At 37.9% G+C, this 72,089-nt stretch overlaps 1 protein-coding gene across 1 annotated transcript; it reads right to left on the bottom strand.

The window, feature by feature from the left end:
* Positions 1-34,758: 34,758 nt before the first annotated feature.
* Positions 34,759-68,319, bottom strand: GNAT3 (G protein subunit alpha transducin 3). Its single transcript, XM_080577231.1, has 8 exons — positions 67,831-68,319; positions 60,285-60,327; positions 55,948-56,089; positions 50,371-50,528; positions 46,498-46,626; positions 41,991-42,120; positions 41,630-41,783; positions 34,759-40,186 (listed from the first exon to the last, which is right to left on the bottom strand). The coding sequence occupies exons 1-8, from the start codon at positions 67,946-67,948 to the stop codon at positions 39,996-39,998; spliced, it is 1,065 nt and encodes a 354-aa protein (XP_080433357.1). The 5' UTR covers positions 67,949-68,319; the 3' UTR covers positions 34,759-39,995.
* Positions 68,320-72,089: the final 3,770 nt, after the last annotated feature.

Raw genomic sequence — 72,089 nt, 5'->3', positions numbered from 1 at the left:
TGTCAGCTGCTAGCAAAGGCAGCAAAGAGGCCAGGCACGGCAAAGCTGCCATTTGGGCTTGGCAGACAGATTATGGGACTGTCACGCATTTTTCAGATGTGGCCACAAATATTTACCTTCTTGCTAGGGCAGTGGCTTGAGAGTAAATTACTCAGACTTCTTAAAAACCTCTTTTCGTAACTTGTGTGGTCAGATGATTTTCAAGAAAATTTGAAAGAAAGCGACTTGAAATGTACCAGAGCCAAGCAAGCAGAATAGATGTACGGACATGAGGATGTCCAGCCTGAGACAGGCAGCCGCTCCCTGACCTGCTCAGCAGCACAAAGCTAGCTGAAATGGTGGCAGAAATCTCCCCTCTGCCCATCCATCCTCCGGCACACATCAGAGGACGCCATGAGAGGTCTCAGACGTGGCATGTCGGGCAGTGTTGTTGTCAGCTCTTGGTAAGAAATTCACAGCTCCGATCTAAGCATTTTCTGCATGCAGGTCAGAAATCTCTTCTCCCTACACACGTCCCTTTTGTGCACAGTGTTCTGTTAACATCAGCAAACAGCAGGTTTCAGGGCAATGTGATGGTTCAGATGAAATTATTCTCCACTGAAGATAAGCAGCAGCACGTTTAGGTTAGTTCCAGCTTCCCAGCTTCCTATTTGATTGTAAAAAATGTGAATGGAAATGAAAGAAAACTCCACACAATACTGACCATGCAGCCATAACAATGCAGCCATAACAAGCCACAACATCATTTAGATCAAAATGAGGATTTTTTTTTTTTGACTAGACAATGACAGGTGGTACTCTGAGACTTAAAGAAGCTCATGACCATATTTTGCACAATTGATGAAACTCTTCTCCCACTCCCTTAGTGGCACATCTCCCACCATGCACCAGTTTTCATAGAATCATAGAATATCGCAACTTCGAAGAGACCCATAAAAATCATTGAGTCCAACTCCTGGCTCCACACAGGTCTACCCAAAAATTCAGATCATTTTCAGTTCCTGGCTGTGCTGGTGTCCTGCATGGAGAGAAGTCCAGCCCTGCGGGCAGGGTCTGTGCCCTCCCACTGCACGAGAAGTACGAGGGTTTCAAACTGCCATTCCCACTACCCCAACATTGTTGAACTTCAAGCAATAGTGGCCTATTATTTTAAGTTCTGTCAATCACTTTTAAAATAGAAAGATCCTTGTTTAGTTATAGAGTAGATTTTATACTGATTTTGATAGGTACATTTTTGATGGGCTACAGTTGTAGTTACCCGTAGATACCAACTAACCAACAAGCTTTGTGGGAGTGAAGATGCCACTGAGATCACATTCCAATGAGAGTAATTACAAAATGCATATCAACCCTCCTCTGCTATCTTATCTCTGAGATTATCTTTGCAGCTTTTTAAATGGATGTGTGCTGGTGAACCATGGTACCATGTCACTTAGAGAAAGGAATTTGTTTTCTGACAGAAGTTATTTGGTAAAGCATGTTTTGAATGTTAACACACACAGTAATCAGATTTAACTTTAATACAGAGGAACGTGAGATTTTACATGTACTGGTATAAGGTTATAATTCTAGAAGTATGCATTTTGTTTTACATGGTAGCTAAACATAGAGAAAATATCAGTTAGCAAATCCTTTTTGGACATATAGCTTGCAAAGAATCAGTGATGGAGTTACATTTATGAATTATTTGTACTTCAGAGTAGACTTGGCTGAGATTTTTTTTTTTTTTTTAGTGGGCAAAGAGAAGTTTCTGGCTTGTTTTTTCTTATTTTTTAAAAGACTCTCAATGTGGAATTTTACAAAAAAAAAAAAAAAGAAGAAAGAAAAAAACAGATTAATCAAGTCAAATCATTTACTTCTGCTGTGCAAAGAAATTACTGATTGCTTCAGCCCTCCTCTTATTCCTATGACATATGAAGTAAAGTGGAGGAGGCAATAACCTTATTAACAAACAAAGATAGAGGGACAGTCCCTTTAAGTAAAGGATGGTTTACTACCTTAATAAGAGCCATGGTGTGATGTTTCTGCCCTTGAGCATTCTTTTCCTTCTTTGATGTCTCCTATCTATTTATAAAGTGCTCTGAGATTGCAAGGATGAAGCACCCTATATAAAGTACAAGGTCTTTGTCTGTTTCTATTAAAATAAGCCAAGACAATTTATGTTTTAAAAAGAGGGGGAAAGGAATTCAGGAAAGAAACTGTGTGCCGCATGTTGTTGTAATATCTGAGAAAATCTTTTGCTAAAGCTGACACTCTTCCATTTCAGCCTAAATCACACACACAGCTTCAGAAAGCTTCAGCTAGTTTACTGCTCAGAGCAAATGAATCTGAAAAATTAGAAATAAAAACTTAACAATAACAATAAAACAAAAAGAAAGCTGAAATAGATGCTGTCTTGTGTTCTTGACTGTAATTGCACTCTAATGCAAGCAATTATACATAAATAATAAGTTGAGGTAGCAATGCCCTGTGGAGATGAAGGACTGACACCCATCTGTACCCTAAAAGAAATCTGCTGTGCTGAGGTGAAATATGATTTGCGGGAACCACTGTAAAAAAATGTTTGGTCTGAGCAGCTTTGTTTTACTAAGACACATGCCGAAACCAATAGACCTACAAATGTCTGAAGTAATGGTTAGATTAGTTGGTATTATGGATTCTTAATTTTAAGGAGCAAACCTGGACCAGAGAAGATAACTCCAGAATCAGTCCTATTCAATATGACTTTTCAATGACATTTCTGAGACTTTTATTTTGTTTTTATGGACTAGATCTACCAAGCCTATGGTGCCCAAATCATCTTTGGCTGAGGAAAGCTACAGAGTTTATGAATCATATAGAGCTGGCAGTTGTTCTGATTTGGATCAGGCTGTCAACCCCACCATGTGTTACTAACTTCAGGAGGCCAGATGCTCTCTGCTAGGTGTGCAAAACCCCAACTGGGGTCTCACATTGGAGAATGTCCCATGTTGGACTGGGCAAAATGGGACATCCACCTACCTAATTGTGCAATGCACCTTATCCTCTCCAGTTCATTGTACTCATTGACAACAGACAATTTGGGCAGCCCAGATGTAAAGGACTTCAAGTACCTGAGGTAAACATTCCTAATTCAGCAAAGCTGCCAAGTACATCCTTAATTGCTGTGTTAAATTACAAGCGAGTTCCTCTGTTCCTTTCATTTGTACACCCAGGTCAATGAGACTGTCACGCTGCCTGTCGTGTAAAGTCAGAAAGAGAAGATTAAAAATGGGACCTATTTTACTCGTCTCATGTGGTTAAGAGCTTTTCCAATTCCTTTATACTTATCAGCTTGTGGGCTGCCTCAGAACAGCTGCATCTAAAAAATCCAGTTGACAAACTCTCTGCTGAAAAGCCACAAGAGGAGAAAAAGTCCCCAATAAATAATAAAGATTTTGAAAAAACTGTATTGTCACTTTTTTTTGTATTCAAAGTTTTGCGTCTTGATTAGCCATTTGCCATTAGCCATATAGCTGAACATTTTACATCAAATAACAGAAAATAGTTAAGCCTTGGACAAGGTGTTCATTTAGTCTCCCCTAACTCTGGGCTGTTTGTGAGCACAGCTATTGTTATTTCATGTGTGGCAGATATTTGACATGGTGTGTGTCCTCTTCCTCTTATTGTGATTCTGTAAAGCTTCTGAGGATTAAGAAACACTGTAGAAATGAGCTGCCTGAGATGTCAAATACAAAAGAGGAGAAAAGGGAAAATATAGAAAAAGTGGATACATTTGTACCTAAAACTCTCAGAGAATCAGATAGTGCAAGTTCAATTTCTGATACCGCTACCAGGTTTTTAATGTGACCTTGGGAAAATCATTTAACTTTTATCTCTCCATTTTCTCTTCTACAGTATTGACATTGTGCTTTGCTGAAAGGTAGAGAGACAGGGACAGCTTTTGGCCTTATTTCAACACAGAGGTCATCCCATGTAGGTAATGGAAATATGAATGTCTTTTTTTAAAGAAAAAAACAATGTATAATATATTTTCCTTCTGAACTAGCCATAACACGTGGTGCTTAAGACTTACCCCTTTTTCTTTTATGTCTCATATCTGAATAGTATGTACTTAAAGCTATCTGATTGTAATCCCCTAGATACAAATGATAGCAGAGATTTGACCTCTTGAAGCACAGAAAATAAGCATTCTACCTGTTTATTTATTTATTTATTTATTTATTTTTTCCTCCATTAAGCTGCTAGATTTTTTCCTGAAAGAATTATCTTTGGCAAAAGGTTTGTTTGTTGTAAATCTTCAGAAACTACGGCACAAGTCAGCATTGCAGCTTTCCATTTATTGGATCTCAACGAAGTCTTACGCATTTTAACAGCAGCTATAAAACAAATTGAGAAGATTTAGGTATATCTCTTGTCACTAAACAGACTTTTGCTAGTCCTCTCTTTGGCTGACAGCACTTTTAAACATTTATATGACCTAGGATTTATATTCTATCTGCATGAGAGCAAAAAAATACCCTAGTTGGTATCAAAAAGCCTTAGTGGATGTGTTATTTTGGAAATCAACTATTTAGGTTTATGCTGAACTAAAATCACATGTTCTGCCATGAAGAACTGCTTCTGTTCCACTGTTTACATACCATGAATAAACGTTTAAACACTCTTTCCTGTGAACAAAGCTCAAAAGGAAAAGCTTGGCCACTCCTCATAGAAAGCAAGCTAGATGATGATTTCTGAGCACTACAGGAGCGGTGGACTCTGGCTGGGCCAACACCTCACTGTCCTTAGGGAGAAGGGGATTTACATTCATTCTTGAATGTTGTACAGGTGTTGGGATCTTACTATGCACAGGACACAGGGGTGGCTGGGTGACCCCAGCACTGTCATGACAAATGGGAATTTTTGCCTGTAAAATGAGGCCATGAATTCTCCAGCAGACGGCTCTGGATTGCCCCATATGGTGGGAGTTGTGACCTCCTTCCCACAGATGCATCTCAAAAATGCTGAGAACCTGACCTACAAAAGGGAAAAAAAAAAGTATGCCTCTACACAGAAAGAAATTTGTGATAAAATAAATAAATAAATAAATAAGTAAGGACATTTCGAGCTCTTGTAGTATGGGTATCTTGGAATATCTGTGGTTAAAAAAATAGCATTGGATCATATCATTAAGATTATCTGAAATTGCCTACTCTTAAAAAAAAAAAAAAAAAAGAAAAAGAAAACTAATTTTCTTTACCTTGTTTCTATTGCTTCCTAACTTTTCTGCATTCAACTTGGCATCTTTAGTTGTGTCCTTAGTAGTCTTCATGACTCACACATAAAGCATTTGGACAGCATATGCTCTCTGATTGAACAGATTTTTAAAATGTGATTATTCACTTTTGCATGAGCAAACCCCCCTTTCCAAACATCAGCATGTACAAAAATCAGAACCATCTGAGTACCCACAGGAAAGGAACGGCAATGATAGGAAAGGGAGAAATTACACTTCATCTCACATTTCATAAGCTCATTCACTCTACCTGCACCTCCTTATTTGTGAACCTCATGCCTATCTAAATATCTACTACTTCAGAGAAAGCACAATCCCCCTGTTTTAACAACACTGATAAAAGAAGGATATTTGTTTTTGTGTTGATTACAATAGAAATAGACTCCACAATTTTTAAAAATAATGATTTGATAGTCTTCTTCTTTCACAGGGTTCTGGCCTTTCAATCTGTCCCTATAGGTTTTAGCATTACGCACTCATGTGACTAAGGGATAAACCTGAATTGCAGGCCTTTCTCCTAGGAAAATGTAGCAGGTATAAGCTCTTTTTTTTTTTTTTTTCTTTTTTCCCTGATACAATTTTTTCTTCCTTTCACATTTATAGGGCAAGCCCTGAGAAATACTTAAGGTAATATGCATTATGAATTGCACACTGATGCTGACCTATTTTTAAACACAGTCTATTTTTTTAATAGACAAATCCTTTGATTTTTTTTTTCCATGTCAAGTTTGCATCCAGGCCAAGGATACAGCAGCAGTCTGTGATTCAGGCTTATGAGTTATGTTGCCAGGTTCTGCCTTGTTAAACTCACTCACACCGCATCATCTTCTTGACCTCATTTACCTCATATGAAGCCAGTGCCTGAGGCAAAAGAGGTTTAGTTTTCAAGTAGTTGTTTTGGCTTCATGTGTTTAAAGCTATTGAACAAATAAGTCTCTCTGTAAAAGGGCTTGTGTCCCTGCAGCTATTGTTTGGTACACAGCACCAGAAAGCATTATATTGTGCTGTAAGAGTAAGCAGGCAGTCTTTGACAAAAACATGAACAGAAAAGATATCTGTTAGGCCAGGTACAACCATTCATTTCTTAACCTTTGGTTTCACTGTTTATAAAGAAAAAACAACAACAACAACAACAACAAAAAACCTTTTTCAAGCAGCAAACATGGAGGAATGGCAGACATGATGGTTTCCTGAAGGCTCTGAGTCTAAATGTAGACATGGGCTTTGAGCTCCCTGATGTGCAGAAGGTATTATGGGACTTGCAAATTCTTTGAAGAACTACACTGAAGGCATTTGGTCGGAGAGTGATTTGGCTGTGATTGTATAGTACAGTGTTTGCTTACATGGACAAGGTGCCTACCAGCGTGGCTGGTTAAAGTGTCGTTGTGCAAATGGAGAGGTGGGTGTGGAGCACTCAAATATAGGTGTAACTGCATCAGAAATAGCATACTTCAAAATACCTCCTTGGGTCTCTGCAGCAACTTGAAGACTAAAGGCTCCTAGCTCCATTGGTAGGACTTCATTGGTCCAGGTGGACGAGTATGTGCATAAAAGACAGATACAGAGAAGATGGTGTCCACAGATACAGCTTATTTACATGAAAACACACATGTTGCTGACTCCATATTATACCAGTACTATTCCTAAAGTCAAGGAAGACTGGATTAGGTCTAATCCTCCCTTCCAGAACTGCAAATGAGATGTTTGTATAATCATACAACTGTCTTTATTTCTGTCATCTTTTGCCATTGCCACACCACACCCCTCACCCCCTCCAGAACCTTCTTCCCACAAATTTTGATTTGACTTATGAGATTCTGGACCTTCCTCTGTGTACATGACACACAGGACATCTTTGCTATAAAAAATGAAAAGTTAAATCACATGTCCTGCAATGTGAGTTACAGGAACTAACTAGGGCTAAAAAGATACTGAAATAGTTTTGTTCAATTTAAGGGACAAATCCAGAACCATAAATCAGTGTGACTATCTCCAGCAGATCCAATTTATACATAGCGTTGCCATTTGTTCTAAAATCAGAACAAAATAATGTGCTGTTTTGGAAAAGGTCCTTGAGAGCATACGAAAAACCTTACATGCTTGAAGTATCGATACATCTGAATTATTACTATCCTCATTCATGTTTTCAGGTTATTGCTGTTGCTATTTCTGGTGCTTAGTGTCTAATGCCTAAACACATTTTTGTGGTTTAAATCTTACGGATATTGACTCTTTCCCTGCAACAAATAAGTGTGAGAAATACTGACTCAAGGCTTTTATTTTCTTACTCTGTACATAATTTTGTTTTAGCAGAGGGATTTTGAACTAACAGTTCAAGCTGAAGAAACACTCCCATAACAAAATACACTTTGGCCACCTCCGTTCCTGTGATATGGCTACAGGCATAACCTGAAGTTTCCTTCACTAAGCACAAAGGAAAGGAAACAGCAGGCCCTGTCACTGAGGGGCTAATGCATAGTTTCAGTGTCCTGGCAAAACTACAGTGATGGAATTCACTGAAGTGTAACTAACAAGAATTTAGCGAATATCTAATCATTATTAGATATATGCAGCTTGGGGAAGGAGCCTGGTTCTGTGTTCAGAGGAGTGACTTTTGCCACAGCCAACACTCAAAAAGCATTTGCCATCTCACACTCCATTTACACAAAAATCAGAGGGGTATCCTCTCCTCTGCCTTTAGCTGCTAGGTCAGTAGTTAGCATATGTTGAAGTTGATCAGAGGGCTGGAGCACCTCTCCTACAAAGAAAGGCAGAGTGAGCTGGGGATGTTTTGCCTGGAGAAGAGAAGGCTCTGGGGAGACCTCACTGCATGTTTTCAATACTGAAAAGGAGGCTTATAGAAAAGACGGAGAGGAACTTTTTGCTCAGGCAGATAATGATAGCTCAAGGGGGAATGGTTTTAAACTAAAAGAGGGAAGATTTAGATTAGAGGTTAGGAGGAATTTCTTTGCTCAGAGGGTGGCGAGGCACAGGACCAAGTTGCCCAGAGAAGCTGTGGCTGCCCCATCCCTGGAGGTGTCCAAGGCCAGGCTGGATGGGGCTTTGGGCAACCTGGTCTGGTGGGAGGTGTCCCTGCCCATGGCAGGGGGTTGGAACTGGGTGTTCTTTAATCTCCCTTCAAACCCCAAACACTATCATTCTTTGATTCTATGTCTCACTTGCCTGCCCCCACATAATCCAAAATTGCTGTGAACTCATACTAAGGTTTGCTTTTTATGGCTGTTTGTATTCACAAACTCTCCTGGGAAAGATGAGGGTAGAAGTCACTGAACCTCAATGTCCACATAACAGGAGCAAAGTTGTGTTGGCAGGTGCAGATGCTTGCCGCACATACCATGACCCCTTGGGAAAGTACATGCGAGCCACATCCATCCCAGCCAGTCCAAGACAGGTCCCTCCTCACCTTGGTGGCTCCTCTGAGCTCCTTGGGCCTCCTCATGCCAGGATAAGGCAGGGATCTCAGCAGCTGCTGGGGTGCCTAGATGCTGGTCTCTGAAATAAATCTGTCCTGCACACCAGATGAGCCGTGGGAACTCTTAAAATTACTTTTATACCTTCCTTCTAGCAGAAATGACTGGGATGAGCAAAATGAAAAGGTGCAGAAATCCCGCTAGTCAACTTTGGACTTCTTTAGGTAAGTCCAATCCTTAAACCTCTCAAATGTTCTAGCATAAAATATTAGCTATAAACTCCAGCAGACTGAGGCAACCCTTCAGGCCACCCCAACCTACTGCAAACTAATTCACAGATCTGAGGATAAGAAAGAACCACATGACCTCAAACCTAACTCAGTCTTTCCATACCCGGTTTTCATAAAAAACAGTGTGTAATTCATGGGATATTGCCTGCATCTTTTCTTCTGTGGAAACGCATTCTGCAGACCCTTATGGGAGTAGTTTCCTCCTAAGACTAGCTTCCACGGCAGGGAATTTTCTGTTTTACAATCTCACCCTGTATCTGTGCTTTCCTAACTCCCATCCAGTGCGTGAGCAAGTTTTACAAGATAAAACACGAGCTCTCCATGAGACAGCATCCACTTTTACCCAAGAGAACAATGAAGAAATGGATGTATATTTATCACTGCATCGATGATCCACCTTCAAGTTTCTTCCATGTTAAGTTCAGTACAACACTGGATCTTTTATTGAAGCTCCACTTTATTGCATTTTGCATATCTTCTAACCATGATTTCTGTTAAAGGAAAGAAGAAAGTGATGAGACCATCTGCATAAGAACATTTAGGAAAACGTCTCTGGAGATGTCATTACTGCTTTGAGCTTAAAAACAACCAGAATGGGAACCAGAATGTTTCATTTACTTACAGATATTTTATCATAATTTCATTCTATGGGTCTCAGAGTTTCCAAAATTTCTATTTTCAGGGATCACTAACTGCAAACTTATTAGTGAGCTTATTAAATTGCATTTCAAGAGCATTCCCAGATGCTGAAAAACTTTTTATCCTACATATATATATATAACTTGTGCTTTTCCAATTTTTACTGGATTTTTGACCCAAAGATAATTATTTTAACAAATTGGGGCCTTTAAGATGATAGGACATAGTTAATAATGTAGTAAGTTATACTGAGATGAGATTAATGATAATAAGCAATAATGAGAAGCTATTATTTATTTATTCCAATAGAGCAAAAGTATAAATCAAATCTTATTTGGAAGTATTAATTAATGATTCTATTACTGCTGCTAATACTGAGCCTAAAAAGAGATGGAATATTATGTCAACACAGTGTACAGGAAGTGACTCAATTAGAAGTATAAAATATTTACATCTCTAGGGTGTGAGCTGGCACTGTAGGTTAGAAATAAAACATGACAGTTTAGAAAACACATGAAAGTTTAGATGCTGATAATTTTAATGTTGGTAATTTCACAGAGATCTTTGTCATTTTCCACAGTGTCCATTTTCATTATGCTTTCAGATGATTTCATCCAGAATGTAAACACAAATATGAAGGTGGGCGTGACTCACTGTGAGTGGGCTCCCATCTTCTACAGAAAGACACTTCCCAAGCAGGCCAACATATCAGCAAGATCTTACAGCTCTGATTTTGTTAGTTTTTTAAGTAAATGGCAGCTACTGACCACTTCAGTACTAAGAAAACACAGCTGTGCCACTCCAGGGAAGAAGGCAAAACACAACAATCTTGATGGCAGAACAAGATCTTCACTTGTGGAGCAAGTTACTACAGTTACTTTGACCTCTTCTGTATAGCACAGCGAGAACAAAAACTGATGTATCATGACTCAGAGAAAGACGGTTTCTTTCACTGCATTGCATGAAAGCAGCCACAATGCAGCTCCATCTCCAACACTGTCCCAACCTGTGGTTGCTTTAGCCTGTATCAGATGAAATGAGGGCAGGGCTCAGAAGAAAAAGATAGAGGAGATGTTTATTTTACTCATAGTCTGTGACATAGCCATAAAATTGCTGGGGCTCTTCAAATCTCTGACAAAGTCAGTGGAAAGATTCCCTTCTGCGGGCATTGGCTTGTTCTTTGTGGATGAAGAACCCCTCAAGACAGAATCCACTGAGCCAGGTTATGCAAAGCTTGTAGTACTTCAGTAATTTCAAAGGCACATACTGCCATATTCGAATTTAACAAGTTCAGATTCTTAAAGATTAGGGTAATCTCAGTATTTTTCCAGGCTATGATTTAAAGGTTAAGTCTATCCTGTAAAAATTTATGTGTAACACATGCTTCATGCACACACCTGGCCTCTTTTGAGCCACTTTAGGAGCTGACTTGCAATGCATTTGCAACAAGCATTTTTATAGAAATAGATGTGGTAAATGTGTCTGTGCTGAAGCCTGTTATACAGTTATACATTTACATGCACCAATGAAGGGTGAAATCTTTGTCACTGATATCAACAGTGAGACTTCCAGTTTTCTTTGGACTCAGGATTTCCTTAATTAGTGCCTGGGAGTGATGCTGAACCTATTGCAATGTACCTGAGCAAATATGGACAGACAGACATACAAAAAAATCTGTTTTTTCACACGGCTTTTCAGTCTTACTTGCAAATTATGTTGCACTGCACAGTGGCTGAGAAAGTTAGCCAAATTTCAGTTGTTACTCTTTGCAACTCATGATTTTGTTACTGGGGCAACCCAGAACCTTTGCTATGGAAATGTTGCTTTCAGAATTTGAGATATTGGCAGTGTTACGTAGATTTATTAAATAATTTTTAAGGATAAAACTGGCTATAATAATGGGTATGCCTTGAGAAAGAACTGGAATACCTTGTTAATTGTAAGTGCCTAGACTAACTATGGCAGCAGATTAGCAGCAGACTCACAAAACTGAAGTAAAGATATCGTCCCAGCCTTTTGCGATAAGTAAGATTAACTTTTAGAAGAGAGAAAATCTGCTTTAGCAATGTGCTGGATCATGATTTAAAATACAAATTTATGCCTTGAAACTTGTTGCTCCTAAAAGACAATGTGGACATTAAAGCAGCCTTCGAAGTGCCAGACGTATAAAGACCTGCCCAGACCTCTCGTGATTCTCTCTGTTTTATAAAGCTTCCTTCACCAGGTTGTTTGGTCTGATACCGATTTCTATTACACCATGATGGGTTAGGATGGGTCTCAGATCCTGCAGTGTATCTTCTGCCACAGTGGCTTTTCCTCTCCTGCTTGAGGACTGAAGCATTCAGTACAGAGGAAAGAATGGAGGGAGGGCTTCTACATTATTATTATTTTTTTCCCACACACTTTCTTCAAAACATTTACACAATAAAGGTGGCTCAAATACCAATCCTTTCCTCAGTCACTGGTTCAAACTGAGCCCAGGCAAGTCATAGATATTTGATGGAAAAGAAGAAAATAATGAGCCATCTCAAATTATTATGAAGAGGAATGCGATTAGTGTCCCCTTACTCTAGTTGCCTTCAGTATAGCTGCTTCCATCTGAGCTAGTCACCCCCTGGAGCTCCCATTAAAATGAAAGGAGAAAAATAGGCACCTTTATAATGAGTCACTGACCTATTTTATCTTTAGTAGGGTGTTCCAAAAGCGCCTTTTTCTCTCCATCAGCCAAACAGTCTAAGTGACTGGCTCTACGCTGGGGATGCCTGCATTTAATGAGATGAATCCCACTGCTTCTGACATCTTTTTTGACACATAATGAAAGAGCACCCTGATGGATGGAGACACCAGTACCTGTTTGTCTCCCACTCTGCCATGAAGCATCATGAGGGGGTAGTGGAAGGAAATGATCACTGCCAACGCTATTTATGGCATGGAGCTACATACATGCGTTACTTGGAAAACAGCAGTGGGATTTTCATCTGAGTAACGATGGGTAAGGAGAGGGGAGAGTCAGACCGTTTTGGATAAACAAAGGATTTTTATCCGCATCAGCATCAGCCTGACATCTTTCACCATCCCCTGCACTCGCTTGAAAGCTACACATGCAGAGAAGTCAAAAAGCATGGAAAATTTGAAATGCTGCATGAAAACAAACTAAACAGTTATGAAAATCTGTCAGAAACAAAGTTTCCTGAGCTAAGATGCCTATTGCTACCTATTTTAACCTGCAGCTGATACTGTGCTCTGAAGTACCAACGTGCATTGTTCCTCCCCAGGTTTCCTCTCATACATGCTACTTACTCACCACCTTACCCAGCTTATGACTGTAAGAACCACAGGCGAAAAAAAAATAAAAAATGTTTCCTTTAGTTTTTGTTATGCGTCTCACATGCGGGATCCCAGCTGCATGTGAATCATAGCCTCCAGGCTGGGCACAACCCATCCATGGCTTTTTGTGGGAGGCTTTGCAATTTGTTTTGGAAGCCAGATAGGAGAGACCCCATCCCCTCTTTGTAGGCAGGGATTTTCCGGGGGTTTAGGCCACTTGATAAAAAACACTTTTAGGTTTTATTTTGCCTACTGTAAAAAGTGCCAAGAGACTACAGAGTACTGTTCCGTTAACTAATTAATATTTAATAATTAGTGCTAAGTGGAGCAGTCTGAGATTAGGAAAGAATCCCTCTCACAGCTTGCTTGCTGGGACAATCCCCTGACACTGGTGATCCTGATTCACAGCAGGGTCTGACCGCAGGCTGCCATGGCAAAGGGGAATACTCTTAGCATGCTGAAATCAGTATGTTTAAATAAAATTACAATTTTGAGTGACAATTTTTTTTTTCAAAGGTTTTCTGCCATCTCCATTTCTTGGTTCCATTAAATGGGCCATTGGGGCTCAAGTGAACATTTCATGCAGTGGAGAACGCCTCCTGCGTTTCAAGTGAGGAATTCAAAAAGAAGGTGAAATAACAGCTTGAAAAAGATGACGTTTTGCAATGACCTTTCCCTTTGGTGTCCTGAGAATTGCAACCAAAGCCTAATGTGACTGAGAAATCCATGACTGGTTGATTGACCGATAGCCCAAAGATAGCTCTTTCCAGACTTAATTCTACCAGACAGATTCTTTAGGGAGTCCTTAAACGCTGTGAAAGTTCCCAGGAGATGAATTGGATGGATGCATTTTCAAATGTTAAATAGTATTTAACATGATCTAGTTTAAATTTGTCCTCTGTCTTGTAATTGCTATAATTGCCTCCAGACAGTAAATTGTATGCCATTTGAATACTAGTGTACTGCATTTATTTTATGCAGATAACAGTGCTTATAGGGGGCAGATAGTATGGAAGTCTGTGTATTGAACACCCACATGCCAACACTAGAAGCACAGAGCTTGCTTAAATACAAGTTGTGACAGTAAATTAGTGTCAGTGGGGTTATTGTTCTGTTTCATGTGTAGGATTTTTTGGCCTGCTACCAAAGGAGAATAAATATTCAGGGAGAAGAAGCTGAAAAAGGAGGTGGTTGTATTTTGTCATTCCCGATTTCCTCAGCATATAAAAGCAGAACAAGAGCATCCTCTTGTAACTTCTGATTCTGTTCTGGCAGCACATCTTGGTTGGAGTAATGGGGGAAAGCAAGAGTCTCACTACAGCAGATATGAGGAGGTTCAAACATTCAAAACCAAGATGTGCTCCCTGGTGGAGAGAGGTAGATGACCCAAACCATTAAGAGTGAAATCTAACTGTAATTATGTCTAATTTTCCTGAGTACAGGAAAACATGAATTGAAGCATGAGTTATTTTTGAGTAATTCTGTGTGTAGACCAGCCACAGCTAGACATTCATGATAAAATAGCTGGAATCTCTGAATCTCAGAGCTAGTCCCCCACTTAGAGGAGTTATTTGGCTCTGGTTCTTCAGCTTCTCTGATGCATCAGAGGGACGTAAAACCTCACCAGACTGAGCTGGTCTTGTGCAATCCTTAAGGAAGAGGCAAAATGAGCTTACCCAAATCAGAAGAGCAAAGTAAGATGATGTGGGCTTGGAAGGTCACTGGTGACTGAAAATACAGCCTGTAAAAGTTACATGAATGTTTTGGTTGACTCCAGTGGTATTTGGATTAGGCTTTAAGTGGAAGAGAGTTGCTGGCTTTGTTGTGTCTTTAGGACATATGAGTGCTAATCCTAGTACTTTGTTCAGAGGATTCAAGTGACTAAATAGGGAATTAAAATATTGGATTAAAAGATCTGTAGAGATTATTCTCATAGCTATACATGTAAGCTTAAAAAGGATGTTGTAACTTCAGGTAAATCCCCACTTGTATTTTCCCTAAGTCTCAGCATAACCTGTGAAGTATAACAGAGCTGGAAAACTTTACCATTAGGGATCTCAAACTAATTGGCATCTTCTCACTTCTCCAGCAGTCCCCTGGGGCTGACTGCCAGAAGTGAGCTCCACTGGCTATTGATTTTTTTTTTCCAGTGTCTCTTTAATGCATGCAATCTTTTCTTTGGTGCGCATAGACTTGGCAGCCTGGAAAGTAGAGAAGTTGAGGGATCGGAAAGGACACAGAGAGCCTAAAACAGGCACCAAAATTAACCACTAAGCATTTTAAAATGTCGTTCCACAACCATGGTAGCAACAGAGGATGGCCAACAGTGAATTCAGTCCTGATATAAGCATTTAATTTCCATGTGCTCTCACTGAAAAAAGTTTTGTTCCTCTGCAGATGCCCAAAGGGAGACCAGGTTCACTTTATGCACACATTTCACTGGTGGTATAGTGACCCAATGTGAGATGGTAGGTGTGATAACCAGTCAGTGTACTTCTGAAAGCAGGTGTGTAATAGGAAGAGTTGGCTTTTAAAAAATTGTGCCTGTATCCTGTTGTCCTTTGTGTAGCTGCCTGGGAGAGAAAGCTATTTGAGGGGGCTTGGACCTCCACTTGCCCTCTTTGAGCATAGTGCTGTAACACAGAGGGTGATGTGCAAACACTGTTTGCAGCAGTCTCTATCTGTCACAAGAAGCTAACGGGTCAAAACAATAATTACTGAGTTGAAGGGAAATGTGTGTGGAGTTCAGGTACTTATCTTGTACTAAACTTGCATGTATCCAAATTGGATTTACAATAGGGCTCTCTAGGTAATAGATGTCTTCCTCAAACCAATTTATGTGCAATTTGGGATAAGCAGGGAAGCATCTAGTAAGCTCAGTTGCCTACAGCAAAAAATGATTGTCATGCAACCTGGAGTTGAGATCTATCACGTCATATTTCTTTGCCATTCATGAATACCACATGATATGAAAGACCTATTAATATACTTAATCTTTTTTTTTTTTTTTCACCTAGAAGAAACATTCCAACTGTGATCACAGAACCCCCATTCTTGCACAAATATCTATCCAAACGGAATATGTGTCTCAAGGGAGTTGAGCTGATTCCCCAAATACCTGTAGGTTCCTACAGAAACTACTGTTTAGTTGTGCTTGTCATAAACAATCCATTCAATGATGCCTGAAATAGCTATTAATAAGAATTATAACATTTTCTGTTACATTAATTTTAAATCTTAACTCTTTCTGACTAAGGCTAGGATCACATTAGGTGGACTATTACCAGACTGTTGCCTTGCTCAGGTGCATTTAAAAGACCATATCTGTTTGTAGCAAGAATGATGACAACTCTCTCTAATAGGATTTGGCAATTTATAATTGCTATGTTCTGTTTGAAGACCCTCTGTCACATTCATATCATCTCTATTAGAGATCTCCAAACAAAATGAATCATAAAAAGCAATAATTAATTGGAGGAAAGCCAGAGATCTAAAACAAACACTAGCATTAAGCCTCTCCGGCAAGCCCAAAATAGTCTCCGGAGATGCCAGTGTCACAATGAAAGAGCTTTCAAAACAGTATGAAGATGTATTCTACATGTAAATAGAATGATCCTGCACAGTCTAAGACCTTGAGATCTATATTTAGAATACCTTTTTAAAAAAAACAAAAACAAAAACAAACAAAACTAAGCTGACTACATTATCCCTGCTATCTGTTTAACAGCTGTCTCTAATTTAAGGACCAGGTCATGTAACATCTTGTTTGTCAAAAGTGCAAAGGGGACCCAAAATGCCATCTTATACCACCTGAAAGCTCCAGCCTGTGAGGACAACATGAAGGAAGGAGACTTCACTTGACCACCATTTGCCGTCATCTCTATGTATATGTGGGAAGGTGTGAAGAGCATAAAAATTCAGTACCCAATGTAGCAGCTAATTTGGGTGTGCAAGCATTAGGGTAGACTGTAAAACCTACAATCAACCCTACCATACTTTTTTTTTGTCTGAATTCTGGGAAAGGATGTGTGCCTCAGATAAGTACATACGCATGTTACTAGAATTAATTCAGAAAAAAATATTAGATCAACCAACAGAATACTTCATAGGAAAAAACAACGACAACACAGATAAGCAGCACAGAGAAATGAGACAGAGGGTGCCATACAAGACTTTTTTAATTGAATTAATCATGCTTCATTGGTGACTTTTCCAATTAAAAATGATATAGAAAAATACATACTTCCAATATAATGGCCTGAATTTTTACTTCATCAGCAAGAACTTCAAGCAGTAAGTTATGGCTTCCTGGTTCTTTGCCCAACATTGGCTTGCGAGCTGGTTACAGAACCCTAGATACTGCTCTTAAGTGCATCTGCTGGCCGGAGTCCTTAGTGAAAAATTTAGAGCTGTGGGTTAGCAAAGCGCACATAACCACATTTCCTCTCTGCTCCTCCTTGTGGCTTACAATGACCCCTCCATTAGTTGAGAGAGAAGGAGAGGGTAAAAATTAGCTTAACCTGTTAAATTGATATATTATTGACTTACTTGTAAGCTCTTTAGGTTAGGAGACTCTTGGTCTTTTTTATAGTATATTTTATTGATTTGGATACATTAATGAGTTTGTAATATAAATAACGAGAAGCCTGATTCTGTGGGTAAGAGGGAAAGAAAGCTTTATGTGCCTTCATCTCTATTGTAAATCAACCATACTGTTCAGTGCCAGCAATCAGTGAACTGGAGTATTCAGGTTTATCTCCTCAGTTTTGGAGGCCTGCAGTGTACCTGAGTGAAGGTTAGCATTGACACTTTTACACTTTCTATCAATTCAGGCAGTCTTTCAGCTCTGATTTTTGAAAGGCTGAGAGGCCTCTGGGTGCATGTGCTCTGCTCAAGGTCATATTAGATTCTGTGTTTTTATCAACAATGTATTACAAGCAGGTTTTGTAAAGAGGTGCTTTCATGTCTTTTTTTTTTTTTCTTTTTCTTTTTCCTTCCTTTCTGAAAACATTAATAATATTGGATATATTGAATAAAAGGAGATGAAAAGAGAAAAAGCTTCATTTGGAGGGTGCATACTGCTTGATAGAAATCTGAATTAATTGGATACATTCTGCTCAGTAAGATTGAACCTGAAATTCTTCCCAAACTCTATATGTGCCTAGAGGAATTTAAGATATATTTAAGCTACTGACAGAAAATATACAACGTCTGTAAAGTTTTCTTATACACACACATAAAACAAAACAAAACAAAACAAAACTTCAAAATTCAGCTTCAAAAACTTCAACTTCTGTGGTAGATCTGCATGAGGATATGTAACTTCACATAGCATAACAGAGGAAAAAAAAAGCATATAATTTAGGGGCTTTAGGGAAAAGATGGGAGATTATGGGAAAGCTGTGAAGTGAAACATCCTGTCCTCATTGAATTAAAAATCTACAAGTCTTTGTTGACCTGTAGATGTGAACATTTCTCTTAAATGCAAGTGGAAACCCTTGCAGCAATCAAGGGCGATCCTACAGGAGATTGAGGAGAAATGCCTATTATTACCATTGTTAGGAAATGTAATGAACCACTACCCCTTCTCATTAAAATGGCATGCTAGCCTGAAATGTAAGCATGTTAACCATCAAGAAGTCAGATTAGCTAGAAGGATGAATTTGTGGATGAGTCATGCCGATTAGCAGGCTTATAAACAAAGGTTCTTTTAAAGGTCTATTTTGCCTCTCTGCTACCATCAAGTTCTCATGCAGAAATAAAAGGAATGGAGGGGAAATCAAAGGGGATTTAAAAATATCTAAAATTAGTGTTTCATCTATTTCTGTGCAGCTTTCAAGATAAATTGGTTTGATAATGTAGGTAACAAAAGCAACACAACTTTTACTTCAATCAACTACTCCAAGGGAAGAGCTACTGATTCTGCATTCACTTTCTCTGCATGTACTAATTCACCTCCTCCTCACGCTCAGCTTCCTTGTTTTCTCTTAGTCACTTCTTCCTAACAGTTTCCTTGATTGTACCTGCATGCAATAACACTAACCCCTTTCAGAAAAGCAGTTGCTTCTCTTCCAAGCACAATGAGAATGTGTATGAATAATTCTCATACTGTGACCCAACCCTTCCTAATCCAAAAGAAAAAGACTTCTGGGTACATAAGTGGACAACATTCCTTCAGCAGCCTGATTAGCTAACCTTGATGAACTTGAAGATTTCTATCGAAGTTTGCTGGCCCCACCTGCCCTGATCTCTTGCTTCTTCAAAGGAATCCTACTACATCAATCTCCTCATTTGGTGGGAAGAAAAAAACACAAGAAGACTGATTTACTCACAGTCATTCCTAGCCATTGGTGTGCTTGTTTCTTTTTGGTAAATTAAAAGTTGATAAAATCACTGCTCGTTTCTATAAGAAGTGCTTAACTTTTATCTTTCAAAAATTAGAAGGAAATATATCCCATCTACCTGATGCATTTATTCTGGATGATAACACTGCCTTTTATACTCCGATCTCCTTTGGAAACCACAGAATTAGTAATATTGCCATGTCTAGTTCACTAATACATTGCCATTGGAGCTGCCTTCCAATAATCACCAGAGTTGGGAGATGATTATGTGAAACTTCTTTCATTTTTCGGAAAATTTGGATGCTTCTTTATATCTTAACACTCAAATGGGCCTGCGAGGGAACTGAGAATGAGTATCTTTCTGTCCATGGAGTGCACAATTATTGCTGAGAAATACAGTGGAATGTGGAGGTGTCTATGAATTGAGTATTATTTTCCACTAGCACCAAAAATGAAACATCTGTGAGGTATATTACACTGCTCTTTGACATCTTCATTTACTTCTTTTGCTTTGGAAGGAACCTTCCAAATGGCTGCCTTGTGGCTGCACTGATACCTCTTGCCACAGTGAAAGACCCTATTGTGTCTGAAAAGATTTACCTTTTCCAGTGAGAAATTGTGCTGAAATGGAAATGTTACAAGATATCTGCTGATCTCATCTTGCTTTGCTCCAGATGATTTTGTTTAGGCGATGCAAATATTTAGACTGTGACTTTTCCCCTCTCTAGCATTTGTTGATGTTTTTGATTTTAATCTTCTGCTAAGAACAAAAAGTCCCAATAAGTTTGTAGGGATAGGGGAATTAAGATACAGTTCAAACTTTTCTTTTGCCAGTAAAAATAAAAGACAGTGAGAATCTTATTCTCATCTCTAGTTGACCACTTTGCATCTTGACTGGAGCAAAATAAAATAATCAGAATCTTATAGCATCTTATTCCCAAGGTGAAACAGATAAAGAATGATAAAGCAGCTCCTGCCCTGAGAGAGGAATTTAAGCACTTCAGATGGCCTTTTACTGCTTTGGTTTACCTTATTCCTAATAGCTTATATACCACAGCTTGAAATTCTGGAAGAGACTGAAGACTACGTATTCATGAACCTTTGATAAAAATTCTCACACAGGTCCTGCAATTGATATGTCGAAGAGTTAAAATGACACACCAGGAACTATTTAATGGAAGTAACTCTTCAATGATTAGGAGAAAATGTTAAATACATTGTGTAAAAACACATCTGGAAGGAAGATAACAGTAAGTCAGATTCATGAAAGCCTTTTTTTCAATCAAAGAATATAATATAGATGAGGATTCTAAGTGAATGTAACTAGAACTATGGTCTCTGTCCCCTGTGGCACCATTCATGTCATTGCAGATATCTGAGTGAAGTGTGTGCTTCACTTTTCCTTTCTTTTCATCTACAAAGAGGAAAAAAGCCCTAACTAAAAAGCTCAGTTCTATCAATGTGAATTAAAGCATGCAAGCCCTTGTACTCTGAGATCCAAATGTATCAGATAGCAAAGAGAATTCACCTTTGGAAATCCAATTAAAATTTAAATTGAGGTCATGTGTTATCATTTTAATATGTAACAGTAGCATTGTTTTCAATTAGCATCTACTAATTACTCTGTGAAGAGTTAAAACAGGACTTTCCAAATGAAACTGGTAATAAAAGAGAGAAAGGTTTTCTGCAGTGGTGTGTACCAAGAGTAATTGCCAGCAGAAACCAGTTCAGAACTTAGCTGTATATCCAGCAGTAAATCCAGCTTAGCTGTATATATATATAGTCTTTCTTAGATTTTAGATTTTTGCTAATGTTCGGATGTCATAGAAAATACAAGTATGAAAAAATTCCATTATGATGTACTTGACAATCGAGTCAAAAGAGACAAGAGCACTGGATTCTGGGAAATATACTATGAAAGAAAGCAAACTCTATAACCCTATTGTTTACCTTATAAAACTACAGAAAGCAAATGACTGTGTATGAAAATATATTTTCTATCTTCTCAGAAAAAGTAATCAGTGATTAATGTATACATATTTATACATATGAAAAAAAATTAATGTGCGTATACTTATGTAAAAGGTCATGAAAAGTGTGACGATCATAGCCATGTGGACAAACATGGTAGGTATTGTCTTGCATTAGGCTTTGCTCCTACTGTGTTTTGACTTGTCGTTAGATCAACTCCACTACCAGAAACATCGTGTCTCATGCCAGTAAGAAGGGGAATAGCATGACTTGAACAGCATCAACTTTAAGCAGTCGAGGTTTCACACAGTGTAAGAACCTCAGGCATGGAATTTTTTAGAACCTGAGGCCAAAGCCTCATTCATTGATTTTTGGCCTATAAAAAGGAAAGTGGAGCTACTGATTCCTGTGGAGTACCTGGTTTATAGAGGGTTGAACTTAACCGGACTCTTTCCATTAACTCTACCAGGCTTCAAGTTGGAAATAGAATGGCTATTCTGCATCAGACCAGCCCCTATCTAAACCAGAAGCCTCTCTCCAATGTTGTGAATTTAATCTTGAGATAAGCTCAAAACACTTCTACAGAAGACAATAACAGGTTTAATACAGTACGCGACAGTCTTTCTTCTAAATTTTCATATCTGAGATGGAGTGCTCCCCTAATGAAGATCAACAAATGGATCAGGTCGTCTTTTAGATTTTGATTCTTTTGGGATATTTTAAAAAATCATTTAAGGATACTGTTTTTTTCCTCAAAAATACCTAAATGTTTTAAATTGCGAGGTATATTTTTAAATGCAGTTGCAGTTCACTGTGCTCCCCCAGTCCATGTTCTGAATACCCAAGCAAAAGCAAATTTGAGCTCTGGAAGCTGTGTTCATTTGATGATGAGTTCATTTGCTTAATTACCCATGCAAAGGAGAATTTTATCAGCTGAGGAATTAAGTATATTTTCACAGTCCAGAATACAGATGACCCACTTCTACCTTTTACCTGCTCCACCAAAGCACAGGGATGTTTGCTGTGTGACTTTAGATCTCCGAAACCCACTGTATGTCTTTACATCTTTTGCATCGAGTGTTCCACCTTTTATTTTCAACTAATCCCTTGCTAGTTTTGAGGGTGTTCCTGAGTACTGAATGTTTTTCACTTCTTCTGATAAGACAGGTGGAACAGAAGTTTTTACTTTGCCAGCGATGACCTGTACTTTTTTGGATAGCTGTGTTTTCATTTATACTTTGGAGGACACGGGAAAGATGAATGTGAAAAAAAAATCCATTATGATATACTTTCTTTTATTCATCATGTTCTTTAGATAGCCAATATCCCTTTCTTTACACACAAGTTATTTTGGAAAAAAATACTTTCCAAGAATTCTGACACAGAATTACAGCACTTTTGTGTGCTAAGGATAACAACAATCACCTAACAAAAGGGTCTGTCTTTTTAAGTGTACTGAACTAAAGTAAAGCTAGAGTATTTTGTTGTTGTTGTTGTTTTGTTTCCTTTGTTATTTTATTTTCTCAAGTTTCAAATAGATATAAACAAAACAGACAAACAGACTAAAAATTCCTTCACCCACAAAAAGCTTTCAAATTTATTGAGAAAAGTAGGGAATAATTTACAGACAGCATTTGATGCCTACAAAAACATAGAGGCCTTTGGGACTTCAGATGACTGAAACTGTGATAGCTGAAATGGAAAGACAGAGGTCAGACCTTGAGATTTGCAGAAGCTTGGAAGGAATTTGGTTGCTAGGAAGCAGTATATTTTTTAAATTTAATTTATAAAAATGTTTTAAAAAGGTTTAAAAGAACTTGATATAAAATATTTTCTTAATTTGCACAGTTATTTTTATCATACGCCCTGCTTTTATTGATTTGAAATGATAGCACGTAGCGTCAGCTGCTTTCTATCTTGCAAATGCAAAGTTATGCAGTTTAACCTCTGTGTTACTATTGTACAAACACATAAGACATTATTCCTGCAAATGCCTATTCATTCAACTTAGTATGTGTGGGTCATCCCATTAAAATCAATTAGAAAATTCCTGAATATATGAAGCTTGCCACCTGCCTAAATTTTCTTCCAAAATCTACTTGCTTTGCTATTTTCTATGCCAGAGGCCAAGGAGAACACCCTGGCATCAGGAAATTCAGTGTTGATCCAAAATAAATCTCCTAAATGCATTGGAATCATCTGGGATTTACACCATGGTGTACAGGGAATGGCAGTTTACTGATGCCTGGGGCCGGAGCAAACCACATGCTGTCCTACAAAGAGCACTGGAAAAAGAGGAACCAGTGGGACAGCTGGCTGGGGTCTGGTCTGTGCCCACAGCACAATGCTGGGGCCAGTCAGGATGAGAAAAGGCAGAAGACTGTGCATGCAGTATCTTCCACTTAAGGAAAAAACAGCAACAGCAAAATCCCTACTGAAGTGCATAAAAATAAAATTACAAATAGCTTGAAATATTTTGATGCAAGATTGATTTCACATTTTTCTTTCTGCAGTCTGGCTGTAAAACGACATCAGTAATCAACTCAGACTTTGTAGCTGTACATTTGTTACCATGCCCAGAATACTCTCCCAACGCATTATACAAACAACATCCTCAAGGTACGAGGGGTGGTTATCCGTCCGCCTTCCCAAGGCTCCTTGTCAGTGATTCATATCATATGGTTATGTTCTTGTGACTGAGGAGAGGAAAAACAGTATCACATCCTAAAAACTTCTGCCCTGAGAAAGAGTCCAGCAGCCCTGCTACAGTAACAGAAAGAAAAATTTGCAGTGATCTAATATTCTTATTATGTTATGATTATCTGCAGAGCTCTGGCTCTGCAGTCTTTCTCTCTTTCTCTTGCTTTAATCTATGTAGGCATTTCTATTATACCTGTCACCATAGCATCTGAATGCTTTCCAACCAAGAGGAAATACTACCTCGTTTTTGACTCCATCAGCAAAATATGGACTTTATCTTAGCTAGGATGGAGTCTCCTAAAAATGTCAGTAAGCCAAGAAGGAGAGCATGGAGATTTATTATAGACACAGCACCTCATTCTCCAGTCTGTTTTCTGTTCTGCTTGTGTATTGTATTGGGTCTCTCTGTGACAAGGCGAACAAGGTGACGACTGTGGTATTAACAGGGTGTTTGTATAATGAATATTTTTTTAAGTATAGTGACAAGTTTAAGTATGATATAGCAACTCAAGAAGTACTTTTGATAAACTGGGTAGCTCCTCCCAGAAGATCATCCATCATCTGCTTCATTTATATTGCAAAGGGTACTTAAATGTAAGATACTATTTGCACTACTGGGTCTGTCTTCTACGTGGTTTTGTCATACACGGTCTCTGTAGAGAGACAGACCTTCTATAAGTCATAAAATAATCACAAGTCACTGTGTGATAGATGCTTTAGTCATGGTTTACGTGATTTAAATCTCATGAAAAGGTGGTCTCATTTTAAGTTATGCTGTCTTGACAGGACTTTAATTAAAATTTCAAATCAGTCAGCTCCTGTTCCAAAGATGACCAGGGAAGCAGACTAGAGTCCTCTCACCTCCATTCATGTTGCAAAATGAATGAACCTACTGACAATGCTTTGTTTGCATTTTCACTGAATGGGGGGAGAGACAGAGAGGTAATATGTAAAGGTCCTTAGAATTTTAAGAATATTTATTTTACCTTCATTCTTCATATTAGTAATTCAAACTGTCATACAGTATACTTCAAGAATGAAAAACGAAAAAGCTTGTTTGCTTTTTTTTTTTTTCTTTTTCTCGTTCCTTTCAGAACAGTCCTTTGAAACCTTATTTGCATTGAAAATACTTATTGAAAAGCTGAGTCTCATGTCAGGGTTCCTGTTCTACTCAGAGGATGTAATTTTGCTTTGTAAATTGGTCTCTCATCTTGAATGAACAAATAAGCATCCTGGTGGATGCCAATTAGATGAACTTTTGTATCCCAAGTAGAACCACTGAGAGCAATTTTGATAGACTGGTTTTGCATTTGAATATGCTTTCAGCTAGATCTAAAATACATTTTAAAATCAGATTGACCTCTCCAGAGTTTTTCCAAAGAAAAACATTCCCATTATGTTTAGACATTTTATTTGGACAGTTTCAGAGCAAGACATTTTGACTCCTGTTTAGTTCCTGTCTTTTTTTTTTTTTTCCCCAACACTTAAACATCATATCTTAAAAAGTGAATATGAAAGTATTTCAATTTTGCTAAAAGTAAACATTGAGAATAACTACATCTCTGTTGTTTGTCTGCTTTTGAGACATCTTCAAGGAAAAATCTGGAACACTGATTCCTACCAGAATCAAGTCAAGTATTGAAAGCTTGACATTCCTTTGAAATGTAACTTCTATTCTCGCAGCTCATCTGCAGAAAGAAATGCATTGGTTGCTTAAAATGTCTCCAGCTGCAATAGTCTAAATCAGGAATTTGAAAACATTTTTGACAGACACTGCCTTTGGTAATGGCAGTTCTGGGTATAATCAGCGACAGGAATAGCACTGATTACTGGTATCAGTCAAAAGCACTTCCATCTCAGACTGTCTGTCTATCATTTACAGCCAGCTTCCATGCCCTTAATGGTATATGCGGTACCTCCAGAACTGCTGGGATTTGTACCAGGGTTTCTGGTGTACTACTCTGTGTACTAACCTAGTCTTTCACTGCTTCCTCATATCTGAGACTGTTTTTAATAGAATTCTGAGCATGTTCAAAGAAAATGATTTTTGAGAGGTGTCAGTCACCATTAGCATGCAGGATAGGTAAGCACTTTTAAAACCTGTTTCATTCATCCTAAATCACTGAGACTCCAGTGAAAGCAAAACATTCCTTCATCTTGCCTTTGGACAAAAGATAAACCAGTCTTTTGCTGTAATAATATGTTTCTCAGCTCCACAGAGCTACAGACTGATGTTATCGATGTTCGGCTGCAATTCTTGTTCATGTGTATTCACACACATAATACCAATTCCTTTTGGAGTCAACTGGCAAGGAGGATGAAAGGTGCTGAACTTCCTATAAAACCACTCATGAATTATAAATTCTGGTTGGACTTGGTGGTGGGCACTGCGACACAAGGGCAGGCACTACCAGTGCTCTGTGACACAGGATCATCTCAAATGGCTGCACAGAGGTTACGAGGTTACCCAAGTAATCACTCTCATCGAGTTCCTGAAGTCCAAACTAAAATCCTGTGTCAGTGAGAGGCATTGGCTTCAGCGCTGTGGTTTAAAAAGAAATCACTAAAGCAAAGACAGCTCAGTGAACTTATAGACAGTCTCCTATTCTTTAAAGTAGTAATGGTAAAAGTACTGTGCTTCCCTGAAATGGTGAGAGTGAGCAGCAGACACTGCTTTCCCTTCTTTTATCTGAACATTACTCTACATCAATGACATTTTTCTAAGGATTTCCCAGCATGGCTCAGCTTATTCCCAAACTAGAAATGATGGGAGCCTTGATGAAGACATTTGGCAGCTCCTGTTTTATATAACCCTGATCAGAATAAATGTAACTAAAGGAGTTATTTAAAGTTAGCAACAAGTGGCCAGCTGAAGGAGCCATCCTGACCCCTGTGGAGAACTAGGGAGGACTTCTCCTATGGCCACCTGCACGGAGCAGCTGACATAATGCTTTGCAACCCAGTCTCCTGAGGATGATGCCCTTCTCAGATGGCCTCCATGATTCACATAGGCTTCTTTCCCAGCCCCAGCATGTGTTCCCTGATGGAGTCTGTTCTCTTTGTCCTTTCTCTTTAATGGAGCTATTTCTTCATCACCATCTCTACAATTGTCCCCATGCTTCTGTGTGGTGCGCCTTTTCTCTGTAGCTGAAAGGAAGATGAATTTACCAGATGATGTCACCAAGTCTATGTTGTGATGAATGTTTTTGTGGACATTCAATGTAAGACAGATAATAACAGGGAACAGGAAGTGAAGAAGGAGGGAGAACTGTGTCATCCTGATGTCTCAAATGGCTACTGGTTTCCCAGACTAAAGATAGTACCTATCCTTTCCACACCCTCCCAGCCATTAGATCCCATCTCCCACAGGCTGCTGGGCTGCAGTACTCTGTGCAGGACAACCCCACATTTTTAGCACTCTCTATACAAATATCTGATGCAGACAAATCCAAGCCCATGTTTGTAATGGCAGCTAGACAAACTCATAAACAATACATCTCATAACCCAAGTTCATATGAAATCCTAGTCTTCAGGGAGCTAGAGGATAAACACGAATCTGTGCTGTTCTTCAAAAATGCTGAAGACCAGAGCCTTAAATAGAAAGTTCTGAAGCAAATGATGGTTTTGACTCTTAAACTGCCTGCCCCACAATTTGGGGGCATGGCATTTGACTATTATAGGTTACTAGAAGCACAAGAAACACTTAGCTAAAATTAAGAAAAACCTTCAAATCATTATGAGCTTCACGTTTTTCATGTTGCTGAGTTAGCTCCCTAACTGTGCTCTAATTTCTGTAGCTGCAGAAGATGGTATGTTGCAGTTCAGAACTGTTAGGGAGAAAATATCTATTACATACAGATGGAGGGGTTGGGACTATTTAACCCCATGAGGGCTCTGTGAAATGGAAAATATCAAAAGCAACCCATAAACTTTTCATATTTTCATATAAAGATGCTTGCGTGTATGCACACATGCACATTTTGGCACACCACTTCATTCTGACTTATGTCAGGTGGCCGTGCTCTTCTGTTGGGCCAAGTTTGCTTTAGCCATTTTTCTTCCTGACAGAGCTGGCCTAATATCTTCACCTCCCTTCTATTCAGATAGTCTTCGGAGAGGTCAAAGTTAGCAGCATAGTTTCCAGAGACTTTCTGTGCAATCAGTGCCAAGGTTTAATCACCTTCAGCAAGATTATCCAGGTCATCTTGACCCTAGGAAATTTGGAAAATGGCAAAAGAAATAACAACCCTTTCCAGAAGGTTCAAAAGCATTTGAATTGCCTGTCACAAGGTGTGGAACTAAAAAATAAAAATAATAATAATAATAATAAAAAATCCCACCACCACCACCAACAAAGAAACCAACCAGCCTAATGCTCTTTTTGAGCTTCTTTTTGTTGATGGGCAGCTGTTGTTGCTTACCTAGACCCCTCGTCAGGTGACATAAAGGGTTATCTGATCAATGCTTGCCCAGTGCTTTGAAAACAAGAAATAGAGATTAAATCCAGTCCCACTGAAGGTGGCAGGCCTGTCCAGGAGAAACTGAAGGCAAGATCTTCCCTCATTACACTGCATTCTTTTCCCTTTATCAAAAGGCAGAATGCTTCATTGCAAATTACTTTCTTCAGAAGAAGAAAGCAAAGCTAATGAACCTGGGAAAGGAAAACTCAGCGTTAGCAATACAGCATCTTTCCTATTCATGAGGAATCCTCTGTTTCCGTCTGCCAGATTGAACAGTCATTATTAATCTAATTTCACAGCACTGATTACATTAACATTATTCTTTTGTATTGTACGACACTATCAATGAAACCTTGAGGAGACAGAAGCTAAAACAGTGAGGTTAAGAAGACAAATCAACTACTGACCTGTATGGCTGCTGCAGCTTGAGCAGGAAAGATCCACTTCCTAATAAACTATTCAGAGAGAGGCAGAAAGACAGAGAGAACAGGCTGAACCTTTCACAAGATGCTAAGTGCAAGCTTTTTCTTGGCTAACACTTTTTCTGTCATGACAGCTCTCAGTCAATTCCAGATGAAAGCAGCTGCTTTCCTAGAATGGGCCACAGCTTTCCTGACTTCTCCATCTTGGGCTTACTTCTGTCAGAATTTGATATACAACCTTTTACTAAAAAGCATATGTAAGCCCTTATTCATTTAATTATGTTGGTTATGGAAATATTCTTTCTATGACCTCTAAAGCCACCACTTGTTCCATCACTTCAGAAATGCATTCCATACAATACCCACTCAATATTCTCTACTTAGGGTGCAGATTTTTGACTTATTTTGATTGTATATGTAAATTCCATGATACATTGCTGTTCTCTATCATTAGGTGGATGTTATTTGATTTTGGCATTCAGTTAGCACTAAGAAAATGGAAACACTGAGGCACATTCAAATTTTTGGCACTTTTGATGATTCTCACAAATCCTAAATCCTTTACACTGCTCTTTTTGCAGAGCCCATTTACAAAGTAAATTACATTTGAGGGCCAGTTCTGTCAAATGCTGAGCACTTCTAGCAAAGTGCTTAAGTCCATCTTCATAAAGGGACCTAGGTAGCAAAATCAGGCTTTTGGATATTAGAATTTCCTTTGGAAGGGTATGTGGATTCTCACTTATGTTTAGAAAAGACATTATCTCTACAGCAAAACGTTCTCTACAGCATTTCCTATTGACTATGCTGTGCACCTTCTATAACATATTGGCTCTTGTAACCTCACAGTGATTTGCTGAACTCTTCCCTCTCACTTTCTAGGGACCCTCACTGCTCTACTTAGGGGAGTGAACTGTGTCTAAATATCTCTTTGCCCTGCGGTGGAGCAGAAGCTTTTCCCAGCACCAGGTCTGGATGTCAGTGTGAGCTACCTGACTATGCTGCAATGAGAGCCACCACCTAATTTTGGGTGCTTAACAACTGAGAAATCTAAAATCAGAGGCAATCTTTGAATTCACTGTACTTTAAAAGCAGTGAGTCTGTTTGCATTTTGCTTTCTGCCTCCTACTCCTTCACAATCCATCTGCTGGATCTGTACCAGCAGCCAAAACCACATGACTCGCACTACAGGATGAAATGACTTTAAATGGCAACGTGGCTCTAGCACAGCATTAACATCTCAGCAGCAGACAGGGTGAGATTAATGTCACAATTAGCAAGTGGATGTTTGATATCTTAACCTCAAGGATTCGTTGCACTTGTAAATCTGTGGGGGCTCAGTTGGGTGCTCTGTTGTTACAGATCGCAGAGATAATGTAAACAGGCATTTGCTGGGGCCTGGTGGAACCAGGAGGTTTCTGTTTGCATAAACAGTCTTTTTAAAAGGTGGAAATCTTGCTATAATGTAAACACAAAGGTATATGTATATAAACACTGTTTTATGGAAGAAAAATTGAATAAACCTAAATTCAGTAAACAAAAGTTAAAAGCAACTCCGCATTAAATATTGAAAGGGGAAAGCAGCATCTCCTTCCTACTTGCGAGCTCAAGGATGATAATTCAAAGCAAATATTGTGAGCTGAATTCCTCAGTGTTCCTGGCAACCCAGAGAAAAACATAACTGAAGACAGCAAAATATCGAGCACTATTGCCTGTGCAGATCCTGAGATGTGAGGGCTAGGATGAAGCACACAGACCTGATCCTGAAGAGCTTTCCGGATGCTACCTGTGAGTCAGGGTGCCCTGCAGGCCCCATCGTGTACCAAAACTGAACAAAAACTGAGGTTCTGCAGGGTATAACCCTTGATGATGGGGGTACTACTGCTCTCTGCTGGTGCAAAATCACAGTCGGTAAAACGTCTTGCTGATGCAAACCAACTCAGAGAAAATGAATGCTGTAGAGCTATGCAGAGAATGGGCATTCCCCATCAGTGAAGATTTAAAATTTTCAATATTTGTCTGTTTTTAACAGATGCTCAAAGTTCTTCACACATGAAAAGAGAAGTAGCTAGGATTTATCAAAATATTTTGTTTCAACAAAACAAAATGATTTGTCTGAGCTTTGAAGTTTTTAAAGTTATAATATGTGGAATTACAAAAATGAAAATAATTTTAAAGAGAAAAAAAAATAATGTGTTTCAATGTGGTACTTGTTCTTCAATTCTTTTCCTTTGAGCCTGGCCACTTTCACCTTGTCTCTCTAGTTACTGTTCTCTGTAGCCCCCCAAAATTATTATTCAAATATTTTCTCTGCCTTCTGTGGCTTTTCAGAAGATTTACTTAGAATTCCAAATTTCTTATAACATGAAAAATACTGGCTATAAATGAGCTTTAAAGTAAATGATAGTCTACTTATTAAAAAAAAAAAAAAGCAGCACATAATGTATTTTATTAAGACCTTACTTTTATATAAGTACCACTTATACTCTTTATACTCTTTATTTAACTAATGGCTTTTTTTTTTCTTTTTCCCTCCAATGGAAGAAACTCTTTTTTTTTTCCCCTTTCTTTCTAACTGTTCCCTATTCTAAACACTGAGTTGAAACCCAGTAGATTAAACAACTAAGCACATTATTTAATGGAATCATTACTGATTCCATGTAAATAAACATAGGCATCGACATATATATCTAAAAATTCAATGGAAGCTCTCAAAAGAGCCAGCATACACACTAACTCCTAATTACTGTTCTATTACTAACACAATATATAGCGAATATCAGTTTTAAGCAGAAGTACTAAATGAAATTTGTATAGGTTTTCCAATAATAGCACAATAAGGGAGAAAAAAAATTATCAGATCAGACTAAGCATGAGGAAAAAAATCCCCCATAGCATGTCATGTTACTGATGTCAAGCAGAACAAGTCACTAACTTTTAATTCATAGTGACCTCTGGCATTAAGGATTCCTCTTTACAAATCTCTTTTTATAATAGGAACGAACATGATTTCCCCTTAGGCTGCAGCTCTTTAGCACAGCTACAATAAACACACACAAACTGTAAAAGTATTCTCAGCTCTACTATGTTCTTTCCATGTGTAAGCCAAGTAGGATATCAGTTCCTCTCTTTCCTTTTCAACACATCCTGCTATCACGAAACCAGCCACTGAGCAGTTCTGCTAGGTAGCAAATTGTTGTTTTGTATCTTTTGAGTAAAATCCCCTAAGAATGTTTCTCCTGGCTAGATACTCTCATTTTATAGATTTTTGCTCCTGTGTGGACAGAATTTGCACCCCTGAGTAAACCTAGTTAGAGGTTTTGCTCATTGCACGTTCAGTATGTAAGCACCCTTGGGTCTTCGGCCTCAGATGATCATCCTATGTGCTTCTTCAGAATTTATGATTTGTTTTTAATGGACTGTACCAAGGCTAAGAAGCTTTCACAGTGCTCATCATCAATCTCACTATTCTATGATTTATAAGCCATTCCTATGCTTTTAAAATGTTATAGAAAGGGGCTGTATTTATGGCACTTTTTCTACAATGTTTTAGAAGTGGTTTCAGGACACGTAATGTACTTTATAGATTATACATTATAAGGAGGTTATATTATCTTCTCTGAGAGTCTTGCAACCTTCATTGACACTAATAAGATTTACATGTCCTAGTGGACTAAAAAATGGACTGCAAAGTCTTTAATTCAGTTTATTAGAATGAGTGGCTGACTCAGAGTTGAGAAGGATCATAACCTTTTGACATCAGTCATTTGCTCCTAGGGCCAACACAGAAAAACTCCTTGTAATCCCCAGGGAGAAGAATATTCTTTGAGTATTTCTTGAGTGGCCTCTTTGGCCATTTTGGCCCCAGTACTGCAGCTCTACAACACAACAGTTTCATTTGCTTAAGTGGTTCTTTAGACATTCTCAGTGACTGATGATTTTGCTGAATCAGGGCTTTAGGAAGTGTTTCATCTTCAAAGATAAAGCAGTGCAAAAGTAAGTACACCACAGGGTGATTTGTTTCCTTCTCTAAGACTGTGTCTATTGACAGTTCTCAAGGGAAGAAATGAGATTTTTTTCCTCTCTGATGATAAAAGGGGCCATATTTTGGTTTCTTCATCCCTCTGGATGTTTCCTGGGATTAGATGGGGGAAATCAGAAGACATAGTTAAAGAGAAAAGAAAAAAGGCTGATGGAAACCTAGGCAAAGGAAATCAAGACTACATATTGATATATCTTGTCACTGAACAAGTCCATGTAACAGTTGAGTCATCATAAAATGGACCTTATGGATATTATACTCGTGACTTCTGTACTTCAGAAAAGGTGTAAGTAGTGAAGATCTAACCTATTTCTTGAAATTGTAGGGGCAATAATTATTAATTAATCAGACATAAAAAATAAAACCCTAGCGACCTTGCCAATATAGAAGAACTCTAAGCGGTTTTTAAGGTTGATGCCTAATGCTTCATGCCCCTTATGTAACAGAGGGACACAATGTCAGTGCAAGTTGAGAAAAATCATGAACAAAATGACCTCACACAGCCCATTGAGCTGGATTTGTAGTTCTGCAGAAAGCAAAGCTGTCCTCTGTATACATTTCCTGATACAAAAGATTGTGAGGTTTTGGATGCCAGTTTCAAATTAAAGCCTATCACTCAAAAAATATTCATGGATTATCAAGGCCACATGTACACTATTGTAACAATAGTACCCCAACTGAGAACAACATAATAGCAATGCACTGAAGTCTGTGAGCTTTTGAGTGTTCCTTCAGCATGTTGTCCATCAAGGAGTCTTGCAAAGTAAGCACAAGCTATAAATGTTCTTTGCAATAAATCCTTTCTTTTCTCTTTTATCACCTGGAAGAATCCATATCCACAACAGATGTTGAAGAAACTTAGGAACTTGAATTACACAGAATCAGAACTGTGGTTCCTGAAATGAGAAGTTCAATGAGAGTTATGAAGAGGTATGATATCAAATGCAATTAATTTCTTATCATTTGATTCCATTGGAAGGCATACATTCCTAGACATCATCTAAAATACATGGGTAGGAGTGACATAACCAGTCTGATACCATTGCTATCCGAGAATATTTGTATATGCCACATACACAGTGCTTAAAATATTGTTATGGGCAAAGAGAAGACAATACCTTACACCTGAGGTCAAGATTTTATTGTTAATCTCATATAAAGATTTGACTATATAATCCAAATACAGAAAACAGTTAACGTTATTAGTCTAAATAAAGTTAAAAATTTCCAGGTAAAAATATATATCTCATCAACAGCACCAAAGTTAAAAGTTATAATAAAAAAAACCCTCCTGGTATCTAGTGCTTTTTCTCTGGTGCTACGTTTACCTCTTCACTGCTTGATCTGCTAGGTTTACCTCCCCATCTACTAATGTTGATGGATTTTGCCTGGGGTAAGAGTTGTGATAGAAAGTTGTCATCCTGACATGCTTGTTGGGAGGAGTATGATTTTCATGGGTACATTTTTATTTTTATTTATTTATTTATTTTTATTATGTCTACACCCTGATTTTTCTTCTTTGGTTTGCAATTCTTATGTTACATCTAACTTTACTATATGTGATGGGGTTTATACATGAGACACTTGTCTTTTCTCTTATCCCTAAAACTGTTTTTGCCCAGCTCCTAGGTTTGCAGTACCTTTGATGGTGATTTAATGATAGCCCTAGGGCCTCTGGTATCATCCTATGGCCAAACCTTTACAGCCACTTTTATCACTCTGTAGCTTTACTTCTTTATGCTTCATCATTAATCTAGGGTCATAAATCATTCTACACAGCATAATTACTTGCTATTCCTATTTATATAAAAACTTTTAGCAACAGGTATTACACCAGTTATATAAAGCTAAACAAAATGAAAACAGACAAGGGATGAGACACCTGGTCATTAGACAATTGTTAGAGATAAACAAGCTGAAACAAAGCACCAAGCTAGCTGAGACTAGTACAGACAAAACCTGACAAGCCCTCAGGACTGTTTTAAATTAATACAAAGCCTGTGGCTTGTTATCAGCAACAGCGACATTGTATTTACAGTTACATGGGGCTACAGAGGGCACAATGAGATGGAGAAGAGATTCCAAAGGATCCAGTTCTCCAGTTTTTTTTTTTTTTAACTATGTAATGATAGTAATGATAGTATCTTTGCATCTCTCAAATGTACAGTACTGAAGATAGGATAGTAGATGTACAGTAGTGAAGATTGGATTAGACTTTGGACATGAACAATTTTGAGAAATCTAAATTCTCAATGTATCAATAACTCAGGAAAATTAAAACGGCTAATAGCAGTTTAAAGTGCTGTTTTACCTTTTGTCATTCACATCTCAAAGACTGGATCTGATTTCTAGCAAGGATAGGTTTAAAACTAGGAATAGGGCTAGAATTTGGGAAAGTACAGACTAAGGATCCCAGGTTCCTACTGTGTCTTGGAGGTCCCTTGGAGCAGGGAAGAGGATTTGTGTCATTTTTATCAAAACTGTTTTTCTTAACACTTTGTTGGTTCCTTCTCATGCCGACCTTTACATTTTGAAATGAGGTAGGACCAAGACCAGAGTTTCTACTAGGGTTTTCGAAGGTACAGGCTCATGAACCCAAGTTCTACCTAGGGAAAAAAATGAAGTTAGGGGTGGGTCTTGGGGATATTGTTTTCTATTCAGTGTCTTTTCTATGAAAATTGCAAACTCACTGGGAGGATCTTCTGGATCCCCTTGTCTATTCCATGGAAGCCATGTTTTGTGATTCTATCTGGTCCCCAAAATTTCTTCTCTTATACATAACAACCATTTTCAACAAAAAGGGGAGGGTAATTTCTCTCTGTCATACCTCATAGCCTGCTAATAAGGTCAATTAGCACAGTTTTTGTTTGCTTGTTTGTTTTTTTTTTTTTTTTTGGGGGGTGTGGTTGTAGATTAAAACATCTTTCATCTAGGAAGAGCCTAGAAATGGGGGTGCCACTGTGTGAATAATCAGACTGCTAATCTGCTAAAATGCAAAAAACACATGGTAGGTAACAGTATTTCCTCTTCCTCCTCCCCTCAAAATACAGCTTGTTTATTGTAGCCCTCCTCCTATCTCACTTACTGGTCTGCCCTGGGTTCAGAGTTCAGGCACACATGGGCTGACAGCCACGCAAGGCATCAGTGCTAAGTGTTTTTCATGGCAGATCTGGCCCTGCTAACCACAAGTCGGTGCCTGAATTTAGATGCTCAGTGACTCCAAGGTAAATTTGGAGATACTTAATGGACTCAGGCACTTAGGGGATGAGCCAGCCTTGACCAGTGAGTGACGCAGCCCTGCTGGAATAAGCCATCCCCAGAGGACACCAGTGAACTGGAGTGCACCCCACTAAGAACTGTGACTCTCAAGCATGCCATGCATGCTCCCTTCCTCGGCCGCACCTCTTTTAGTTCACAAGCCTTCCCATAAAAATGAAAATAAAGACGAACGCTTTGTCAGCAGCACACAGAACTCCCTCTCTCTGCCCTTTCCCTGACTGCCTGAGCCACGAGCGCTCTGTCTGCGTTTCAAGGAAGAAAGAAAAAGCGGTGCTGGACGAGCAACAAACACCACGAAGGCCGGCCCGGGCCTTCTCGGCCTACTAGGCACCAGGGCTAGAGCGGCGGTGCTGTGGCTCCCCCTGGCGGCCCCCTTTAGAGCCGCTCACGGCTGAAGCAGGCCTCAGGCCCCGCGCTGCCTCCCCCCGGCCCCGGCCTCTCCCCTCTTGCTCAGCTGATATAATCGCTAATATCCATCTTTAACTCCCTTTTTTTGTTTGTTTGTTTTGTCTAAATTCGCCTATGAGCAGATGCAGGCATCCCGATGAGCTTGTCTAGACTGGGTGACACTCAGCGTTCCCCAAGTGTTGGTTGCCACCGCCTCTTTGGTGAAGTGCAAAGCAATATGGCACAGTGGTTGTCAGTAGCATAGATTATGCCCCTTAAAAGTGAGAATGAAGTGATTATTGGGGATTTAGCCACCTGCTTTTATTGGCCTGACCCTAGCATGTGGAGCAGGGTATGCGCTCCCAGCCACCAGTGCTCCCCAGCTATGCCACGTCGGGGAATGCTGGTTTCACTGGGAGACCCTTGGGCCCGTGGCTGGCTGGGCTTAAAATCAGCCTGTTGAAATCTGGGCCGGCTGGGTTTAAAATCAGCCTCAGGTAAAATAGACATAATCATGAATTTGCATGGGAGGCAGGGCAAGGTGGAACATGTCGTTGTTTCTTTTTCCCTCAGAGAACGCTATTGCTCTTTGGCAAAGCATACAAGGATTTGTGGGAAAGATCACATCTTATGTTTCTACTGCAGGGAGACTTGCAGTCCTGCCACCAGCGGGGCCCTGGGTTATGAGTGTAGGCGCTGCCTCGCCCACCATCCACAAACTTCAGATTCCAGGTTCTTCTCAGCATTTTTGCTATCCGATTTTTTGCATGATGGCATTTGAACAGCCGCTGGATTTCTCTGCAGAACAGGGCAGTCAAGTCGCTCACTGTGTGCCCTATGCTGTCCTCCAGCCCTTTCAGCACAGGAATTATAGTGACACTACCCACAGTCATTTTTCTTGGAGGGTCACAAAATATAGTGCTCATCTGTCATTTACTTGCCAGAAAGTCAAGAAATAAAATAAAAATAAAAAATAAAAAACAAAACAAAACAAACAAACGAAAAAAAAACACACAACAGTTCACACCAGTGTTATCTAAGTATTTTATTTCTACCAGTGGTCAGCCTACTGTGATGTAGCATACCTAATCTAATACAGTTTTACATGCATTAACTTTCAAGGTACAGTGTAAAGTCCATCTGAATTCTAAGGCATTTACTTGAAGAAAATGTTTCAGAGAGGTGTTTGTTTATGGATTTGTTTCTTAAAGATCTTGCACTTTACTATGCCATCAAGACATCCAGAAATTAATGTTGATGCCACCACAGTTCAAATTATTCATTTTAAATGAGATTTATCGCTGGAAATGAATCCAGACACTTATCACTGGAAATCCATTATTTTCAATACAAACCAGGAATTAATCAAGTGGGGCATTACAGATCAGGCAGTAATAGAAATCCAGCCAGTACAAATTGTGTTTTAGCCAACTTGTTGGTTCAGGACAGCTCTCTGCACAACGCTAGCTAGGGTTTTGTGTACGCAATTTTCAAAATCAAGGGGTCAGAGACAGTCCTTTAGTCTGGCAAGTGTTAGTCAAGGTGCTACTCCATGAACCAAGGCCTAATAATGCCTTCTGTTACTTTCGTCTTACTTAAACTCTCACTATTTTTTCACATTTTCCTAACTTACATATCTACATATAGTTCACATACAATTTTACCAATAGCAACATAAATTGATTTCCTCTATGCTCAACTGCTAAATATGTTCCTGGCAGAATGCAGTAAACTTTTCCACCATTAGCTGTTTAGTTGGGATTCAATTAAGACTACATGTCCCAGTCCCTGGTATCCACCTGGGGACTTCCATGACTTCACACCATCAAAATTACTCTCATTACTGTCAAGACTAAGCCACTGAATCAAAAGTGTTTGTTTTTCAAACAGCTGATTTCCAGATGGACAGTGATAGGAAGACTAGTCATGTTGGGAGTCTGTTCACACAAGAAGGTAGTAGTAACGGTTCTTAAGTCTTAAAATTCAGTGAGACACTTGGCTACAATTTCCAGTGTTGTCATTGCATGGTTTCACAGTGGGGCTTTACCTCCAGATTTGTGCTGTTTGTAGCATTTAGCACAAAGTTCCAAGCTGTGCTGGAAGACCTGCACAGACTGATAACCTTGATTAAGTCGAGTGCTTGAAGGATTCTGTTGTTCAGTGCCCAAGTTGCCTGTCCTAGTGTTTTTTATAATTAGATTAACCAGAGCATAACAAGATTATGATGAAAATGAGATCAAAATATATTTAATGAAAACTAAACTAAAAAAAAAAAAGTTAACTTATCAGATTTCAAAAGTAAGTGTTTCTGGAAGACCAAATTTTAAAATTCAGTTTCATATATTTAGAACTCCCATTTTGTTTACCATAGCTAACTGTTTTCTGTTGTTATAGTCACATTAAATCAGGTGGAGCTAGATGGGAGCAGTTCTTCATTAGCAAGTTCTCTGTATAGAGAATGGATTTCTTCACCAAACTCACAAGAATGTGTTTTTGCCTCAAGGACAGGGGGGTCACATATGCTCTGCACTGGTGGAGATGACTACTGCAATCACAGGGTACTAAAGAAGGTGTTCAGCAGTAGAATAATTAATAATCATAAAAAAAAGTCAAGTATTTAATTGTTAAGAATGTTTCACCTTGCCTTTGTAGCATATGCAAAAACTGACAGTTACTATAATATTTTTTTGTCCCTCAGGGATTCCAAAAACTTACCTACCATCTGCCTCCATCCTACTTTTGTGGGTTTTTTAATTGTTGTTGTTATTTGTTTTTTGTTGTTGTTGTTTTCTCTGAACTGGTTAGCAGCATTTATGAATTTTGTATATGTGCAGTTTTTATATGTGTGTCCCTCAGCTCTCCTATCAAAACAGTGTAATTAGACATTCAGATTTGCATTGCTCTTTGTCATATGACAGTAAAGTCTGTGTGTTTGCTTCTGTTAAACTTATGGAATGACATTTTTTATTGTCAATGTAACATGAAAACACAAGAGTAATGAATGGAAATTATCTAGTGATACTGCTTTTTTGGTGTTATAGGTTTTTTAAGGCTTTAGATATGTCAGTTATCTAATCTCTGTTCTGTATTATCCTTTTAACCCCCCTACAGGGAGGGGTTATAAGATACTGAGGTACCCCCAGTTTTCTGAGAAGTGCTGATTACCTTCATATCATGAGTAAAATAGGATTTCCCCTTTGATTCCAGTAGGATTTATCAGTGGCTAGCATCTCTGAAGAAGGCACATGTTTTTCGGCCTTCTTATGACATACAGAAAGTCTGTATTGTTTTGCAGTGCTCATGCTACACCCAAGGCTTCAATTGACAGCTAACAAAAACCTGAAGGATATTGTTTCTTCCCTACTGATTTTTATCTCTATCAGCAAGCAAGATGTACAGAAGAAAGGGTACAGACATGAAATCAGGCTACAAGTCAGGAAATGAATGGCTAAAAAAGCCCACAGTCTTTCAGATTTTCTTTGATTATTATGTCTGTGACCGCATCAAAAACAAACTTGACATTCTGGGTGTCTGTGGCACATGTCAAGTGAGAATATATCTCCTTGTCTTCTTTCCTTATGTTCAAGTCTAGGAATTGTTGCTTGATGTAATTTCCAGCATCTTCAAATGTATTTAGTCCTAGTGGAGATGACAGTAAGAGGCAAGAAGACACATAACAACTTTTACTCTTGTACTTCCTCACAGCTGCTAAGAAACATTTTTCTTTCTTTTTTTTTTTCTTTTTTTTTTCTTTTTTTTTTCTTTTTTTTTCTTCCTTTTTTTTAGGGGGGGGGAAAGGGGAGCAGAAGGTGGGGATTATTTTCAGGCATTAGATATGAAAGTTTGTATCTAAACTGCCCATTCAAATTCAAATTTCTATTCCTAACCAAAAGTCCTAATTTCTGAAGAGAAATGCTCACAAGTGGGTCAGACACTGTGAAACTGTTATGGCCCTTAGAAAGAGAGCAGAAAATGAGTGAAATGAGAGAAAAAAAAAAAAAAAAAAAGAGGGACCATAAATTCTGAGGGAATAGCTACATAATAGACAAAGTTGGTGGGAATTACAGAAATGAAGAGAAAGAAATGAAGAAAGAATAAGTGCAAAAATCAGATGCTTATATGTTCATTTATAATTTCTTTACACAGCTTCTCTGCCTTTTGATAGTAGTTTGTTAGAGCAACAGTGTTAGACTAAGCACTGGTACTGGCACTCAGAGTAGTCCAGAGAAGGATGGGACACCTGCCAGGCTGCTGCTTAGAGGTCCTTCTAGTTCCCATATGTCTCTGAATGTAAAGTCGCTTTGCTCCACGGAGTCTAGCACATAATACTTGATTATCCCAGTGAAGCTCTGAACAATTTTGGGTCCCTATCTTAATGTGTTCTCCAAAAAGGAGTGAATGAGCTGGTTGTCAGGAAGTACACAAAACTTATCTTTTAATAATGAAACTTCTTAACGTATGTTTCATTTCAGACACTCGCTATCAAAAATACATGTGGTTAGTCCTAAAATACAGATAGCTTTTGTTTTTAATCTGGTATATTCTGGCATATCTTCATATATTGGCTTGCATCATCTTGGAACTGCTGGCATTCTCCATTTCCAGTAGATACCACTATGACATATAAAAAGAGACGGACTTTCTTTATGGTAATAGTTTTCAAAATGGGAACAAAAAGACCGGGATTAAGTTATAGTGTATATGAGTGATAAGCCACTACTTCTACTGAAATGTGGGCTGGTTTTATCACACCAGACTTCATCCATCTGAAATTTCTAGTCTCAAATTCATCTACTTACAGTGGAGAGAAATAAGCATCTCCAGAGAGAGCCGTCCCCAACCTAGGAATCATAAGTAGGTGAGATGAATCAAATTCTGGCAATGTCTATCCCTTTCTATTCTTTTGAGAGAAAGGCTAGATGCTTAAACACGATGCTTGGCATTTAAATAGTTATATATATGTGACCTGAATAAAAATCTTGATCTTTAATGCATGGCCTACTCTAATCATTTGAATGTATTTTCTTCTGGGGAAAAAAAATAGAAACAACAAACAAACAAACAAATAAATAAACGCCTTACCATTGTACTCAGGAAAGCAGATATTCAGATGAACTTTTGTTATTTTCTCTTTAAAGAGGTCTTTTTTGTTTAGAAACAGCACAATGGAAGTGGTTGCAAAGCACTTGTGGTTGCAGATGCTGTTGAACAGCTGAAGGCTTTCATGCATTCTGTTCTATTTTGATGCAAAAGGTGAACATAAGAGACTGACAAATCTCATCCCCCATATGTCATTTTTACTGTAATATTATCTACTGCCAGGAACCCATAGAGCATAATAACCTTTAAATGGTTATCAGGGAACAGGGATAGTTCTGATATGCCATAAGAGAGTACATTCAGCCATAGCAGCAAAAAGTATTGTTTGTTTCTTCTGACTCACCACTTCTTTGTCTTCCACCAGAACCATGTCATAGGCACTGAGCGCAGCACAGAATATGATGCAAGTAACTCCCTCAAAGCAATGAATCCACTTTTTTCTCTCTGATCGCTGTCCACCCACATCAAACATCCTTTGCAGAAAAAAATAAGTACAATGTAAAGTACTAACTAATAAGGATGTAGTCATGCTGTTAATGTGCAGAGTGCAACTAGAGAGGAATGACAATCAAACATCCAGCTTTTCCAATTATTGGTCTATTTCCTTGATCCATCAGGTCAAGGAGAACTATATATTACTTAAAGCTTTATAGTGAACATAGAATGAAATGTAAAGGCTTAAATATCTGCATAAAGGAGATATTTTCAGTATTTTCAGGTGGCACTCCCTTTTGAGCAAGCTCTTAACAAGACCTGAGGGCCAGACTTAGTCCTGCAGGTGATTTTTTGGAAGACAGAATTCGTACATGAAACATTGACAAAATCCCTGCACAACCATAATTATGTGTTACTTTATAGTATTGCTTGTGGTGAAATGATGCATTCATCAATAAGGCATATGTTTGGAAGCCAGTCCAATTTGATCTATTCTTTTTGATCCACCACTTGTGTTTGACTGGCTGGTGTAGTATTTAGTATATATTCCTTGTAGTATTTAGTCATCTATTGATTGTTGTTTGATCATTTAACTAGCTATATAACTAGCAACTTGTGTTTGTGTGTGTGTGGGGGTCTTTGCCCTGTCTGTCTCATTTAGTTGCTGTTTGAGCAGTAATTCCTGGGGGACATAAATCTGTTCATTTGTAGAGAGGAAAATGCAGGGCTGTCATTCTCTACATTATTTTCTTTCAGCTTGTGGCAGAAATTACTGCCTGTAGGTAGAGACATATGAACTTTTTATGGACTTTTTATAAGGGGTCCAAAGCCAATTAAGCATAACTAATTTGGACCTTCAATATAATACAGTTTAGTGCCTACCACAGATGGACCTTCTGTCAAAATTACCATTGTTCTTAGGACTAGGTTTTAAAATTCCCACTTATACTTACAGTTTTACAACAATAACAGATAGGTCTTTGTCTTCCCTATTTTTTTGACATAAAATGTACAAAATAAACATTTTTCAAGTGCATTAGGAAGGAGAAAGAACATGTTAGAAGTCAATTGTTTCTATTTCCTTGTGTGCATGACTTTTCCCTGTGCTGCATGTTGTTGAACTTAAACTCTAAAACCTAATCCTTGCTTGCACTCTCCCTTCCTTTAAGAAAATGAGTTTGGTCTTACACTGTGGATGTATCTCTTGCAGCATCTGAAAATTAAAGACATTTTTTTTTTATCAATGAAAATATTAGGATTCAATATGAGAAAATCAAGTCAGTAGTAAACTGGGCAAGATTTATTACTGAAACATAATTATTGCAATATATAGATCCTCTTTTCTTCATCATCAGCAATGAAGTTGATTGAAACAGTTTATTGTTTAACATTTTTCATCCTGCTTAGAAGAAATGAAACCGTTCCCAAAGCTAGCGATGAACTAATTCGTTTGCTGAGGCACAATTAGAGAAAATGATATTTTTACATTTCATCTCTTTGTCTGATCCTTGGGTGTCTATAAATATGAACTATTAGGAAACCAAGAAGCTGTTGTGAAACAGAATTTTCTTAACAGTAATGGCACTCTTCCAAGCATATCTTCCCTGAGTTCAGCAGGCTTACTGAAGAGCGAGGTCAGTATGAATAAAGCATTTTGACTTTTGGCTGTGGTTAGTGCCCAAAAGTCACCTGACACTATGTGTCTTCCTTGATTTGCAGTGTATACCTCCAAAATCAGAGACATGGGAAAAAAAAGCTTCAGAATGTAGTCTGTATTTCAGTTTCACAAACACACATAATCATACGAATCTATATTAATCTTCTGCACACTTTTAACATATGGCCCTGTGAATATTTGTGAGAAGGAAGTTAAAATAGGACAAGATCAAGGCCAGCAATGCTTATGGGCAGTTTTTGTTGTACTAAGCTTATCTCTCTTGGCTCTTCTTCTCTTGTCAGCCCAGAACTTAACATCTGTGTATGCAAAGTTGAAGTCATGCTGTGATCAGTGTATTTCTGATATTATCTTTTTCTTCTGCAAAGACATGCAAAGTTAGTCTTGAAAACTGTATTTTCCCAGCACTACTCTTGGAAAATCTAGACACGAGTAGGGGGCTAGTTTTGTATTCATTTGTCCTAATGATACATACAGTGAGACCTGAAGGCTGAAATGAAGTTTGCCTGATTTCAGTGAGACCCTTCCTAGCTCTTCAGTGCAGGAGACGATCTATGGAGACCAGACCTCTTTTTTTAAAAAATATATTCCAGCATGTTCTCATCTTTAGAAGTCAAAATCAATTGGTGAAATAAACTGAAGAGCTCAAGAAAGCTAGTTTGTGTCAAAACAGCTAAGTCATGACTAAGAAGATAGCAAATAACAAGACATGTTGCCTGTGGAACTGCAATGAATTTCCCTGAAGCAGTACTGGAATATTCAGACTTTTACTTCACAGATACAAAATGTTTTTTTTTTTTTTCCTCATTCAGTTCAGAAGAGGGAGAAGTGTTTAGTGAATGAAGCATCTGTTCATGATTTCTTTTTATCTGCATTTGGTTTGCGACCCCAAGCCTCACTTAAGCACATCAAACAAAACTCACTCTGAATGTGGAAGCGTTCCTCTCTTTATAGATGTTTCTATGGCACTTATCAAACTAAATGCAGAGTCATCAGGATCCCCCAGCTGTTCTGCATTGCTCTGGCAATGCAAAGTAGCTGTAACTGGCTGGTTAAGATGGATTTATTGCTGCTTTGCATCCCTATAACAGCTCAAAACTCTCAGACTGTTTGGTAGTGACTTTACCTCAGATTATTTAAATGCCTAAAACCACTAATGAATTTACTCACATAACACTACTGTGATGCATAACAGAGAGGCTAAACACACTCTTTTTTGTGTGTGTGTCTTTTCAATGTTATTAGGATCCTTTCTCCTGTTTACAGACACTCAGATAGTTTCATTCAGACCTACACACAATTCTATTATTGTAATATTACAACTGGTTGCATTCATATCTGAGAGGGTTTGCACTGTGATAATTTTCTTCTCCATCCTGACTTAGTTTTTATATCTTTCATAAAGTATGGTTGTAACTGTAAAGGTGCTCAAGTTTCCAGAGTACAAAGCTATGTAAAATATGTTAATCAGAGAAAAAGAACAGTATGTGTATGGCATTGCACTATAGCATTTGTGGATACGTGCTGAGTTAGGAAAAGGTTCCTCACTGAGAGGGTGGTCAGACACTGGAACAGGGAAGGGGTAATGGCACCAAGCCTGACGGAGTTCAAGACGTGTTTGGACAGTGCCATCAGACATAGGGTTTGACTTTTGGATGGTTCTGTGTTTGAGTTGAACTCGATGATCCTTGTAGGTCCCTTCCAACTGGAAATATTCTATGATTCTATTACTCTAATTTTCAGGAGTGATCAGGATATTTGTAGGTGATAATTTCTTTGCTGGGCATCTACTTCAGAATTGTATTTGTATATATAATCTCAGTTGCATCAAAGCATCTGTGTGGTAGGGTAAATAGTTTGGGAGATGTTTATTTGCCACATGAGAAAAAAGTATGGCCTCTGAAAAATGTATATATTGTAATCCTAATGCTTCCTAAATCTATCTCTGTTTGTTTTTTTGTTTTTTTTTTTTTTGGCCAGACTATATTCCTCAATATGCACTGCAGCCTTAAATTAAGAATTAAATGGAATTCATGGAATTCAATCAATAGAGAAAAATGGTGTTATAGAACACTGAAATGATCATAATTAATTCAAATACATTTTAATGCAGAATTACGTTTTCAGTTTGTTCACCAAGCATAACCAAATTTTGAGTATATGAAAGCGTCAATTATTTTCAGTCAAATTTCTTAGAGACATTATTTTCAAGACTTTTTTTCTGAACATTTTGCTTTTCATCTTAAATGAGCATGAAGGCATGCATGTTAATACTATAATTTCCCATGGGACACATTTTTTTTTTCAACAGTAACAAATTCCAGTGTTAACAGCGGTTACTTCTGTTCCCAAAGGAAGAGAGTGAAAAGTTGAGAGTGCATACAAATTAGTAGTCATCAAATGTTTTGCATGCTGTTAAGGACATTTAGGTAGGCAAATTTCAGAAATGTCACAAACAATTATTCAAATGGCAGTATACAAATAGTGCTTTTTAGACACTTACATATGTAAAACATCCTTTTAGAACGTGATATTCTGAGATCTCTTAATAACAGTCCATTATATACTTACAGTTGGAGCACTGATACTAAAATGTCTTGCTTTTTTTGGCTCTTACGAATTATTAAATAAGAGTGGATTCAAGAATATCACAATGGGATTAGCAATATTATTATAGATCAATGCCTTTGAAAAGAAAATACTTAAAAAAGCTGAAACTACACAAACACATCTTTCTTACCTGAAGTTCAAATCCTTGAAGGAAAACTGAGTCTCGATAATCCCAGTTGTTTTCACTCGGGAGTGCAAAACATCTTGCTCACTGGGTACATAGTCAGGCATTGCTAACCTATCCAAATCATTCAGGTAACTACAGAGAATAAAAAGAAATGCTGACTGATGAATTCAAAAGGTGAGCTGAACATGATGTAGTCACTAATCCATTTCTATTGAGCCACTTTCAGATATTCTCTGTAAATTGCACACTTAAAATTGGGTTTTATATAATCTAGATCCAAAATCTAGATCATTTCCTTCCTTCCTTCCTTCCTTCCTTCCTTCCTTCCTTCCTTCCTTCCTTCCTTCCTTCCTTCCTTCCTTCCTTCCTTCCTTCCTTCCTTCCTTCCTTCCTTCCTTCCTTCCCTCCCGCCCATTTTTCTTGTATATGGAAATGTAATTAATTTTGTTATATATTGTAAACATCTTTCTTGGAATTGAGTTCAGGAAAATCCATATTTTCCTCATGGAGGTTAAGAAACCACTATATCAGTAACTGCTTTTGTCCATTTGACTTCAGTAAATGGAAATTATCACCACAAGGGAAGAACCCCTGCATCTTCAAAGCAGATTGACTAGAAATTATTGCAGCATATCAGACTATTCTGTTGTAAAGATATCTTGCTTTCCAAGTGAAAGAGAGGGCATGAGATTTTGGAGGATTTCACATTCAAGGCTGTTTTCCATTCAAATTTATAAGTTTACAAGAGGATGGTACATGATATTTAAAAAAATACATATTTTGTAATCAAAACCAGAAGCTTAAACCTAGCTGAGGACCCACTAAGTTATTATTCTCACAACCCTGAAAAAGAGTGGGTTACCTGGTTTTGTGCCCAGCATACAGAGACAAAATCTGCATGAAAAGAGAATCTGAACCAGATCTTTGAAGATGGTTCTTGGCCTACCACCAGCCTTTCTCCTTTCTCTTACAGGGGCAAGAAGCTTTCTAGAAATGACAGAGCAGAACGCTATGAACCCTGGCTGATCTAGGAAGCAATGTAAATTGATTCTGATTTGAGAAAGGGAAAAGAAGAGGTGATGTGTGAGCAGCTTCCTGTTGTTTAACCACTGATATTCAAATAATAAACTAAATTAAAGGCAAGAAACCACATACAATAGTTGAAGCACTTTCCATCCTTTTTGGTGTCTTAGTCGGTACCTTTTTATTTTGTAATATATCTCTTGTCTCTGACACAGAAAACACAGACTCCAATGCTCCAATGTTTATTAGGCTTCTTTTTTTTTTTTTTTTTTTTTTTTTTTTCCTTCTCCAACACAAACTTCCCAGCATGAAGTTTTGCAGTTCGGTTTAATCAGGAAACTATCAAAACAGACCTCACAGCTCATCATCCTTGTCAGCAATATTTAAAATATCTGTAACTAAAAAACCAAGCAACCAACCAAAAAACACCTAAAACACCTAAACCTATATAAAATTCTGGTGGTACATGGTCACAAAGACCTACATTCAATTCAACTGATCCAAGTGTAATTGCATAAAAATTAGACCAAGTTAATTATCTAGCTAATGGATCAAGAGAGACATCTTCAGATTCTTCCCACGGCTGTAGACAGCTCCAGTGGGACACTCTGGGACAGCTCTCCACTGGCAAGAGAGGGAACACAAACTACTAGATTAGTCTGAATGCCTGACCTTTTCTTGTTTTAAATTAGGTGACATGAATCCTACCCTGAGAGGCAAATGCCTGAGAAAGCAAAAACCACCATGTAGTTTTTCAATGACATTTAAGGTCATGATTTGTGGTCTTGATTTTACCCCCATCATTCCTTCTTAAAACAAGATCAATTCTGTATAAGTCTAAGGAAGAATCTCCAGCCAAATTTGATATAAAGTTGGTTTTCTGTTATTCAGAAGCTCTCTCTCTCTCTCTCCCCCTCTTTCCAATTTACACACACAGAGAAAACACAGTGATCAGACTTCATCAACATAAATTAATAATGAAAAGACTCAGAGAAGATAACCTCAGAAAGTCAGAGTTTACACAGTACTAATCAATATTCTGTGTAGATACTGATTTACAAGGGCTGAGAAACAGGCTTTTGGTTTTAAAAAAAATAAAATGTAGTGTTAGATGGTTGATTAAACTGATCATTAGGAGCCTAGCATCAAGGACTCAACTTAAGTTGATTTTAATGGTCCAGAGGCAAAGGCTGGATTTTCAAAAACATATCTAAAGGTTTTAGGTACCCTTAGGTACCTGAAAATGAAGATAAAGGAGTTGAAGAATTTTCAGAAGTGTCCAAGCAGAGGCAAAGCATATCACTTTGTTGTTTTTTAAAGTAGCTCAGGCAATAAATAATTGCTGGCACCTTTACAGTATATACTGGCTCCCTTGAAGCTCATATCTCTCACAGGTTAAAACATAACACAGTCATCGCACTGTTAGGGAATTTCCTTAGACTGTCTTAACTTATTTTTAGGCAACAAAACCTAACCTACCAGACACAGTGCACACACTACTAGAATGGTAAACAGGGAATAAGTTTCCTTTTCTGTATTTGTTTGTTTGTTTCTTTATTATTAATTATTTCAAGAATTGATTTTACTGACTTGGTATGGACTTTTAATGCTGGCAATTACAGTGCGACCTATCAGAAGAATATGAAAAGAAATTGAAGATTGCTCTGTACTTCCATCAGTTATTCCAATCAAAATACAAGGCTGCTATAAAATGTTGCCAAATAAGGCACGAATCACAGACAATATTTTCTATGTTTAGGTATCTTGCTGAAAGTGTCTGAAGATATGATGAGCTGAAAAAAATAATAATCATGGTAAGTCCCTTCTACTATCTAAAATTGGTGAGTTAGTAATAAGTTCAATTTGCCTAGCTCCTGGCCTATGATCACACCTTTATCTGCTGGATGGAAGTGGCACCGTACACCGTGTGCAGTTTCCCTGTGCATGTACACTTAACCAGTAGGAGGAGCTGCAGCAGCAGCAAAGGCTCAAACTGCAGATCTTGGAAGAGGGCGATCTTCCAAGGTAAATGGACATGAGCTGGAAAAACCCTCTTCCCCAGGTCCAGGACTTGTGCACTCCAGGAAAACTCAGACCCAGATGACACCTCACTTCTGGGTCTTGTATGTCCTTAGGGAGAAAATGGCAGAACAGAACTACTTAGGGCCTGTGGTGGTCTGCAAGAACATCTGCAGAAGCTATGAAAACAGAGACTGCTGAAAAATCTAGGCTAACTGACTACATCTAAAGTGTGATCATCTGACTACATAAGGGGTTACTGACTCCATCCACATCATGATCCTGACCCTTTGTGAAGTCAGAGTTGAGCAGCACTAGTCTCCTCTTATGTCTGCCACCTCCCGGGCCACAGAAAGAGAACTGGGGCCATCAGGCTGGAGAGCATCTGCAGTACCACTGACTAAGATGGATGCTGAGATGGTAACGGCCTAGGGAACACGAATGCATGCAGCCTGGTAAGTTTAGAGGAAACTTTTTATAGTTTTCACTGGAAACTCTGTTTTAGCAGCTTGAAATCTATACATTCAAAGGACAACTTTAGGTAAAATCTAGTGGTTTCAATTCACTTTCCCCCTCATTTTGCCAATCTTAGAATTACCTAGAAACAATAGCCTTTTTTTTTTTTTTTTAGTTGTTATTTGGTTTTTGTTTGATTTCCTTGGTTAAATGTTTCTAATATATTATTAACAGATTAATAAAAGGTCTTGTCCTTTTTCAGGTTGATGAGCAGTTTTCATAGATTGCTCTACATGTGAGGGAGAGTTCTTGTTACAAGGCTTCCTATGCTGTCTGTTACTAGCTAAATGTTCTACACCCTCAGTTTATATCACTTACTAGGCTGCTGAATCATTGAGCTGGTACTCTGATGCTCTTGCAAAACATGCCTGGATCCCACCGTCATTCCACAGTTGTTTGATGAGTTCCACCAGTTCAGAAGTCATGTCACCATCCTCCAGATTTGTTGCCATGGCACAGAGTTTCTTTTCATCTTCCTAAAGAGAAATTTCAGTAAATGCTATGCAGACACACTGTACCCCAGCTTGAAGATGTACTTGGTTTACAGTGAATTCCAATGGCAGAGAAGTTTCTCATTTTCACAATATTTTCCATGTAGATGTACTCACCTCTGCATGTAAGCATCCTTTTACATTCTCACTTTAAGTTAGTCTTAAATTATCACATGGACATTTTTCTGTTTGTTATTGTTTTCTCTTGTTCATACAAGGGCTCATTCAGTTTCATCTTACCATAGGTATTCACACAAATTCCAACTCTGAACTTGTATTGTAAGAGAGAGAATAGCAAATTATTAAAAACTAAATTAACAAGAATAAACATATTATGACTAAATTAATGTAGAAATACGTAGCTAAATAAGACTTTGAATATTTTGGAAGAAGAATTTTCTAGCTCTAGAGCACAGTGAGCAAAGTGAATATAAGCAGTGAATGTATTTCCTGTCTATTTTTTTTTCTTTTTTTTTTTTTCTTCTTTCCCCTAGGGAAGAAGAAACATGTAATTTAAACAAATCCCAAATATTTTGTAAATATTATTTTCTAATTTATTCATTTTTGCAAAAGACTTCAAGTAATTTATTACCTTAAAAATATTTCTTTTCAGTGGTTAATGGCTTAGGAATGCACTGTAAATAAAGCGCATGTTTAAAATAGGGTCATTTGATACACTGTCACAGCAGTGGGTAATTATAGAGTATAACTCCTTCCTAGCCATATAAGTAGACTTGCAGTCAATAGTTGCAAAAGTAGAAATTAATTCTAACAGACCCTGTTTTGGCAGGGAATATGTTTTATTCAAAAGTATCTTCAAAGACATCTTCACAATATTTTGTAACAAATTATTTTAGAAATGTTGTATATCTTTATGTTTGATTAGAAATTGCAGTTTCTGGAAACTTTGTGCAAGTCAGAGACTGATCAAAAGTAAAACACTGCAAGTTTTCTAAAATATTTGTGGAATTAAGTTAGAGTGGAGAGAAAAATGGGGGAAAATAGAGTCTTACATTTGTTTAAAGGAGAACAGAGAGCAGTGCAATTGTCTTTGTACATTAAAACCAACCAACCAACAAAAAGACAGTATATGTACGTCACTGCTGTGTTCAGCAGACCTGACTCACAATTTCTCGTGTATGCCCATCATTAGACTCCAGGGCACACATTTGTTCAGCTTCAAGATAAAGGTTGGAAAGTACTCTCCTTGACGATATCACATATCATTTGATGATTATAACTGTTCTTCTACAGCACTGTATTCATTGGTTAAGTAGTGTATAATGAGAAGCCTTAAGCTCAGAGCCTCCCAGTAAATGTTTGTTGGTAATTATGGGCTATTATGCAAAAGGTAGCAACTGTAGATACTGTTCCTTACGTAAAAATGGAAGATAGCAGAGTTTATCATAGCTCTGCTTTAGATAAAGTTTTGTTTGTCTCTGATATTTAGATATTATGATTTTCATGCTAAAAACAGATTGCAATGGCACTTTAGGGAAAACAAAACAAAACAAAAACAGAAACAATGAAACCTCTCTCCTCAGATCAGGTGCTGTTCAAAACTGCATGCTTAGGCACTTTTAGAATCACTGAGTGGTACTTATAGGCAATCATGGAACATGGATAAACTCCCTGCTTTCAAGGACCAAGATAAGCCCAGTCAATGCCTAATTGACTTTAGGCAGCTAATTCTGGACCAGAACTCAGCAAAAGCAAAGTCTAGCTGAAGTCAAGCTTCATATCAAAACAACTCAAACCTATGTATGGCTCATGATTTTACAGAAAATGTAAACTAACTTTGTTTTTGGAAGAAGAGGAAATTTGCTAAAGCAAATACAATTGAAATTAGATGATTCTTTAAAACTCACATCCAGGTTGCTCTTCTGTGATCAGGGTGGGGAAAGAAGGTAGGCACTGCAAATATTTTATATTCCTAGAGGCCTATTATTCCAATGTCAATGAAAGTAAGTGTGGTCTTCCTGTGCTATCTGTGGTAAAATTAACATACCTGCAGTTTTCTGCATTTGATTGTATATGATGCTAAGAAATAAAGTGCTACTTAACAGAAGATTTCAGTTCCTGGTTCCCCAAGCTGTGAAATTACTTGAACAAAATTTCTATGAAACTGGCATAGATTTTTGGAAGAAGTTTTATAACCTGGTTGCTGTGTTCCTTTTTTTTTTTTTTTTAATTTTGTTAAAGTAAATGCATGCAAAGGAGAAAAGAAAAATATATCACTTTTTCATGTTAGTAATCCACACATGGATATTTGTCAAACTAGCAACTCTGATTTTTTTTTCTTATGGGCTTCCAATCATGCTGTAGTTTTCTTGTTGAAAATTTGATCTTCATATTAGTTTAATTTTCAACAGCAATCTTCATACTGCTGCTTACAATGTGGATTACAGCAGTCGTCCTTTAGGAGTAGTCAATACTTGGTATATGTTTATTTCTGAGAAGCTGTTTCATGGTCAACTCCTGAAACAATGGCCTCTCCATGCAAGAACAGGAAATTCCATGGAATCCTCAGCTTGGACACTGGATAAGAAGTTTTATAGGTTAATAATAAGTAGCTAATATTAATCTCTGTAACTATTTATTTGTTCTGAGTAAAAAAAAAAAAAAAATCTTGGTAAAAAGAGGTTGAAGTAAGGCCTGGATGACTCTACGGACTCTCTAAGGATCAAGCACTTATCTCATATGAAACCAAAGAAGTTCTCTTTCTTTTCAGTCACTTATGTCTTTGATATCATTTTAGACACAGTGGTTTGGAACAGCCAGCGTGGATTTACCAAAGGCAAATTTCACACAACTATCTTGATTGCCTTCTACAGTGAGATTTAGTTTGTGAAGAAGAGGGAAAGTAGAGGATGGTATGTATCTTGGCTTTAGCAAGGCCTTTGACATCTTTGCCCGTAATACTTTTATAACCACATTGAACTGAATAAGTGGGCAATAACATTGGTGGAAAATTCGTTAGATCTTAGGGCTCAAAGGATGGTTATCAGCAGTACTGAGTCCAACTTGTAGCAATACAATAGTGGCATGCCTCAGGAGCTGATACTTGGGCCCTTTCTTTGTTTAGGACCTGGATGGTGGGTTGGAATGCACTCTCAGAAATTTTGTGGAAAATACAAAATTGGAGGTAGTGGACACACAGGAGAGGGAAGCAGGCAGACAGGAAATATGAACACAGAGGAACCTTGTGAAATTCAGAGAAGCATTTCAAACACTGGAGCAGGGGCCCAGAGAGTCTGTCATGTGAAGAAATCCTCATCCTTTGAGATATTAAAACTTGACTGGAACAACCCTGAATAACAATTTATTTGGTCCTGATTTTATCAGGAGGATGGAGCAGAGTGACCTCAGGAGATCCCTTCCAAACTGTATTTTTCAATGATTTTATGATGCCTGTGGCTAAATAAATTAAGTTGCTATGCTTGTATTCCCTACTTTTGTATTTTGTGAATATATCCCTATGGAAGAATGATGAGTGAATATATATAAACTTAGAAAGTTTGGTAAAGCTGGGAAAATAAGCTGAACTACTGGGACATGGGCTGAACATATCTAAAGTATAAGTGGAAAACAGAGTCTGGACCTGGCAGTAGATACTGAAGGGTGAGCCAGAACTAGCTGGCTGGGTTCTGCAAGGTTCAGCTGTCTTAGGGTGTGCAGACTGGGGCATGGATCCTTATGCAGTATGTGGGCCTATTGCAACTGAGACGGCCAAGCTGCAGCATATTCATATGGGCCTGTTTTCTGTGTGGTGTTTTTGGGCACTTTTACATTTGTTTGCATGATTAGTGGACATGGACTCTTAAAAGAATGCAGGAAGAAACATTTAGTTTTTATTTTGTCAGCTGACTGTATGTCCTTTAGTTACCTCTGAAGCATTTGTTTATCGTTTTTTAGATCAAAGTATTACATATCAATGTAATGAGATATAGTCTTCTGTAAGAAGGAGATCTGATTTCAGATAAGTAGCTATAATTCCCTCTAAGATGAACCCCTAGGGAATATGGAGAATTTGCCAAAACTGGAACCAGTTGATATTCTGATGGGCCTTTGAGAAATTCTCAGCAAGATCTGAATTACAAGCAAATCATCACACTGAGAAGAAAGGTATGTGTTTTCCCTTTAATTATTTCCCTGAAAATTCTGCATGATTACCAGAAGATTGCAGGTCTTCTTACTGTAAATGAGGAGGCACTGTCAGTTTACCTGTCAAATGAAAACAAAAGTTTCCTGATTTGGAACATATATACTGAGGAGAAGTATGGCATCTCTCAAATGTGCCTTTGCTCTTGGGCACAAAAGAAGGGACTGAGTTTCCTCAATTATTTAGTCTTCCTGATTAAACTTCTGATAAAAAACTACTCGCTGATGACTGCATTAATCTTACTTCATGGAATCATAAAATCATGGGATAATCTGAGTTGGAAGGGAGCCTCAGGGATCATAGAGTCCAACTCCTGGCTCCACACAGCACCATCCAAAAATCAGACCATGTGCCTGAGAGCACTGTCCAAATGCTTCTTGAACTCTGGCAGGCTCAGTGCTGTTACTAATGCCCTGGGGAGCCTGTCCCAGTGCCCGACCACCCCTGGGTGCAGAACCTTTCCCTAACCCCCAGCCTGGTCCTCCCCTGTCCCAGCTCCATGCCGTTCCCTCGGGTCCTGTCGCTGTCCCCAGAGAGCAGAGCTCAGCGCCTGCCCCTCCGCTCCCCTCATAAGGAAGCTGCAGGCCGCCATGAGGCCTCCCCTCAGCCTCCTCTTGACTTCTCTAGCCTCTTGGTAAAGTCTGCAAGGTGCTGGAATCAGTGTTATGAGCTGCTTAAGGAAGTTGTAGAAAGAGAAGTGCTGCTCTTCACACTTGTGTATAGGACAGTTAACCATGCCAGGAAGGTCAAACTCCACTTCTCTGCAGTACTCCTTCTGCACAATGAGGAGTTCTCTGCCCCAGGAGCAAGATAAAACTGAAGTATTCCAAACACATCTATATGACCTTTCCTTACATGGCTGAGCCCCAAGATTTATTCTTAAAAAGGAAATTTTTATCACATTTCTAATACCGTTGAATAAATGACTAAGCAGCCAAGAAAAGGTTTTCTTTTTTTTTTTCTTATGTTTTTTGACATAAGATTTGAACATTTCTTTTGTAGTAGAGTAAATGACAGTTTATGCAAAGTTCAGACCTCAGGCATCAGTCTTCAGAAAATGAAAATAAGTAAGGATATCTTATCACATCTGTAATCCAAACAGTACTTAGTTTTTACTATCATAAAGCAAATACTGAACTCTCTTGCTTTGTTCTATTAGTCTCTACTACTACATTTATATATTTTTATATATATATATATATATATTAATGCCTATTTCAAGAGAAAGAACATCATACTCACAATTCTAGCTGGGTTTTCATAATTGATCCCTAACTTAGTCAGTGCTTTCACGATAGACAGGATAGACTGCACTGCGTTACTGTAAATGACAGGTCTGAACTCCATGCGTTCTTGGTATGTGAAACCATCTTTATGGATGATCCTGGTGCAAAAATAGAAAAAAAATAAAATAAAATTGTTTGGGATGCATTAAAAAGACAAATAATAAAAGTTGAACCAGATACTTTTGTGCTCTGCATGAAAAAAAAATGAATCTCTCTGGCCCTTGGAAAAGCATCTGTCTATACTTGATCTGCCTGTTCTGGTGGAATGGGATAGCAGCAGTTTCTGTGACAATAAAAAGCTACTTTTTTTTTTTTTTCCCAGTCTGGCTGAATACGTACTTTTCTTTTCACCTGTGAGTCAACATAAGGTAATGTTGCATGGGTCCAAAACAGGTCCCCAGCCCATTCCTGTGGTTACAGGGCAAGATGCATAGCTGGACTTATGCCTCAAATATTGTATTATTACAGTCTATAATATTAGAACTGGGATCTCACATTGCTTGTTTAGTAACTCTCATTTTTAACCTGAGTCTTATCTAGAATGGAAAACAATAATGTAATTATATTTCTACACTGTGAGGTACTTTCTCAACAGAAAATGCAGTCTTTAATATTTCTTTGTACATCGATTAAAACTTCTAATTCATGAAAGATGTTATTATTTTCTGTAGACTTTGGGGAGATAACTATTACTCAAGAGGATTTTGCTCGTATTCCAAAGGTCAAAGAATCTTAACAGTCAAATTCAATTAATCTGATTCTGAGAGAGGGACTGTAATTTCATAATCTTCCCTAACTGAAGTGTGGCATAGGGTTAAAGTTCTCTGAGATCAGTGTGTAGATTGGATCATGGCTCCGAGAGAGATCTTTTTCCACTAGTTGTGGAAAGAATGAAAACTTCATCTATTTTGGTGTAGCGTACTCTCAATGAGCAGACAGCAAGCTGCTTTGGCTACTTCTAGAACCAAGACTATTCTTCCTCACTTCAGTTCTTCAGAGGTGAAGGCCAGGTTATTAAATAACTAATTCCTACACCAACCCCCCAACCTTGCCAGAGATACAGTCTTAACAGAGCTATACAAGCCAAAATGGGTGATATGAAAGAATCTGACAGTCTAGCCCAGAATGAGTACAGGTGTGTGTCTTGGGGACACTTTCCCTGCAAGGGGAGAAGTCAGTCCTGTCAGAAAATAGTTCACTTGCACACACACAAGCTAGATCATAAATGAATGCTCAAGAATCGTAACATGTCAAGAATCGAAACATATGGACAGCACAGAATTCAAAAGTTCTGTACTTGCATCTGTAGCATTGTAAGAGAAAACAGTTCTCTTAAGTGTTTTCACAACCACTTTTTGAACAGGCAAATCTATAAACTCTATTTCAATTTTTTTTTTTTAAATGTTGATTTCAGCACTAATCTACAAGATTCAAAGGAATCCTACTAAAATTGTAAGAAAAATAAAGAGGAGCTGTGTTATGCAGGCTGGCATACTGGTGGACATTTTTCTACCAGCATCTGAGGTATCCGTGCATCCCTATGTCAAAATGGTGATTTAAATGAAATAGGAAGACTTATTGAGAGGGGAGATATATTTACTCTGATCACCTAGAACATATTGCACAGGATGGCATCCAAGTGGGTTTTGAATATCTCCAGAGAAGGAGAGTCCACAACCTCTCTGGGCAACTTGTTCCAGTGCTCGGTCACCCTCACTGTACAGAAGAGTCCTCTTATATTCAGCCAGAACTTCTTATATAGCAAACCATGACAAGATGTGATGTACTTGAATAGACGGACAGTGTGGTTACCCCATGAAGAACATGAGCTTTGTTTGACTACTTTGAGTGTCTTACAGCAGTGTCCAAAACAGGGTATGTGGAGAAGATAAGCTTTTTGCCTGTGGCTGGAAAATCGGGGTTAAGAGTAAAGATCAAGCCTTAATGTAGTCCCTAGATGACTATTGTATATGTTGTTTTCATGTTTTCCCTTTGAAGAACAAAGAGAGGAAGAACGTATAAGATCCTGAAATAAAACTAGATTCTGTAATTACAGAACAAAATTTGTTTTTGCTCAAGGCTTTTTTGTGCCACTCCCTAACCCCCTTTTTTAAAAAAATATATATTTATGTCTTCTGGCAGAAGAGATGCTAGCCAGCCTGTTAAATCAGTAGTGAATTTTGCTACATTTATTAAACATTGGTCATTCTTAAGAGCGGATTGTAAAACAGGCTAACATCTTGTGTGGTTAGAAGGAGCTTTCTATCAATGGAAAATTTAGTTCTCTAACACTCCTTGGAAAAGAAAAAAAACCAACAAAATAAACAAACAAACAAATCCAACCTGTAAATAAGTGGAGGATGCTAAAGCTGTGAGTTGTTTTACCAGTCATAATACCTAGAATATGTTTTTATTGGAGGAAAAAGTTCAGGCAGGAGGCTTTGATTTAGTCTCTACTGGCTTGATGAATTACCAAATATTTTGTTTCTTGCTTTTTATTTCCCGAACTTCTACAATTCTGAGTGTTATAAAGTAGATTTATACTTCTAATTCAAGGCATAGCAGAGAAATACTCAGCTTGGATTAAACAAATTAGCTCACACATTGGAATTGAGATAGTCAGAAGCACAGAGCTCCAGATTTATTTATTTTTTTTTAGTTGTCCCTCTTAAACATCCTAGCCTTTTTAGGCCTTGCACCATATCTATATTTGGAGCATCACAAGACATTGTGCAAAGCTAAGTGGAAGGATTCAACTTTGATTGAAATCTTCAGTCTGGAAAGAATGAGGTTTATGAATTAGAAAATTATAGTAATAGGAGTAAAATAACCCTGATTTTAGTGTGAATTTGTATTTTTATCAGTCTTCTCTGGAAAATGTTATACTTCACTGAAAAAAATATAGATATTTCTTTTTTACTGTCTAATTTCCCTTTTTAGAAAAAAAAAACTGGTTATGACATAAAGTTGACATTTTGTATGAAAAGTGATAATTTTCTTCAACATTTTCCTGGGAAAACAATTCACATTTGTGCTCAGGTTGACAGCTCATGTATACACGTGGCTTTAAAGATAACTCAGCTTTGCCACTTCCTGCTCCCTCCTTGAAGTTGTTTAGGGTTATCAGCCTTCTTATAGTGTTTAATTCAGAGGAACATATCTAATCTGCTCATACTTGGTGAAGCTTTCAGCAAAATACATTTCAATCGTTTACTGCGTAGTGGATATCTCCTGATTGAAACTCAAAAGAGAAATAAAGTTATCCACCACTGAACTGGAACAAAACAAACAATCAAACCAAAAAATAGAGAAATATTTGATGGATAGTACTGAATCTGTCTTGTTAGAAAATGAGCTGCTTATGTAGTAGAAAATTACTTTTGTGATATGACATTTTTTACTTCACTCTTTGAAATACATAGGTGAAGGTATAAAATATTTAGGAGAACTTATATTAGAAATAATATTACTGATTTAGTAAAACACTTTTTTTTTTTTTTTTTAAACCAAGATACTAGTGCTTACAAAGTGGGATCATATTTTAAAGTTTTGCAGTTCCTGTTTTATTTTATTTTTATTTATTTTATTTTCCCAGGACCAAGAATGACCTACAGAACCCAGTTTGAAGGAAGGAAAAAAAAAAAGTCTTGACACTACAGTTACATAATGTGAATACTTTAATATTTTCACTTGCAATACAGTGAAATTGAATGACAATGATGTGGACAAAATTAAAATTGAACAAAGGGAGATGAGGGTGTTATTAGTTAACATTGGTTCAAAAGAGATTCAGGAGAAAACTGACATGAATTAACTGGGGACTATTTACCATACTGATACCATCTCTGTTTCTCTGGTTCAGGATGGTCCCTGAATAACAGGTCACCAGATATTGGCAGGGTATTTGGTGAAAGTATTACAGTGTGTTTGCATGTGTGATCTGATAATTTTCTGGAAACATCCTCCAGTAGCTACTTCAGGATATGAGATACTAGGCTAGGTGGATGTGCTATGGCCTGTTATCTTATATGGTCTCACCACAGAACCGCAACTCCCACTGAAGCCAAAGAGGAAGCTTCAGTAAAGGGTCGGACAGGTGCATGATTTGATTAGACAATACAGCTGTGTGTCTTAGTCACTTTGTATTTTTGTTTATGTGCCTGAATGAGGACTTGATTTTAATGATGTTTCTTTGCATTTTATTCAAATAACATAAATATTGCAATAAGATGTTAGATAGCTTATGCTACAAATACCATATTCAACAACTGATATGAATATTCATGTACTTACTTCATTTGCTTTACAATAGTGCTCTTTCCTGACTCTCCAGCACCTGCAGAGGGGGAATGTTCAGAAGATATGATTGATACATCAATAAGTAGCAAATATTAAAAATAACTCTCTAGAACAGAATTTGGTATTTATGAAGAGACATACAGATGGTTCAGATCCCCATTTCACTAACTGTAAACCTGCCTAGTGTCCATTCAGACTTAAAAAGAATGAAATCTTGGTGAAAATATAAATTCTAAAAGAGGGAAGGGAATTTGAAAAGAGAGGAAAGTGCAGTCAACTAAGAAAAATACAGCTTCTAATTATCAAAGAGATATTGGTCATATTTTGATTTCATCTAGTGTCTATGCTGACTTTGTAAGCCAGACCACCTAGCATATTTAAACAAGTGGAAAAGCAGAATGTCTATGTGGTTTAGCTCATGAAGCAGAGGCAGCACATGAGCAAATGTCTTGATACCGGTATATTGCCACTTCCTCTGCCCCATGGTCTTCCGCTGGAAGTGGGAAATCTGCAGAGCCTTGCAGCAGATACAGCTAGGGAATGAATTTCCAATAAATTCCCATTGCTGTCAGGGAGATATAGGCATTTGGTTGTACAGGCAATATGCAGAACTAGGTCTTAGTTTAGGTCAGTTTAGTCAGATTAATTTGGCCTTCTTATCACATGCAAAGTGAATAATCACAACACAAGACTTTCCATTGCAAATCAGTATGAGTTTAACCATTTTAACTTCTATCAGTGAGACTGGTGAGGAGCAGGGCTTGGCCACACCTGCCAAACACGAGCTAGATTTTAAAAGAACCTGCAAAGAAGATTTAACTTCTGTGTATGAATCCATGGGACAAGACTCATCTCTGCTCTGATTTTTGCAGATTATCATTTACCTTACTGAATACTTTTGGCAAAAGAGGAAACCCGAGGCATAGCTATTCTAACTGATGGCCCCTCAGTGAATGGAAGATTACAGACTTTCCAAACAGATTTTGTAAAGCTAATAACATTTAAATGACAGAGATTAATTTACTCAATTGAATCACAACAGACAGCAAACCATATGCAAAACATTTTCTGAAGCTCACAATGTGAATGGCAGAAAGTGCAAGAGGAAAACATCAAGCCCATGCAAAATGAGCTGATGCTGCCATCTGCCACAGTTTGGACAAAATGCAAATTTGCTTTAGATCACTTTTTATCCCCTCAGTTCCCCTCTGAAGAACTTGGTAAAGCCCTGCCAGGGAAGCAGCATTGCTAAACTTTTTTTGTAGGGAAGAGAGCAAACAGTTCTGGGAATTCCTGCATCCACCTCATGGAAAGATGCCAGGAAGCATAATACAGAAATGAACCTCTCTTCCAGATTTGGAAGACAAGGTTAAAATAGAGTAGGAATCATAATTTATCTCTTATGGGTGTATTTCTCTACCTCTGCTCATCTCTAATTTATGACCCAGTAATGCCTTTATCTAAACAACAGATGACTCATAGACTTTGGCTTCTCTCTGGAGTATTGTGTTAATCATAGCAGCAGTTGTACTACAGGAAACAAGTCAGAAACAATTTACTTTGCACCTGCTTCCCTTCTTTCTTCCCCCTCCTGTGCAGCCTTCTTTTCTGGCCCGAGCCCTTAGGACAGGAGAGCAGGGCCACAGCTGCATTTCTAACCACCACAGAATCCTGCTCATGCAAATGGCAGCAAAAGAACCATGGAAGCCCTCGCAAGACTGAAGGGGGAGCTGAGGGCAGCTTCACTTTAGGAGGCAGTGAAGAGGGAAATTATAATCTAGCCCAAATTTTCTGCATAAAAGACTAGAGTTTAGGCCAAAGTCAGTCTTGTTCTAAAGCTTGGAAAGTTTAATTGGCTTTTAAACAATTCCCTGTCTCTGTGAAGATTTGTGTCTCTGCCTGACAGGGACCTCATAAAACATGCTATAGCCTGTATTTTGCATTTCACATTCTTATGATCTAGTTTTTATTCAAATTTACCTTTGATTTCCATATCTTTATTTGTACGCCAAGTTTCCTTGAGGTGGATAAAGGCATGGAAAATAAAGGCACGGAAATCTCTGTTAGTGCCTGGAATTCTGGGCCAGTTCCTGAGAGATGAAAATTATTTCACAGTGTACCAGGGCATGCTACATCCACCTTCAGCACTGTGCTGGACGAAGGACAGTTCGGCAGACCGTAAACTGCCTCTCATCTTGGTTGGGGTATTTTCAACTTGACTTCCCAACATCCACGCCATTTCTGTTTCAGGACACATTGAGGCTTCAGAGAAGCCTCGAGAAGTGCAGTGAGCGTGGCATAGCTGCAGGCAAGGATCTGCAAAGGAGCCACACCCAGAGACATCACTTGAATTGCCCCTCTGCTATGGGATGGCCCAGCCTCTACAGTACAGACTACAAAGGTCTATAGACAGAGCAGGAACAGAGAAAAAAACTGGAGGTGCCTTGAAAGTCAGTGAGAACTGATTGAATTCAAAGGAGAGCAGAACGCAAGACCTCAGCTGTAACTTGACTCCACTACTTTCCTAAGCAGAATTTCACAGAATCACAACATGGTTGAGATTGGAATAGACATTTGGAGGCCATCTTGTCCCTGGTCAAGCAAGGCCATGCAGAACTGGCTACCCAGGACCATATCCAAATGGCTTTTGAAGATCTCCGAGGAGGGAGACCACACAACCTCTCTGGGCAACCTGTGCCAGTACTCTGTCACTTACACAGCACCGAAGTGCTTCCTGACGTTCAGGAGGAACCTCTTGTGTTCTAGTCTGTGCCCATTGCCTCTTGTCCTGTCCCTGGGCACCACTGAAAAGAGTGTGGCTCTGTCCGCTTTGCACCCTCCCTTCAGGTATTTATCCACATTGATAAGATCCCCTGAGCCTCCTCTTCTCCATGCTGAACAGTCCCAGGTCCCTCAGCCTTTCCTTAGAGTAGGGGTGCTCCAGTCCCTTCACCATCGTGGTGGCCATATGTTGAACTCCTTTCAGTATGCTCAGATCTCTTCTGTACTGGAGGGCCTAGAACTGGACACAGTACTCCAGATGTGGTCGTATCAGTGCTAAGTAGAGCAGAAGCATCACCTCCCTCAACCTGCTGCCAATACTCTGCCTAATGCAGTCCAGGATATGGTTAGCTTTTGCAGCAAGGGCTCATTGCTGACTGATGTTCAACGTGGTGCCCACCAGGACCCCCAAGGTCCTTTTCTGCTTTCCACCTTGGTGACCCTCAACATATACTTGAGCCTGGAGTTGTTCCTCTCCCAGTGCAGGATTCTGCATTTCTTCGTCTTGAACCTCATGAGGCTCCTATCAGGCCATTTTTCCATCTGTCCAAGTCCCACTGGAAGGTAGCACAACCCAACGGTATATCAGCCACTCACCTCAGTTTTTGTGTCATAAAAAATATTGCTGAGGGTATACTCTGTGTCATTGTCCAGATCATTAATGAAGACATTAAGATTTGTTTGAATATTTGTGGATACAGGGGAGAGCACAAGTCCCGTTCACAATTAACATCTGTTGAGTCATAAAAGAAGTTGTTTGTTTGTTTGTTTGTTTAATATATTGCATTGCTTTGTGTATCAGAAAAAATAGCTATTATCTCTTTACAGTTATTATTTATGTGATAATAAAGGTTTAATTTAGGAAATTTTCCATAAGGACAGGTAAAAAAAAAAAAAAATACTGCTGCCTGAATATTTTGAAACTTGCCACAACTGACTCTCATGTAATACTTGAAAAAATAAAACAAAACCCTAAGCTCTGAGTGCCATCAACAAGGCTCATGCAGAGGTGTGAAACCTCTGGAAACATTGAAGTAGGCTGGAAATCATATCTTTCCAGTCCTCTTACCAAACTGAACTTACTTTCTCCACAGGAGAGACAAACTAGAAAAAAAAAACAAAACAAAACAGGTGCTTTATTAACCCTGTGCCCTCTTGAGAGAATAAGGTCCTTAAGTTTCTCCCCTGCTCCTCCAGAAACAAACAAACAAACAAAAATAAAACAAACAAAACAAAACAAAAACCACACCACTGCCTTTCAGTCAGTGGGGTTATTCAGCTGTCTTTACTTTCAAAGTCTTTGTTTTCAGTGAAGGTGTTAATAGCAATAATTTAAGCCTTGCCTCATAACTATGGCAATTGAACTGGATTTGACTCATTTAATGGATTTTAAATGTCTACACTGCAAACCTCTATGTTCAGAGTCACTATCAGGTACCCGTTATAGACAGTGGAGAAAAATATTTTCTTCTAAAACTAAAAAAAAACATATTGCTTCAATTTTGGTCACCCTGAAGTAGGTGCTTAAATTAAATTAGATATTCTAAAAATGAGTATTTCTCAGTGAGATGGGGGTGATCAGCTCTGATGTGGGTGAGTTGTAATCTGCCACTGGAAACTGCATACAATGAGGTCATCAATTAATAAAGTTAAAAGTTGTAATGATTATCTAAACTGAAGTTAAGTTCTTATTTCTATGAAATGTCATTGTTCCTACAGTACTGTGAGCATCAGCTGTTCTGGTGGCGTTTCAAATGTGCATTGTACTTTACCTGTAGGCTGGCCTCCTACAAAGTACATACAAGATGTGGCTGTATTTATCACCTGATACAAAAGAAATAACATTTTCACGCTGGAGTTTGTTCCAGACTCATAAAAAGATATGAATTTTGGAAGTATAAATATTCAAGGACTAGATTTCTGGAGAAGGATGACCTTGACAGCACAGGAGCACCTAGCACAAAGGTCTGAACCTTCCTGGCTCTGGGGCAACTTCTGAAGAAAATGAGGAAGGGACATTGTTTTCCTCCTCTCCTTGTGCATGTTCTATAAACTACAAATTATCAGCTCTGTACCAAGAAAGTGTTTGCCTAGGTCATGGAACTTAATGTAAAGAAATGTGGTAATGTGGTGTTTTTAGTTTCTGTATATAATTTAATTTTTGTAAAGTGACCTGTTGGAGGACACAGACAGACCAGACTAAAAACTATTAAATTAATTTAATAGTTAAATTTAAATAAAATTTAAAATTAAATTTAAATTTAATAATTAAAAACTCCTCTCAGGAAATGGTCAGAATGCTTTTTGTTTGTTTGTTTGTTTGTTTGTTTGTTTTTTTCCCCTTCTTCACATTTTAAAGGTAAGAGCAATAGTGATGACACTGAAAAACATATGAAATATATGTACAACCTTTTTCCAAATATATATATATATGCCAGTCTGCCTACTGCAAAATAAACAATGGTGATACCTGGACCATAACATAGAGGCAATGTGTGGTCAAAATGAACAGAAATCTAGGGCTAGGATAAGACTAGTCTTATCAGTTCGAATGGTGGTACCCTTAAATTATGAAGTGTAAGAACTGAATCATTTTCTGAGATCACCTTGGAGGTATAGAAATATCAGAATAATCTAAAATCTGAAATAAAATAAAATAATCCAGCCTTGAACCCAGATCTGGATAGTGGATTTATTTTGTCCTACCTGGCCATTTCACTGGTTGACCGTAGAAAGATCTATATGATGCCCCATATACACATTGCTTCAGCAGCTGTGATTCCAAATGTTGAACAAACACTTTCACTCTAGCTGTGTACTGAGTTCAAAACAGACTTTATTCACCTCTTTTTTTTTTTTAAAGAAGAAATAAATTAATTTTATTTTTTTTCCCTGTAACGTTTTTTGTTTGGTTCCTTGTGTTCTATATCATAAGTACCCTAGGAGAAAAGCTTTCCAAAACACCACCCACTGACATAGCTTGAATAAAAGCAGATAAAATAGAAATATATGCTATAGAGAAGAGTTCATCAAGTTTTGGTGATTGTCTTGTTTCATGAAAAGAGAGTTTGAATAGTTGATGAGGCTGAAATATGCTAAAGTTAAACTAAATAGAAATCTTTTTCATGTAGCTTGCAATTCATCTCAAAACATTTTACTAAAAGTATCTTAAGACTGAGATACTAATAGTGTCAGAAAAAGATTAATTTTATCCATTGGGAAACATTCTAAGTTAATGCTCTAAATACTAAATACATACATATTTTCTGGGAGGAGTGATTTATTTTGTGTCCTGGTGTAAGACAACCTGCAGTATGAGAGCTAGGACATGAAGGTTTGAAGATAAAAGTATATCATCAAACTGCTTATCTTATAAATTTCTCTTTATTCTCTAAATTCCTCTTAAAGGATTTCTTACATCTTCCTCATGGATCAGTTTTGGTCAGAGACAGGATTCTGGAAAGACGGATTCTGGTTCTAACTCAATTTGCCAGTTTATTTTCTTAAGAATATATAGAAATTATTGAAACTTTATGAAAGCTTAAATGAAAATATTATTGTCTTTTTCACCAACTTAAGGTTGTCTCAGCAGGAGCAATAATTTCTATTAATGTAGCACAGAAAATCTTCATATTCTCTACTGATTTCTAAAACTTTGTAAATTGCAATCTGAATACTGATAGTACTTAAACTGTGTCAAACTGTTATTTTCCTGTAATCATTTGAGAAACCTGCATGCTGGTCTTTTTCCTGTATTTATTATTTATAATGGACAGATTCTCAGCAGGCATAAATAGATATTTTGCATAAGATACAAATAGAATTAATCTGATTTACTTTATGTGAGAGATCTAGCTCAGGCTGAATAAATCTCAGTTTAACAGCATTTGTAAACCTTGTGGTTACAATGAAAAAAAAATTAGAAAAAAATGAATGATAAGAGGCTATTTTTCTATTCATTTGGTGTAACCAATGTAAACTCTCATAGTATAATAGTAGAAGAAAGGTATTAAGATACTAGCAGTGTTATTGTGCTCTTGGATATTTCTAGCAGGCTAAGCAGTAACATGGGGAAAAAAAAATAAAGCTGCATCAAGAAAAATATCATCTTTCATTTGCTATTACACACACTGTGAATAAATTGTTCATAATGTGGATTAGAAGTAGTAGTCTGTGAGAATATTCATCTCTACTCATTTCACTACGTTCTGTTCTTCTATTTACAGTATCATTTTTATACATAAAAACAAAGAAAGAAAGAAACAAACAAAAAACACTCACCACATAAGTTTTTATGTAAAAGAATGAAGTGCAACGGTTTGGAAAATAAGCAATTTCTATTTCAATATCTGGTGGCACCTGGGAATTTTCTACTTAACCAATTATCTAACTTAATCCTCCTGCAAATGAATGCATATAGAATCGTAAAAAAAATCTGTTCTACTTTCTGCATATGTAAACATCAGAACAGTTATTCTAACAGTAGGTTCTCATTTCTCAAACCTTTCTATGCTCAAGGATTTGTAAAATTTAAAATTGAATCCATTTAGTTACATAGTCATTTTCAGCTCATTCCACGTGTCTTAATTGCTTGCTTCATGTGTGTCCACAACCAGAAAACACTTTATATATGTGCTGCAGGACTATTTTCTGTGAGTAAAATAGTAAAGGCAGGGAAATCCACTGTTCTGAAATGTAATTGTAGAGCAAAATAACACCTCATTGGAAAAATATTATCAACAATTTTTATTCTATTTACCCAACAGTAGTAGTTTGACTGTCCTGGCTTCCCTCTCTGCATCTTCCTGGAGTTTCTTTTCCAGCTCTCTGGATCGCCTGGCTGACTCCTTGCTCTCGGAACTGGCGCCACTGCCCATCTTGAGGTGGTCACAATCCTCTCTTTGTGCCAACTGATTTACTTCTATGTAGACTAGTTGTTTAATTCAGGACAACAGCCTGTGCTTTGAGGAAATCTAAGAATCCTGAACACCTCTGTGTTCAGCCTTCAAATCAAATAGTTCCTTCTCACATGTCATATGATCCGGAGATGCTACAGTCAAGGATTTACATAGGGACATGAAGTGTACTGTTATGATGTCAAAGAACTAAAATGATCTATTCAAAAGCAATATCAAGGTCTAGATAGTTCTTTATCCATGGCCAGACAGTGTCCAGCCTCACACATTTTAAAGAAATATGAAGAATGTCTTGAAACAATAAAAACAGAAATAATTCAGCTAAAGGAAAAAAAAATGTGAATAAGTGCTTATGTTTTGAAGCCAAGAAAGGTTTATATGTCTTTGAAGCATTTCAATAATTTATTTTTCATCTTTCTCAGTGATTATAACCCTAAATTTCAGTATTCTTTATTTAAAACTAACCTAATTTGGATTTGTATTGAAGACTTTTTTTTTTGAATTATTAATTATCTTGCGGAATGTTTGATACATTTTCATATTATGGCAAGTTCATTTGTTTTCTTGTAATGATAATAAGTACTTCACTGCAGTTTGTAACAGCTTTGTTATACTTTTCCATGGTAATTCCTTAATAACTGCCACGGTCCTTTTCCATTTCTTTATGATTTTACTATCAGTTTCAGCTGAAAGTACCACACTTTCTTTGTGTAAGACGGGAAAGAGGTCAGATTCTCCTTACTGATGTAATTATTTTGTCTTAGTTTCTTCACAATGCAATAGCAATATAGAAATACTTTATGTAATATAGTGGGCACATTACTTGGTATGTGCTGCCAGCAGTATACTGAGAAAATATATTTTGTAATCCACACCTGGTTGCAGTGGGTAAGAGTAGAATTACCATCAGGACTAAAAGATTGAAAATGGTCGTTTGCAATACTGTTAATAATTGTAATGTTACACTTATTCACTTTGCACAGTATTTCAATTACATTAAATATAGAAACTTGTATAAAATTATAAAATTACTTATAAAATTACTGTATAAAATTATTGTTTTACAATTATTGACTAGCAATGGTCAATAATGCTCTAACTTTCCAATGTGTAGTCTTTAGAAGGTTTAGCCCAGAAACAATGTTTAAGAGAGGTATAAGCTTACAGGTCAGTTTGAATGATGTTAGATGTATTTTCCAGCCAGAAGAAAAATGAGGAAGAGGACCTGAAGCAAAGTATTTCACGCATCCCTCCTATAGAATAGAAACTTTCCCACAGCAGGACCCCAGATTTAACAAGAAGGCAACTAGCACTGGGTCACAAAGGTGGGAGAGAGAGGAATAAAGATGAGAAGCACTGTTAATGAGTTGTGCTCCATATGAGCAGGAGAGTGCTGTCTTCTGAGAAAAGACAGGCCCTTTGCTGTCCCAGTCCCATTTACTAGTGAGTGTCATCTCGTAAAAAGACCACACATTGCAGTAAAGATCTGAAGATGTGCTTGTTTGTCTTATGCTTCTCAGTCAGTGGAGCAAGAAGCCCTATTTTCAGTCTCCTTGCATTGCTTTGCCAGAAATGAATAACCAGTACTTACCAACAGCTGATTTTTTGCGTATACATCTGCAAAGGAAGAAAATGCTCTATTTTATTAAGCTTATATTCCTACTTTTTTTTACTCTTTAATATAGACCATAATAAGATCTTTATGCAGCTGTACTAACAACGTTTGTTTAAAAAATGAAAATAAACAGCTGCAGAAGTGCTCTATCTACACCAGGTGTCTGTTTACCAGAATCGTAGGCAAGTACTATGCTCTTATGGATTTCAGTGGATTTGAAAAGTAATTGTTTGAGCATTTCTGAACATTGCCAGAATTAACAAATTAACTGCTACAGTCACAAAGCGTGGAGAAGAACATCACCTCCAGATTAAGAGCCCACTTCCCTACTGAGTTGTTCAAGGCATATACTGTTATATCTCTACTCATTTTGCATTAAATTTTTACAGTATCAAACTGGAATAGTACAATGGCAAACTAGCTCCTATTCATCTGCAGTGGAAAAAAATGAATGTAAATAAATAATGGAGAAAGCTTTATATCATTTTCCCTTGGAAAGCAATGGAAAATCAAGTGTTATTCCCATAACATAAATTTTCTACCCTTTTGTTGCTGTTATGACTTTATGACTGCATACAGGAATTAACTTTATATATTAGGTGATGCAAACATGCTGCAAACAGATTGTCAATAGAAATAAAGGTAAAAACAGTTACTTCATAAACATGCATTAACAATTGTTTCATAACTGCATAAAACATGCAATAAGAATTTCTTCATAAACACGCAATAGCATGCAATTAACATCGTACCCACCTGATTTGCTTGGTTCTGCCTTCTAACTCTCAACTAAATAGTTTACTGAAAAACACAACAATCTGTTCCTATTTCTCAGGGAAATCAAAACAGATTTAGGAGAATGAAGAGGATTCTGATCTGCTTTGGATATCATCATTGTCATCATTGTTATCACTACCTATATTCTGATTGAGGAACTTTCTGCTCATGATCAAGACAGAAGCAATAGACACTGACTTACAGAGTTCAGTTGAATCTAAAATATTTTGCAATAACTTTTCTTCACCTCTTCTAGTTGCAATAACAAAAATATTGCCTCCCTGTCTCTCTTCTATTGTGTAAACCAGGTATGGTTGAAATGGAACTCACTGAAAAAGAGTAAGTCTGGAAAGCGTTCCTTTGAAATACAATCACAATTTATGAAGAATATTATGTTACTGGAGTTATTTCTAGTGATGCACTCTAGGTGGTGCTGATATATAAAGTGTACATTACAAGCATTTTGTAGCTACTATGAGAAACTATGAGACACTCTTGAAAAGAGCTTTCAGATGATCAGTTCATGGATTTGGAATTCTGGATTGTAATTCCAAATTTTGATTTTGTAACTTATATTAAAGGTGTACTGGTTTGGGATTTTTGTTTGGCATTTATATAGATTATACTGTTTAAAAACCCTTCCAATGAATTTAGGTGTTATTTTTTGTTTGTTTGTTTGTTATTTTTTGTTTTAATTTATTTTCAGTTTCTTAAAATAAACAAATAAACAACAAAACAATGAAAAAACAACCAACCTATAATCTTCCTATCTTTCTTCCAGTCAAAGAAAGAGGAATAGCTTAGGAAATTTGCAATTTCCTTTTTTTTTTTTTTTTCCCTTTTTTTTTTTTATTTCTATGTCTTTGCATTCAGAAACTGACCAGCTAAGGAACCTAAAGGTGCACAAGTCCATGGGACCTGATGAGATACATCTGCTGTCCTGAGGGACCTAGTGGGTGTTGTTGCTAAGCCACTGTCCATCATATTTGGGAAGTTGTGACAGTCTGGTGAAGTTCCCACTGACTGGAAGAGGGGAAACAGAACCCCATTTTCAAGAAGGGAAAAAAGGAAGACCAGGGAACTACAGGCCAGTCAATCTCACCTCTACGCCTAGGAAGATCATAGAGCAAACCTTCCTGGAAACTATGTTAAAACACATGAAAAATAAGGGGGCAATTGGTGACAGCCAGCATAGCTTCACTAAGGGCAGATTGTGCCTGACAAATCTGGTGGCCTTCTACAATGGGATTGCAGCATTGGTGGAGAGGCAAAGAGCAACTGATGTGATCTACCTGGACTTGTGTAAAGTATTTGACACTGTACCCCATGATATCCTTGTCTCTAAATTGGAGAGACATGGTTCTGATGGATGGACCACTCAGTGGGTAAGGAATTGCCTGCATGGTCACATTCAAAAAGTCAACGGCTCAATGTCCAGGTGATCAGTAACGAGTGGTGCTCCTCATGGGTCAGTATTAGGACTAACACTGCTTAACATCTTTGTTGGTGACATGGGCAATGGGACCAAGTGCATCCTCAGCAATTTTGCTGATGACACCAAGTTGTGTGGTGTGGTCAACATACTGGAGGGAAGGGATGCCATCCGGAGACAGGCCTGAGAGGGGGGCCTGTGCAAACCTCATGAAGTTCAACAAGGCCAAGTGCAAAGTCCTCCATCTGGGTCGGGGCAATCCCAAACACAAACACAGG

The sequence above is a fragment of the Anser brachyrhynchus genome (assembly GCF_964034855.1).
Source record: "Anser brachyrhynchus genome assembly, chromosome: 1".
In the NCBI taxonomy this organism is placed as follows: Eukaryota; Metazoa; Chordata; class Aves; order Anseriformes; family Anatidae; genus Anser; species Anser brachyrhynchus.
Note: the sequence above shows the minus strand (reverse complement) of the source record. Positions and strands in the feature narration are given on the sequence as shown.

Bases quoted from the DNA above. Each gene is read 5' to 3' on its own strand.
- GNAT3 (XM_080577231.1), bottom strand. From the start codon at position 67,948: ATGGGCAGTGGCGCCAGTTCCGAGAGCAAGGAGTCAGCCAGGCGATCC. The intron at 56,090-60,284 runs GTAAGTACATGA...TTTTTGCACCAG, and splicing joins ACTATTGTAAAGCAAATGAA to GATCATCCATAAAGATGGTT. The intron at 41,784-41,990 runs GTGAGTCAGAAG...GCATCAAAATAG, and splicing joins TGGTGGAAGACAAAGAAGTG to AACAGAATGCATGAAAGCCT.